General features: G+C 45.0%; 1 long non-coding RNA gene across 2 annotated transcripts; it reads left to right on the top strand.

The window, feature by feature from the left end:
- The first annotated feature begins 47106 nt into the window (after positions 1–47106).
- Positions 47107–51360, top strand: LOC123086214 (uncharacterized). 2 transcript variants are annotated; one of them, XR_006440680.1, is made up of 3 exons: positions 47107–48592; positions 49446–49553; positions 50320–51360. It is a non-coding gene; the product is annotated as an uncharacterized lncRNA (long non-coding RNA). The 2 variants fall into 2 exon arrangements; XR_006440679.1 differs by having other exon boundaries at positions 50325–51360.
- The last annotated feature ends 20729 nt before the right edge of the window (positions 51361–72089 follow it).

Below are 72089 nucleotides of genomic sequence, written 5' to 3' on the forward strand. Positions count from 1 at the left end.
TCTAAGAGCCTTGGATGGAAAATATGATACCGTGTGCACATTGATCCAAATGATTCCCAATTACAAAGATCTCAAGCCAACGGAGGTGATTGGAAGAATTGTTGCTCATGAGATGTCACTTAAGGATAAAGAGGAACTTCACAACAAATCAAGTGGTGCCTACAAAGCCTCGTGTGAAGCCCCTACATCATCAAGTGAGAAACAAAACTTCAATGAAGAATTGAGCTTAATGGTGAAGAACTTCAACAAGTTCTACAAGAGTAGAAGCAAAGATAGAAGCTTCAAGTCAAGGTCCTACAATGACAAAAGATCTTCTAGTCGAGAGCGAAACTGCTACAGTTGTGGAAGACCCGGACACTATTCCAATGAGTGTACGGCTCCCTACAAGAGAAGAGAAGATTCTCCAAAAAGAAGAAGCAAAGAATCACCACCAAGAGAGAGAAGGAGTAGAGATGATCGTTATGAACGAAGATACTCACGGAGAAGCAAGAATTCGGAAAGGAAGGAAAAATCATCAAGGAGCTACACAAGACGAAGACATCAAGCTCATGTTGGTGAATGGGTATCCGGCTCCGACTCCGACAGCCACTCTGAGAGAAGTTATCACTCCAACTCTGAAGATACTCAAGATGAAGGTGTTGCCGGTCTAGCACTTGTGTCAACCAACTCCTACGACATATTTGACTCACCAAATGAAGGAATTGGAAGATGCTTCATGGCCAAAGGTCCTAAGGTAACACACCCCGAGTATGTTGATTTCAATAGTGATGAAGATGACTTGTTAGGTGATGATTTGCTTGTTGACAACTCTAGTGATGAATACTATGATGAAACGTCAATTAATCATGCTAATCAAGATAAAACGAATGACAATGATAAGGAGAAGATTGAGGCTCTAACTAAAGAACTAAACACTCTTAAGTTAGCTCATGAAACTATCTTCGAAGATCATCGAGAACTTTTAAGAGCTCATGAGAAATTACGCTTTGAAAAGCTCAATCTTGAGCAAGAGCATGAGTTCTTAAAAGCAATCAATGATGATCTCCGCAAGAAAAGTTCTTCTTACATTGCCAAGCGTTTACTCTTATCCACTTACATGCCTCAAGTCAAGTCTAGTAACAAGAACAAGAAATATTCTTCCTCTAGCAGTAACAATGATCATGCTAAATCCAATATTGTTGCTTCTAGTAGTTATCTTGATTCCACTAATGATTCTCTTAGCGAAGTTACACTTGAGCAAGAAAATAGCTTATTGAAGGGAATTATAGAGAAAGGAGTGTACAAAAGCCTTGCCGGGAGTAAGCAATTCGAGGAAATTGTGCGCAAGCAAGGAATGCACCGGAAGAATCAAGGTGTTGGTTTTGAACGAAAGTTCAATGCCAATGGAGTTGAGTGGGAAGAAGATCAATACCCCAAGACAAAGTTTGTTCCTCAACAAGAGAAGTATGATACTTCTTTCAAGGGGACACAAGCTCAAGATGATCTTCCACCACAAGACTACAAGCAAAAAGGCAAGGACAAGCTTCAAGAGGAAATTGATGCATTTGAAGGAAGCTCCTAAGACCTTAGTCAAGTGGATTCCCAAGACTACTTCAAGTTCCACTTCATCAAGTACGACTACAACTCCAAGGATTCCCATCAAGATGGTGTGGATCCAAAAGAAGAAGAACTAGAGAGTTCTTGAGGGTGACTCCGCCTACATACTTCACTCTTATCATTTTGGCAAGAACAAGTGCAATCAACTTCCACATCTTGCACTAGTTCAAGGAGTCACAAACCCTCTTGTTGGTAAGGCAAGGGACAAGGTAACCTAAAAGTTTTCATGGACATCATCTTGTGTGTGCATCACTCTATGGCTATGGATATCCTTGTTTGTTCCTTGTGGGACTAACCCATGTAGGTATTGAAAGTGCAATTCACTCAAATGGATAGCTCCAAAGTGATCTACATCAACATTGAGCATCCACATCTTCAACATCTACATGAAGTCATCATCGACAAAACCCGAGGTTAGTTCATCCCTCTAAGGGGGGATATCACATCTAGGGGGAGCTTTACTCTAAGACTTGAGCTAAAGCAACTCTAAAGATGTGAACACAACAATGCTTTATGTAAAAGTGGTAACCCCACTTGAGCTTAAACGATGAGTATGACCTATGATCAAGTGTTCTCACTTGACTCCTAAGTCAATATACTCATATATAGATGACCTAGTCATCACAAATTGCTTGATAGATGCTAGAATTGGTTGTGCATGCCTTGTCACATATTTCATTTGCCATCTTATTGTGTGAGCATGCTGGTTGCATATTTTACTCATTCGAGGACATCCACTTGTTGTTTTGATTGTTCGGTTTTATTTCCTTTTGCCAAGTGGATGGACAAGAATGCCTAAGAACCTCCTCTAGCTATCTATGCTTTTCTCATCTCAAACTCTATTCATGCTACATCACAAAATTTGATCAAGTCAGATTCGAACCACTCTGTGTGAGGAGCGCTCGGAGTCCTCGATTCGTCATAGACTTAAACTTCCAAAACCTCTTTATGATTCTCGGTCTGACCGATACCCCACTTTCGGTCCTACCGAGATCATTAAGTTGATCTAGGTTTTCGATCTCGGTGCAACAGATTTGAACATTTCGGACACACCGAGTTTCAGTAACTGCTTGCAGTTATGAATCTCGGTGCCACGAGTTGTTCCACTCGGTCACACCGACAGGGTCGGGCTATATATAGTCACGGGCAAAAAATTTGGAAATTTCTCCGGACCCCTTCGCCCGAGCGATAGCCTGCTCTGCCAACGTGGTCTCCAGATCGTCTCCTCGCTGCCAGCCGCCTCCAGTCGCTGGTCTCCATCACCGTCAACGGGAATTCTACCCCGTCGTTGCCGCCGTAGCGAGTCTCCGCCGAACTAGGGTATGGACTCGATCTTTGTGCTATTCTCCAATCCGATTCTTAGCACATTGTGATCATCATGATTCTTGCCATGATTGAAACACTCCTATCCAGTCAATGCGTTTGTAGATTAGGTTTGATTCGAAAATTTTAGGGTTAGGTTTCCGCCGAAACCATCTCGGACCCACCGAGTTGAAAAACTCGGTCCCACCGATTTGGCTTATGCCATTGCACAAGTGAGACTCGGTCTGACCGAGAATTACTTATCGGTGTGACCGATTTTGGAACTCTATGAAACCCTAGCAGTCTCGGTGCCACCGAACTGTGACTCGGTCCAACCGAGTTCACTAGTTTAGGTTCCAAAACTGCTTCGGTATCACCGAGTTTGAAAATCGGTAGATCCGAGATGATTTCAGTGGGAAACTAAAACTAAGTTTTTGGATCATTCTTTTTGCAAAAATCTCTGCATTTTGTGATGCTCATCTATTCTACCTCATCTATAAACTATTCATAGGGTCAGCAGTCAGAGTTTGCAACATGTCTGATCAGAGTGACAGCCAGAACTTGTCAGAGCAGCAAGTGCAGATGAGTGAGGGCACTAGTCCCTCCAGCTCTTCAGATGATGGTAGCAGAAGTACCCCAAGCAATCTGCCAAAAGCTGCCACTCGACAGAGGAAGAAGAGAACTTCAGATTCTGAAGATGAAGATTATGTGGCAGAGGAAGAGGCCACATCAAAGAGAGTTGAGCCAGCTCAAGGCACAAAGCCAGGCTTAAAGATCAAAAGGCCAGCAGGCAGGTAGCCTATGTCAAAGGCTAGATCTTCAACTGAAAAGCCTGCACCCAAAGAGCCAGTTGCTGTTGAAGGTAAGAAGAGGAAGGAAAGGGTCAAGAAGACCGTAGCCAGAGTGCTTGGAAAGGCTTCCATCATGGAAGAGGAAGAGGAAGAAGAGGTTGCTGCACCAGCACCTAAGGCACCTAAGCTTATGGGTGATGCTATCAGGATAGGGGCTGCTACATCTAAGCCCAAAGAGACCACCCAAAGCTGCCTCCAAGCCCAAGTCTGCACCAAAGAGGAATACAAGGAGCATACATGCTGCTGAGAAGAACAAGGCCCCAGTGCCTGAAGCTGCTGAAGAAGAGGATGAAGAGCACGTTCTGAGAAAGCTCAAGCCCAAGATCCCAGACCACAACGATGCTCATCCTGTGGCTGAGGACATGAAGCTCAGGAGAGACTCAGGGCTCAGGAAGTGGAGAGAAGTAGATCCGTATGCTTCAAGGAGAAGGACTGCTGTGGATTACAGATTTCACACCAAGGAACAGCAAGATTTCTATGAGACAGTACTGCTTGACAAGAAGCCCATTGTTTGTGACATGAGATGGGTCGACTGGACCTACATGAAGGAAAATGAGGAACACTACCCTGGAGTGTATGACAGCTTTAGTGCGTGTGGAGTTGCAGACTTTGTTGGGAAGAAGCTCACAAAGTGGAACGAGGAGCTAATCATGCAGTTCTACTCCACAGCACACTTCTACCCAGATGGAAGGATCACATGGATGTCTGAAGGTACGAGGTACCAATCAACTATTGAGGAATGGGCAAAGTTGGTCAATGCCCCAGAGGAGCAAGCAGATGACTTGGACATTTATGCCAAGAAGAAGATGGACCACAACTCAATGTCCAATATGTACAAGGAGATTCCAAATGAAGCTCTTGATACTTTCAAGTTTGGGTCTGTGCATTATCTTCTGTCAGGGTTGCCTACTATAAATTGGACATTGAGGCACACTCTCTTGCCCAAATCTGGAGATCACAAGATGATCAGAGGCCATGCAATCAACTTGCTACATGTATTTGATGTACCTCAAAAATTCAAGGTCATGAGCCTCATAGTAGAGACTATCAAGAGGACTGCAGCAGATCAGAAGAGGAGTTGTGGATATGCCCCACAAATTCAGGAGCTCATTAACTCCAAGATGGGCACGGGCATATACTTGTTGGACAAGGAACACTTGCCCATCCGTCCAGATTTTGAGGACAATCAAGTAGTCATGACTGAGAATGAGCCATCATCAGTTCAAGCACAAGCCAAGAAGGAGAAGGCGAGGAAGGAGAAAGCTGCCAAGATGCCTACTCAAGAGGAGGCATCTGAATATTTTTTGAAGACCAAACAAGAACATCTTGGTTACCTAATTGCATCCACCCTGCGGATTGAGAAAGGACTAGCCACCCTAACTCAGAACCAGGCAAGCCTAGAGAGAATTATGGGACAAAAGTTCTATGACTTGGATGTCAAGGTGACAGAGATTCAGACTGCAGTGGAGCAGCTCCAGGATGACATGCAGGAGAGGAGAGGCAGGACTACCACTGATGCCTTTGCCAGAGTGCCACGAGGTCCGAGGTCGTCTGCCGTGCCAGTTGCTGACACCAGAGCCACCACTTCTGCACCAGCTACAGCCTCAGTTCCACCAGCTCTAGCATCTACTTCAGCTACAACTCCAGCATCTACTTCAGCGTCTACGGAAGCCTTTGTCCTTGGAGTGATCCGGACTCCACCACCACCTGAAGATCAAGCCTGAGCATCGACTTAGCACTATGCATTTTCTAGGAACTTTTTGGTAACTTGTTCCCAAAGGGGGAGAAAAATGTATAGATCATAGGCTTCGAGAGAGAGAGAGTGTTGCCCTTTTCTCTCTTGCTTTATTTGGTGGTTTCTAGAACTTGTTTGCTTTTGAGTGCTTGAGATACTATGTCATTGCTTGTGAGACATTGATGATCATGTGTTTGATCATAAGCTACACTTAATGTTTGCTTAATGCTATTATCTTATCTATCTTATGTGATCATTCACTTTTCTTGGTGATGAGTGCATGTATTTCATTCTTATCATTTTAAGCGCTCCACCAAGACGTATGTGACATGGAAGAGTAACCCATGACTCTAACTCCTTGTGCATTTGCAGTCCAAAGCAAATTTTAAAATATGCACAAATTTAGGGGGAGCTCTTACTTGTCACATACTTCTCAAAGCGACGATATATTTCATGCTTATTATCATTTGTCGAAGCTTTGATCTATATGTTGTCATCAATTACCAAAAAGGGGGAGATTGAAAGTGCAACTATCCCTAGGTGGTTTTGGTAATTCATAACAACATATAGCTCATTGAGCTAATGCTATTCCAAGATGATTATTTTAGGAAAGCTCAATGATTGGCATGGCATGGATGTGAAAGTGGAACCCTCAAAATGCTAAGGACAAAGGATTGGCTCAAGCTCAAAAGCTCAAGACTCTTCATTTTATATTTTAGTGATCCAAGATCACATTGAGTCTTTAGGAAAAGCCAATACTATCAAGGAGGGATGAGGTGTTGCTTAATGAGCCTCTTGCTTCATGTGCTTAGTGATATGCTCCAAAACCCTCAACTACTTTCCCATATCCACATATGACCTAAACCCTAAGCCAAACTCGGTCCTACCAATTCTTCCTATCCGGCGCCACCGAGTTTCATTTGTCATAAGCCACTGCCAAACCCTAGCAATTCGGTTCTACCGATAGGGATCTCGGTCTCACCGAGATGGGATTGCAAACTCTCTGTTTCCCTTTCATAACTTTTTGGTCTCACCGAAAGAGCGAATCGGTCCCACCGAGATTGCAATGTAAATTCAGTGTTTCCTTTTTGTAACTTTTCGGTCTCACCGAAAGAGCAAATCGGTCCCACCGAGTTTGCCTAACCAACTCTCTGGTTAGCTAATTACCAAATTCGGTCTCACCGAGTTTGTGTAATCGGTCTCACCGAGATTACGTTATGCCCAAACCCTAACCATATCGGTCCTACCGAGTTGCATGTCAGTCCCACTGAAAATCTCTAACGGTCACTAGGTTTACCTTTTCGGTCCGACCGAGTTTGTTGATTCGGTCCCACCGAGATTGGAAAACTGTGTGTAACTGTTGGATTTTGTGTGGAGGCTATATATACCCCTCCACCTCCTCTTCATTCGTGGAGAGAGCCATCAGAACACATACAAAATTCCTACTCATATGTTCTGAGAGAGAACCACCTACTCATGTGTTGAGACCAAGATATTCCATTCCTACGATACGAATCTTGATCTCTAGCCTTCCCAAGTTGCTTTCCACTCAAATATTCTTTCCACAAAATCCAAATCCTATGAGAGAGAGTTGAGTGTTGGGGAGACTATCATTTGAAGCACAAAGCAAGGAGTTCATTACCTACACACCATTTGTTACTTCTTGGAGAGTGGTGTCTCCTAGATTGGCTAGGTGTCACTTGGGAGCCTCCGACAAGATTGTGGAGTTGAACCAAGGAGTTTGTAAGGGCAAGATCGCCTACTTTGTGAAGATCTACCGCTAGTGAGGCAAGTCCTGTGTGGGCGATGGCCATGGTGGGATAGACAAGGTTGCTTCTTCGTGGACCCTTTGTGGGTGGTTGCTTCTTCGTGGACCCTTCGTGGGTGGAGCCCTGTGTGGACTCGCGCAACCGTTACCCTTTGTGGGTGGAGCCCTCCGTGGACTCTCGCAACCGTTACCCTTTGTGGGTTGAAGTCTCCATCAACGTGGATGTAGGATAGCACCACCTATCCGAACCACGGGAAAAACATCCGTGTCTCCACTTGCGTTTGATTTCTCCAAACCCTTCCCTTTACATTCTTGCAAGTTGCATGCTTTACTTTCCGCTGCCAATATACTCTTTGCATGCTTGCTTGAATTATGTGATGATTGCTTGACTTGTCCTACAATAGCTAAAATCTGCCAAGAACTAAAATTGGGAAAAGGTTAAGTTTTTATTTGGTCAAGTAGTCTAATCACCCCCCTCTAGACATACTTTCGATCCTACACCAGGGTTACACAGAGTCGGTTACAATGGTAGGAGATCTACATATCCGTATCGCCAAGCTTGCCTTCCACGCCAAGGAAAGTCCCTTCCGGACACAGGACGAAGTCTTCAATCTTGTATCTTCATAGTCCAGGAGTCCGGCCGAAGGTATAGTCCGGCTATCCGGACACCCCCTAATCCAGGATTCCCTCAGCAACCTTCTGTACCCAAGAGATCCCATCTTGGGGCCTTTTCCGGAGGTCCGCCGAAGGGGGCATTGATCATGGAGGGCCTCTACATCAACTCCATGGCCCCTCCGATGATGTGTGAGTAGTTTACTTCAGACCTTCGGGTCCATAGTTACTAGCTATATGGCTTCTTCTCTCTCTTTGGATCTCAATACAAAGTTCTCCTTGATCTTCTTGGAGATCTACTCGATGTAACTCTTTTTGCGGTGTGTTCGTCGAGATCCGATGAATCTGGGTTTATGATCAAGTCTATGTATGAACAGTATTTGATTCTTCTCTGAAATCTTTTATGCATGATTGGTTATCTTTGCAAGTCCCTTCGAATTATCAATTTGGTTTGGCCTAGTAGATTGATCTTTCTTGCAATGGGTGAAGTGCTTAGCTTTGGGTTCAATCTTGCGGTGCTCGATCCCAGTGACAGAAAGGGAAACGACACGTATTGTATTGTTGCCATCGAGGATAAAAAGATGGGGTTTATATTATATTGCTTGAGTTTATCCCTCTACATCATGTCATCTTACCTAAGGCGTTACTCCGTTCTTATGAACTTAATACTCTAGATGCATGCTGGATAGCGGTCGATGTGTGGAGTAATAGTAGTAGATGCAGGCAGGAGTCGGTCTACTTGTCACGGACGTGATGCCTATATACACGATCTTGCCTAGATATTCTCATAATTATTTACTTTTTTATCAATTGCTCGACAGTAATTCGTTCACCCACTGCAATACTTATGCCATCTTGAGAGAAGCAACTAGTGAAACCTATGGCCCCTGGGTCTATTTTCCATCATATAAGTTTCCAATCTATTTTACTTTGCAATCTTTACATTCAATCTATATCATAAAAATACCAAAAATATTTATCTTATCATTAATATCTCTATCAGATCTCACTCTCGTAAGTGACCTTGAAGGGATTGACAACCCCTTTATCACGTTGGTTGCGAGGTTCTTATTTATTTGTGTAGGTACGAGGGACTTGCGTGTGGCCTCCTACTGATTGATACCTTGGTTCTCAAAAACTGAGGGAAATACTTACGCTACTTTGCTGCATCACCGTTTCCTCTTCAAGGGAAAACCAACGCAGTGCTCAAGAGGTAGCACCTACGACGTGTTATAGCATGCCTCCCATATTGCCATGTCAATCCTCTAACCCACCTTCCTAGCAAACCGTTGTTTGGCTATGTTACCGCTTTTGCTCAGCCCCTCTTATTGCGTTGCTAGTTGCAGGTGAAGTTGAAGATTGTTCCATGTTGGAACATGGATATGTTGGGATATCACATTATCTCTTATTTTAATTAATGCATCTATATAGTTGGTAAAGGGTGGAAGGCTCGGCCTTATGTCTGGTGTTTTGTTCCACTCTACCCGCCCTAGTTTCCGTCATACCATTGTTATGTTCCTTGATTTTGCGTTCCTTACACGGTTGGGGTTATGGGACCTCCTTGACAATTCGCTTTGAATAAAACTCCTCCAGCAAGGCCCAACCTTGGTTTTACCATTTTCCACCTAAGCCTTTTTCCCTTGGGTTCTATAGACTCAAGGGTCATCTTTATTTTAACCCCCAGGCCAGTGCTCCTCTAAGTGTTGGTACAACCTATCAACCGCCGGTGGCCACCACGGGCAACTCTGGGCTGGCCTACCGGTAGTTAGGACAATCCGATGTGCCCTGAGAACGAGATATGTGCAGCTCCTATCAGGATTTGTCGGCACAGTCGGGTGGTCTTGCCGGTCCTGTTTTACTATTGTCAAAATGTCTTGCAACCGGGATTCCGAGTCTGATCGGGTTGTTCCAGCAGAAGGAATATCCTTTGTTGATCATGAGAGCTTGTGATGGTCTAAGTTGGGACACACCTGCAGGGTATAAACTTTCGAGAGCCGTTCCCGCGGTTATGTGGAAGATGGGAATTTGTTAATATCCGGTTGTAGAGAATTTGAAACTTGACTTAATTAAAATGCATCAACCGCATTGTGTAGCCATGATGGTCTCTTTTCGGCGGAGTCCGGGAAGTGAACACGGTCTTGTGTTATGCTTGAACTAAGTAGTTTCAGGATCACTTCTTCATCACTTATAGTTATTCGACCATTGCGTAGCTTGTCATCTTACTCTTATTTGCGTATGTTAGCCACCATATTTTCTTAGTGCTTGCTGCAGCTCCACCTCACTACCTTATCCTACCCATTAGCTTAAATAGTCTTGATCTCGCGGGTGTGAGATTGCTGAGTCCTCGTGACTCACAGATACTTCCAAACTGTTGCAGGTGCCGATGATACCAGTGCAGGTGACGCAACCGAGCTCAAGTGGGAGCTCGATGAAGATCTTGGTCATTGTTATGTGTCTTTTCCGGATGATCAGTAGTGGAGCCCAGTTGGGACGATCAGGGATCTAGCATTTGGGGCTGTCTTCCTTTATTTTGGTTCCGTAGTCGGACCTTGATTGTACTCTGGATGATGTATGTTTAACTTATTTTTTGTGTGAAGTGGCGATTGTAAGCCAACTCTCTATCTCTTTCTTATTTAGTACATGGGATTGTGTGAAGATTACCCCTCTTGCGACAAAACCACCATGCGGTTATGCCTCTAAGTCGTGCCTCGACACGTGGGAGATATAGACGCATCATGGGTGTTAGAAGTTGGTAATCAGAGTCATCCCCGACTTAGGAGCACCCTGCTTGATCGAATCGCTGACGTTGTTGAGTCTAGAACAAGAAAAGTTTTGAGCCTTAGGATTATATATATCGGAGAGTAGGATTCTTTTACTCCTCAGTCCCTTCGTCGCTCTGGTGAGGCCTCCTGACGTAGATGTTTTGACTTTCCTCTCCTCAAATTTCACGATTTTTTTAGGATCATGTGGGTATCTTGGAATCGTTCCGATAGTCTTGTGACGAGAACATTGTTCTTGGTGCCTCTTGACATTTAGGGGTTGTGGCAGTGTCCCGGGGAGTTGAGCTCCGAGGTGTTGCCGTCACAATTTTATCGTCGCAGTTCTGGAATACCTGAGTTTCGCCGACATCGAAAATCTCTTTTATGCAGTTGTTGGTGAGATAAACTTGACGCCACCCAGTACTGGGGCGGGAGTTCGGGAGTATTGCCATAACTCATATAACGGATGCTTTTCGAAGGTTGAGGTACACTATTTCCAAAGTTTTCTTGGTTATGTGTTGATGGATGGATATAGCTGGATATAGGGATTGTTAGTTTGAGTGAGATATTATGCTTCCCCTATATCCCCAACACCAGATTGCATAACCAGAAAGTTTCGGGAGTTAATAGGTGGGAATTCAAGTAGCTCCTAGAATGTCGTTCCGACAAATGCATGGTATGGGATTGGGTAAATCTCTATCATCTGTATTTGTTCCGGCTTATTCTGCAAGCCAATCCTTTGTTTTTGTTTTGATTGTGGTATTCAATTTGCTTCGAAGTCAAGTGTTGATCCCATACCTTTCCGAAGAGGTGTTCTCATATTTCGATGTCAATGCAAATCCTTTCGATCATCAAGTTTGCCATCTCAATTTCTTCCCAACCTGCGTGCTTCTCTTCAAGTGGGTCCGATCATTTCAACATTCGCAAGATCAGCCCTCAGTTTTTCCTAATGTTGGTCGGCTCATCCGTCCCAAGTTGTCTTTGTTTTCGCCGCCCTCCCACCCTTTTTCTTCAAGGACTCAGATTTCTTAATCAAGTTTCCATCTTATGCATGTGAATTCTCTTCATTCTTTTCAATCAATGTTCTTATCCGGTGATTCTTAGGAAGATACTAAGGAAGCTTCCAGTCCATCATTCTTCATTCTTTTTCTTCTTCGATGGATTCAATTCAAGCTTGGGTGTTGATCATATCTCTTTGTTTTGTTTCACATGTTTTCCCATGTTGAAATTTCTTCCAAGCCTCTCTTGTTTATTCATCTCTCTCTATCTCTTCTCCGGAGTGTAAAAGTTATCTCAGAAGGCTCATCTTTTCATTCAAGATCTGTTCAACCTATTTCGAGGTTGTTATCTCATTCGAGTCATTTAATTCAACCGGCACAATCTCTCTTTTAAATTGTTCAACGGTGTATCTTTTGAGTGGGCCCTAACCCACATGTCTTTTCCCAGGATATTACCTAACTCTTCTAATTTTCCCGGAGCTATTCCCAAAATTTTGTCAAAGTTTGATGTAAGAATGAGTTATCATCAGTCAAATGTCTTTCTCCAAGATCTTTCAAATTCTTTTCATCGTTGGTTCAACCTTTCTAATTTTCATCCCGGAGTATCTCAACAATTCATGGTGGTGTTTCTCATCGTCATTCTCAACATTTGAAGACTGAAGAACAATTTTTCCTCCAAATTTTATCCGTTCTCTCATAGATGCGTAGTTCAAGCTTGCTGCCATCCTCTCATAATTGTTTTCGATTGTGAGAATTCTTTTCACCCATCCAAGAGTCTTTTTAGTTTGATTCTCCAGAGCCCATCATCTCAGAATTATTCATTCCAGCTTTCAGCTCTCGTTCTCCAAATCATACCGGTGCATCGCTCAAGTATTCCCTAGTCAACTCGTGATCTCTTCATTCTCTTGTATCTAAATGTCCCCAAGTATCTTCGTTCATTTTCTAATTCTTCCCGGTGAATTGTGCCTTTGCTACGTTCATTTTCAATTCTTATGGTGGTTCGTTCAAGATTCCTCTTACTATGTTCTCATATCAATTCATTCATTGTTTCCAAATCCCACCGGTGGTTCCATCAAGACCTTATCCAAGTTTGCGCTGTATCTCACATCAATCCTTTTCAACGGGAATAAGTAGTATGCCAAATCCATTGTGGGTCATCAATTTAATTGGTGAAGGATAAGCATGATGTAATTCTTATTCTTGTTTCATCGAGTAATTTCAATTCCTTATTCCGGAGGTTCATCAAAAATTCTTGGTTTCAAGTGATTCATCTTTCTTCCCGGAGTTGTGACACTTCATGGTTATATCGTCGTGAAGCTCCATCTAAATCATTGCAAGGCTTCATCTTGTTTTTTTCAACTTTCTTTCGTTTGACCATTCCTTTTTACCGGAGTTCTCACGAAGGCTCAACATGGTGGTTCGTCAAGGATTCCTTTCATTCTTCGATTGTTCTTCAAGATTTCTCTCAGAGTTAAGATCCACCAAGCTACACTCTAAATTAAACAGGGTGCTCAACACATGTCTTGTTTTGAGGAGTTCAAGCATTCTTCATCTTGCATTCCGAAGTGTAATTCTTTCATATCTCATCTTTTGAGGTGGTGTTATGTCATTGTTGATAATTTCCCTTCGTGTTTCATGATTCACAAGTTTTCAAGAGTGACATATCTAAATCCATCATTTTCTCTTCGCTCAAGAGATTTCAACCAATCAACCTCTTCATTGGAGTTATCTTGTGTCATATTTCACCTTAAGCCTTCCCTAAGGATTGTTGATATTTATGGTGCTTATAAATGACCCAAGTTCTTCATTTATCCTCCCGGTGAAATAAGTTTCTCGTCTCCTTGTTCATATCAATCCAATCTATTTTTTTCGTTAGTGGCAGAATTTCACCTCAAGTTTTTGAGATGTCTTCATAAGCCCATGAGGATCATACCCTTTTGTTGCTGGTTTTCCAACAACTCTGTTATAACCTTCTTGGAAGGGTGCCTTCCAAGCTCAATTGTGGCAGAAGTTGTCATTTTCTCCTCTGTTCTATTGTTCTGAAAATCGACCTTCTATTATGTCTTCCAGAAGCTTTACGATGTTGCTCTCTTCACTCATCATCTCGGATTGTGAGGACCATGTTCTTTTCGTGCTTATCCACTCAACCGGAGTGTCGTGTCCTCTTTTCAAGTATCCTCTCATCTTGTCAAGATCATGTTCAATTCCTTCCATTTATAGTCGGAGTGCTGCCCAAATTATATCATTCTTATTCCTTCTCTATCTTGTTTTAACGTGAGTGGTTTCAAAATATGTCTTGTCACCTAACCTCTAGGTTCTCGTAATGTTCCTTGTTCCTCTTTTCTAACGGAGTGTTTTCAACTTTGTTCATCTTCGTTGTATTCTTTCTTTCAAGTTGTTCAACCTCTAAGGTTCTTTGGTTTCACTCTTGTGTCAAGAAGCAACATTGTTTTACCTCTTCCTCTTCCTCTTCTCTCCGGTGCCATCCTTAGATCTCGGGACGAGATCTCTTGTAAGTGGAGGAGTGTTGTGACGCCCTGAGACCGACGCTTCAGAAGACTTCCATTTTTTCGTGACCTCCGTATGTTTCATTTGTGCTTGCTCTATTTATTTTTTGCATTGCATCATGCCATCATGCCAGCATGTCTTTTAATTTTTAAAACTCAGCTAAATAAATTGCATAGATCTTTTGATCTATTTAAATCGAGGGAATTCACATGGTGATTTCTCTTTATAACATATCCTCCTAATAATAATGGAGCTATTATAAATATTCCATTTGTTTGGAGTTAACTAGAACACACTTGCAAAATAAATCCCATTGCCTTTGTTATCACAATTCTTGATCTCTAACTTTGCCATATGTCTTTTCATCACTTTCCGGAGCTCCATCAAAAATCTCAACATTTTTGGACCTTCCTTTTACCAAGTCCTAGTTCAAACCCATTTGAATTAAATTCAAAGTAGTTTAATTTAATTCCTAAAATCTTGGCCACTCGTATTTTTCATGGACCGTGCACATTTTTGTGAGTTCGGAAAAATTATCCGCGTGTCCAACTCCTTCCCCTAACCTCCCTTTCTTTTCTTTCTTATCTATGTGATGTATTTATTTATTTATTTTCTTTAGAGTGAGGGAGAGAAGAGAGTCCAGTAGCCAGTCCAGCCTAGCAGGGCCTCCCTAGGCCCAACTCCAGCGCCGGCCCATCCCTCTCCTAGGCCCAGCCGTGCCCCCGTTGTAACCTTAGCCTCTCCCTCTCGTTCCCTGCCCTCCGCCTACACCTACATCACTCAATCCCCTGATATCTCCCCTTCATCCTACTCTGGCGCCACCCCTCTCCCTCGCGCCTCCTCCACCACGCCGACGCGTCCTCCCTCTCCTTCATGTCTGCCGCTGCCTGGAGCTCGCCACATAGCCGCCGCTAGGATCCACCGCGAGCTCCCCATCTAGCTGCCTCCCCGCCATGGTGCCCGCGCCTTGTTCACCGCGGCAACTCCCGGCTTCGGTTGGCCCCTGCTCCTTCTAGACTGTGCCCGTCGCCCTCCATGGCCACGAGGCCATCAGCATCGCCGTGCCCCTACGCTCCTCCATGGCCTTCCTCCTCTGGCCTCGTCATCGCCCTGCCATGGATGCCGAGCTCCAAGCTTCTCCCATTCCCTCCTCTCCCGCTTCGACCTCATCTCCGGCTAGTCCCACCGAACCGCTACCGGACCTTGCTGTTGTCCGAATCCATTTCCCTGTGACCAGTTCCTCCCGTCCGCTCCACCGCAAGTCCATCCGCACCAGCCCCTACTGCTCGCATTCGAGCGCATGCATCCTCAGCCCCCTGCAACAAGTTGTTAATTGGGATGGAGTCAGTAGCCGTAGGAGCTCCGCCGTGGCCATGGAGCTTCGGCCCGAGCCATCTCCTCCAGCCAACTATGCTGCCACTGCCGCTGCTTTGACCTCCACTGCTTTGGCTCGTTTCCAATGAGCAGCCCGATGGCTTGTCCAATCCGAGTGCCTCCGGAATCGCCAAGGCCTGCAATACCACCAAGACTCTTACCATAGTTCCCATATAGTTACATCCAGAGATACGTCAAGTTCAACTCCCATCAGGAGAACGTCTACCTCTCGCGGGCGTGTAAGGTCGCCTTGTACCATTTCAGTCCTTCAAGGCTACCAAGTTCCACTACGAGATGTACCACTTCCGTCATCGAAGACCCATGAACTAAAAACTTCAAGTTCGACTACCTTCGCAAGGACGAGACCGGCAAGTCCAAAGACCCAAGTACCACGACGCCAAGTATCCCTTCGGATCGCCAATGTGGATTTCAACTGTTGATGAGGTTCCGATAAGACCGTCAAGTGAACGACTACTTCCACAACGATACGACAACCACTACCGTCGCTGAAGGCCGTTGGTTGAACAACCACCGTCGACATGTACGACTACAATGTGAACGTGTACACGATGACCTCGGGGACCTATGTTGCGCCAAGTACCCCCACGATGACCCGAACATCTACGGAAATAAGTGTACCACTACTGTCGAGGACCGATAGTACCACTACTTCTACTACCGTCGTGAGAACGACTACTTCCTCTACCTCCCTCGACGAACTCGTTCCGCCCCAAAAAATGCACGCTACAAAGGTATAACCCCAAGACGACGCCCGTGAATGAATGCATGAGTGATGTATGAGATGAACCCCATGTTTGCACCGTGCCCGTTTGTTTCGTGCACGTCCCATGTTTGCCATGCCACCGACACATGGGACACCCGGTAACCGGGAGCACCCCACCTTCTATCGCATGTCACGCTCCTGCCACACTTCCTTTTGCACTGGTATCTCCATGAGCTACCGGAACCGATATGTTGGCGTGGCATCATTTTCGGATTCTTTGCCATGGCACCCTTTCGTTTCCGCCACAATGGCAAATGCTTCATAACATGCTCATGCCAACATCTTCCTAAAAATGCATAAAATTGCATATGTCACCCACATCATGATATTAACATTTAAAATGTTTAAAATTTCTATTTGCATTAAATTGCCATATGACATGTGGGGATTTACCGGAATTGTTGTTTGTTGTTTCGGCCTCATTTATAATGCCTAACTATGTAATTTACTTATGCTTCACCTCTTGCCATGTTAAGAACATTTAATATTGTTGGGTTCCTAAACGGGAGTGAACTAGATAATCGAATGTGGTGTTTGTCAACATGCAACTTGTTACATATTGAGCTCCACTTAATTTGTAGTTTCGGTTGTTGCACTTCGCCATGCCATGACTCTTTAACCGGACATGCATCATACTTGATTGTGCATCTTGCCATGTTTATGCTTGTTGGTTTACCATGTTGTTTGCTCCTTTCTGGTGTTGCTTCTTCTTGTTAGTTCCGGTAACGTCACGTTTGTGAGGATCCATTCGACTATCTCTGTTTGTCTTCTTCATGGACTTGTTCTTCTTCCTTGCGGGATCTCAGGCAAGATGACCATACCCTTGATATCACTTCTATCTTTGCTTGCTAGTTGTTCATTCTATCGCTATGTCGCGCTACCTACCACTTGTTATATCATGCCTCCCATATTGCCATGTCAAGCCTCTAACCCACCTTCCTAGCAAACCGTTGTTTGGCTGTGTTACCGCTTTTGCTCAGCCCCTCTTATAGCGTTGCTAGTTGCTGGTGAAGTTGAAGATTGTTCCATGTTGGAACATGGATATGTTGGGATATCATATTATCTATTATTTTAATTAATGCATCTATATAGTTGGTAAAGGGTGGAAAGCTCAGTCTTATGCCTGGTGTTTTGTTCCACTCTTGCCGCCCTTGTTTCCGTCATACCGGTGTTATGTTCCTTGATTTTACGTTCCTTACGCGGTTGGGGTTATGGGACCCCTTGACAGTTCGCTTTGAATAAAACTCCTCCAGCAAGGCCCAACCTTGGTTTTACCATTTGCCACCTAAGCCTTTTCCCCTTGGGTTCTATAGACTCAAGGGTCATATTTATTTTAACCCCCGGGCCAGTGCTCCTCTGAGTGTTGGTCCAACCTATCAACCGCCGGTGGACACCAGGGGAAACTCTGGGCTGCCCTACTGGAAGTTAGGACAATCAGGTGTGCCCTGAGAACGAGATATGTGCAGCTTCTATTAGGATTTGTTGGAACAGTCGGGTGGTCTTCCTGGTCTTGTTTTACTATTGTCGAAATGTCTTGTAACCGGGATTCCGAGTCTGATCGGGTTGTTCCGGGAGAAGGAATATCCTTTGTTGATCGTGAGAGCTTGTGATGGGCTAAGTTGGGACACACCTACAGGGTATAAACTTCCGAGAGCCGTTCCCGCGGTTATGTGGCAGATGGGAATTTGTTAATATCCAGTTGTAGAGAATTTGACACTTGACTTAACTAAAATGCATCAACCGCGTGTGTAGCCGTGATGGTCTCTTTTCGGCGGAGTCCGGGAAGTGAACACGGTCTTGTGTTATGCTTGAACGTAAGTAGTTTCAGGATCACTTCTTGATCACTTATAGTTTTTCGACCGTTGCGTAGCTTCTCACATTACTCTTATTTGTGTATGTTAGCCACCATATTTGCTTAGCGCTTGCTGCAGCTCCACCTCACTACTTTATCCTACCCATAAGCTTAAATAGTCTTGAACTCGCGGGTGTGAGACTGCTGAGTCCTCGTGACTCATAGATACTTCCAAACAGTTGCAGGTGCCGATGAACCAGTGCAGGTGATGCAACGGAGCTCAAGTGGGAGCTTGAGGAAGATCTTGGTCGTTGTTATGTGTCTTTTCCGAATGATCAGTAGTGGAGCCCGGTTGGGATGATCGGGGATCTAGCATTTGGGGTTGTCTTCCTTTATTTTGGTTCCGTAGTCGGACCTTGATTCTACTCTGGATGATGTATGTTTAACTTGTTCTTTGTGTGAAGTGGCGATTGTAAGCCAACTCTTTATCCCTTTCTTATTCAGTACATGGGATTATGTGAAGATTACCCCTCTTGCGACAAAACCACCATGCGGTTATGCCTCTAAGTCGTGCCTCGACACGTGTGAGATATAGCCGCATCGTGGGTGTTACAGGTTAGTCCCAAAAATTATATAAATAGCATATAAATGCATATAAAACATGCAAGATGGATAATATAATAGCATGGAACAATAAAAAATTATAGATACGCTGGAGACATATCGGTCGCCGGCTGAACCACCGGCCCCCGCCCTACCCTGAACCGCCCACCACCTCCGGTCTTCCGCCACCCCCGACCATCCCTCTAGCTAAACCCAACCCCACCCGCGTCGAGTTTTGCCTCTGGCAAGGTCCCACCATAGCCCGACAGCAGCCCCCCACAACCAGTGTCTCCACCCGGAACCCTAAGATAGATAATGGGGCAACCCTCCGGCGAGCCCCTTCCTTCCCTCCAGCGAACTCCCAAAAATGGATTGACCCCAATTTGAGATTCAGTCGACTGTCATTTAAGCTAATGTGGAATATAAAAGGGGAACCTCATAAGCATTGCAAGTATAGTGGTGAGCATGCCATGGCAGATCTGAAGGTGCGAACCAGACAAAGGCAACTTCGCAACCAATGTTTGGCTTCAACTAACAAGTAAGATGAAGCTAGAGGACGCGATGCAAGGATCCTGGTCCAAAGCCGTGGATGAGAGAGGTCGATCTCTTGTAATGGATGATGGTGTCAGGGTATCAGCTCCGGCATGGTGGAGGAGGACGGCGGTGGATGGGGTGGCAGACGGAGGAGACTACGGTGGAGAGGGTGTTTTGGCGCCCACGTAGTATGAATGGGGAAATGGAGGGAGAGAGGTAGGGGGAACCATGTATTTCGAGCGTGCTTGTCTCAAATGCGAGGAAATTTACAAACTTATCCCCCGTTTATTAGTCGCTTGGGGATAGGACGGTAATCTCGCATACACCGAATATTTGCTGACGGAGATTTCGGTCGAGGCGAGTTTGTTTTTGCGCCCACCGTGTATGAATAGGGGAGGTGAGAGGCGATTTTGGCCGAGGAGAAATTGTGTTTTGGTGCCCACCATGTATGAATCCGAGGAGGTGAGAGGCGGAGGCGGTTATGTCACATTTGAGTGAAATTACAAGCCTACCCCTATTCAATCCTATAGAAATCAAGCCAATAGGTTTTGCCTGTGAGGGATAGGCAGTAATTTCCATCTCACATATTTTGGTTTCGGGCGATTACAGTGAGTTTCCTAGCTTCGTTCAATTTTTGTGCAGAAAAAGATTGCACGGTTACCGTGCCAACTCAATTTGAATCCATTTTTTCCAGGCATGATCCATTTTGTATTCAAATACAAATCTATATACATCATTTTTTAAATATACTTTCAAAAGCGCAACACCCTTTATGCATAAATATGGTTTACAAATGGCATGATCTCAGATTCATAAGGCTGGATTCATCTTAATTTGGATTTTCGAATATTTGAAACCACTTTATGTTGGAATCCAATGTATGCATTCCTCGCTAACTGTCTCCAATTAATGTGTGTTTCATGGGGGATTTTTTACTTCTCAAACATGTATAATGTGTTTGACACATGCAACATATAGTGTAATCCCGTTTAGACATTAATTGCATATAAACCATGCATTGTCTCTAATTAAAGAATCTATGGATCACTAATATTGATAAACTATATAACATTACACGTGTCCCCAAATTCAAATGAATATGCATGTTTGATAGACCAATTTTCGTTATGATATTATCGATGTCGTGATCCCTAATTTAAATATTTGAACCCCCTTTAATCCAGATATTCGTCTCATATAGCTATCACTCATGCTTATATAGACCTATACGCCTTCACCGTCTCTCGGGTATCTCTCGTGCTACTTGTATGCCGACAATGGTCTTTTATCTTCATAACACACTGACGGTACTCTCTCCCTCAACCTTCTTCACTCTATCTCTCTCAACTATATCTCGCTTCCTGATATGTGTCTCTAACTATGATGCTCCCTGTGAAATCTCTTTCTCTCACACAAACACAAGCTTTGTCTCCCGGGCTCTCATTTCTCTCTACTATTCCCCTATATGCCACTCGCACACCCCCTCTCACACAGAGATGTCTTGCACTCCTTAGGTATGAGAAGCTACGACTCTCCCTCTTAAATATCTCTTTCTCACACATAAACACAAACTCTGTCTCCCAGGGTCTCATATCTCTCCACCATTCCCTTGTATGTCGCTAACACACACTCTCTCTCTCCCTAGGGATATCTCGTGTTCACTGACATGTCTCTCTAGCTATGACTCTTCTTGTGAAGTATTTTTCTCTCTCGCAAACACAAAACTCTGTCTCTCGGGATCTCATTTCTCTATAATATTCATTTGTATGTGACTCACATGCACCGTCTCTTTATCTCTCTCACACCCACACACATAACTCAGCCTTCTGTTCCACTCGTCTCTTATCTCTAACACACACACACACTAGCCGATCTCCCTCTAGCTAGCATCTCCATCTTTATATTTATCTTTTTATCCATCAACCTTCTTTCTCGCCCTCACTCTTGCTTCCTATCACACACACTACATATGTTTCTCTCTACATGCAGTCATGCGCCCTCTTTTTATCTTTCTCTCTCACACACATAACTCACCCCTCTGAACCACTCGGCGGTATTCTCTAACACACAAACTAGCCGATGTCCCTCTAGCTAGCATCGTGATAACCCACAAGTATAGGGGATCGCAACAGTTTTCGAGGGTAGATTATTCAACCCAAATTTATAGATTCGACATAAGGGGAACCAAACAATATTTGAAGGTATTAGCAGCTGAGTTGTCAATTCAACCATACCTGGAGATTAATTATCTGCAGCAACATTATCAGTAGCAAAGTAATATGATAGTTTTGGTAATAGTAGCAACAGTAACGGTAACGATAACAATGATAACAGTAGTTTTGTAACAAGTGCAACAGTAATGATAGCAGTAGTAACTTAGCAAGATCAATATAAGATAAATTTGTAGGCATTGGATCGGTGACTTGTTGGATGATATTCATCATGAGACAGTTATAACCTACGGCGATACGACACTAGCTCCAGTTCATCAATATAATGTAGGCATGTATTCCGTAAATAGTCATACGTGCTTATGGAAAGAACTTGCATGACATCTTTTGTCCTACCCTCCCGTGGCAGCGGGGTCCTATTGGAAACTAAGGCATATAAAGGCCTCCTTTTAATAGAGAACCGGAACAAAGCATTAACACATGGTGAATACATAAAGTCCTCAAACTACGGTCATCACCGGGAGTGGTCCCGACTATTGTCACTCTGGGGTTGCCGGATCATAACACGTAGTAGGTGACTATAACTTGCAAGATCGAATCTAGAACATGGATATAATGGTGATATCATAAACGGTTCAGATCTAAAATCATGGCACTCGGGCCCAAAGTGACATGCATTAAGCATGGCAAAGCCATAGCAACATCAATCTTAGAACGTAGTGTATACTAGGGAACATGCCCTAACAAAACTAACTCGATTACATGATGAATCTCGTCCAACTCCTCACCGACCAGCGAGCCTGCGAAGGAATTACTCACTCCCGGTGAGGAGCATCATGGAATTAGCGATGGGGAAGGGTTGGTGATGATGAAGAACGAAGACCCCCCTCTCTGGAGCCCCAAACAGACTCCAGATCTGGCCTCCCGATGAAGAACAGGAGGTGACGGCGACTCCATCTCGTGGATCACGATAATTCTTTTTGCCTGTTTTTTTCTAGAAAAATAGGATTTTATAGCATCGATTTCAGGGTCTGCGGGGCCACCAGGTGGGGACAACCCACATGGGCGCGCCCTGGTGGGTTGTTCCCACCCAGGTGCCCCCCGGTGGATCTTGGCTCCAGAAATTCTTATTTATTGTATAAAAAATCCTTGCAAAGTTTCGTTCCATTTTGAGAACCTTTATTTCTGCAAAAAAACAACACCATGGTAGTTCTGCTGAAAACAGCGTCTGTCCGGGGTAAGTGTCATTCAAATCATGCAAATTAGAGTCCAAAACAAGAGGAAAAGCGTTAGGAAAAGTAGATACGTTGGAGACGTATCAACTCCCCCAAGCTTAGACCTTTGCTTGTCCTCAAGCAATTCAGTTGATAAACTAAAAGTGAAAAAGAATAACTTTTATGAATTATTTTGCTCTTGTTTGCATAAATAAGCTTAAATAGCTCCCAGGTTTTGAGACAACATTATAACTAACCATGCCTACAATAACTCTTAAAGATTATATTAATGCATATCAATAACATAATCAGTTAGCGAGCAATAATAAAATATCTCAAATGGCAACACATTGTCAAAACAACCATGATATAATATGACAATAGTGGTATGTCGCTAGCCCTTTCTGAGACCACAAAACATAAATGCAGAGCACCTCCAAAGTTCAAGTAGTGACTAAACATTGTAATTCACGGTAGAAAAGATCCAATCATGATGCACCCAACATTATCTACAAACAATGCATAAGTCATGTCAGGGGTGCTCTCAGGTTCTGGCGCTTGTTTTAGAAGGTGATGACACAACATAAAAGTAAATAGATAGTCCTTCCGCAGTGATTTGCAGAGGTGCCAGAGCTCAAGTTTTTAAAACAGAGGTAAATGATATTTTGAGACACACACCCTTCTTATTTACTTCACGACTATCAGTTATGAATATCTTCCATGCTAAGCACGCTAGTGGCGGTTCCCAAGCGATAAAAGTAAAGGTTTTGACCCCATTGGGAGTTTTTGTTAGATTATTTGTGAGCTTTTTTTGTTTGCGGTTTGGGACTGGGCATCCCTATTACCACCCTTTTCTCGTGGGATGGCGAGTGAATAAACACTCGACCTGAGAATAACCCGCTTAGCATGGAACATACCGACCACCTCCTGTCATTCCATGAACAATCCAAGCACACAAAAAGGATATTTATTAGAAGTTTTTAGAGGTGGCACATGCAAAATTACTTAGGACGGAGGGGTAATACCACATATAGGTAGGTATGGTGGACTCATCTGGAATAACTTTTGGGTTCAAGGTTTTTGATGTACATGTAGAATTCCCACTTAGTACATGTGAAGGCTAGCAATTAGATTGAGAAGCGGCCAGCTAGAGAGCAACAACGGTCATGAACATGCATTATGCATAAGTAACATTGGACACTAGCATGAGTACGATATGAACACCATGAACATAAATATCATAGAGGCTATGTTGGTTTTGATTCAACTACATGCATGAACATGTGTCAAGTCAACCCACTCGAACATTCAGAGGAGGATACCATATCATCATACTACATCACAATAATTTTAATGCAATGTTGATATTTAAGATAAATCATTATTCACTCCTAGCTACTTATGCATGCCATGAGAAACTATAATCTCTAATTGTCATTGCAAACATGTTTAATCATAATGGGCTGAATCATGGGTACTAGGTTAACATATTTACACAAATAGAACAAGTCAAGTTCATACCCGTTTCTCTCTGCCACGGCTAGTTCATCGAATATCATCATTATTGCCTTTCACTTGCACGACCGAACGATATGAAAATAATAATAGTGCAAGAGTGCCATGCAATAAGCTAGAATCTGCAAACATTTTATTCAATGGGAGAAGACAAGGTAAAATGGGGTCTTTATTAGATCAATAGTTATTCATATGAGAGTCACTCAACATTTTCATCGTGGTCTTCTCCTCGGTAAGACTCGAATAAAAAGAAAATAAATTCAGAGAAACACATTGAAATATTTTTGGAGTTTTTGGTTTTCTTGAATAAGCAAATAAAAGGGAAAAGCAAAAAAACGAGAAAAACTATTTACACGGGAAAGCTCCCAACAAGCAAAAGAAGAACAAGGAAATATTTTTGGGTTTTCTTTTTAATATTACAACTAAGCATGCATAGAACATAAATTAACTACAACTATTTTTTTGTTTTTTCTAAGATTTTTCAAACACACAAGAGAAAGCAAGAAAATAAATTAAGCATGGATTATACAATGAAAAAGTGTGAACACTGACAGATGAAATAAGTGAACATGAATGTAATGTCGGTGTGAAGCACGTACTCCCCCAACCTTAGGCTTTTGGCCTAACTTGGTAAACAGTTAGTAATCTAGATAGTAGTCGGCGTGGTAGCTCACGGAGGCTCTCGGTGTAGATGCCTAGGCCTGCCGTGCTGCCTCCACCGCTGCGTTGTGAGCTCGGGCCTCACTCTCAAGAAGAAAATATCTTCCTTTGCTATGATAGTCAAAAAGAGCAGGCGCGGGCAAATATGTGTGCACAACAGATGTTTGGTTAAACAACAGATTGTAAGTGAAGTTGTGAATTTTTCTTTTAAGGATCTTATGACTTTTTAAAGCATCAAAGTCTAAATACTGCGTGGGTAGGATAGGGTCAAAGGGCAAAGGTGAAACACCCAGCCCTCATGCTAAACGCGTAGCATATATTCCACCATAGAAATAGCCATTGTTAGCGTTATGCTGCAGTCTGCGTGCAACAGTCGCTCCAAGGTTATAACTCCTTTCACTGGTGAGAGCGGTGTGTATGAGGCTCAAGTATGGAGCACAAAGCATACAATAGTCCTGCTTGCCTACTATACATTTCCCGTTAAATAATGCAAAGTACTGAATTGCGGGAAAATGAATGCTCTTTATTCTACCTTGTGTCACTCCCCTCGTCTCACTGTAGCAAAGACTAGTCAAGAATGATTGGTACTCAGCCCTTGGCAGTTCGTCAAGCGAACCCCAGAATGGGAATTTGCAGTGGTGAGCAAAACTCTCTAGTGAGATGGTAAATGCATTTTCATAAAGCTTAAATGACACCTAGACTAAAGGGGGTGGAATTTAAATCCTTTGACAAATGATTCAGTGAGAGTGTGGTGTTGTTCACACTTATCTGAAATGTAGGGACCGAGACCAGCATTGTGAACATATTGCTCAAATTCCTCCTTAATGCCCACATGCATCATATACTCATCGCAAGGCCATAAGCATGTTTTGGTGGCTGCATCTCGAATGGAACTTTCACTTGGTTTGACATAAGAGAGACGAGCGGAGTTGTCACTAGAAGATGCCCCCGAGGATCTCTTCCTCGAAGAACTCCTTCCAAATAGGTTCATCATGTTCGTGTACAATTTTTTGAAAAATTTTGAGTGACAAAAATTTATCAACGAAACTTTATAAGATTGATAGCAACTACTCATAGGGATGCATAGAGGCCACAGCAAGCATTCAAACTACTTAGAACTCTAAGAATTCAACATGCAAGCTCATCTACAGCATCCCCAGTAAAACAAAAACTAATTGGACAAACGGTGGAATCACATACCAAGCAACAATCCCCCAAAATAGTTTTGAAAATGGAGCTTCAAGCAAAGAGATCGAAATCCATAGATTTGAGAGCAAGAACACGGGAGAGATAGAGCAATGGAGAATTTTTTTTCTGGAGGTAAGTGATGATGTGGTGTGAAGGAATAAGTGAGGGGGCCCACGTGGGGACCACAACCCACCAGGGCACACCCAGGTGGGTCGTGCCCACCTGGTGCACCTCCCTCTAATGTTATTTGCACCAGAAATTCTTAAATATTCAGGAAAGAATCGTATTAAATTTTCAGAGCATTCTGAGAACTTTTATTGTTGGGTCATATTTTATTGCACGGGAAATTCAGAAAACAGACAAAACATGGCATTTTGTTTTATTTAACTGATAAAAACAGAAAATAAAAAGTAGGGACAGAAGGTAGTGCTTACTAAATTCATCAACTTCATACCGCTCAAAAATGATCCATTAATAAGGTTGATCAAGTCTTACTAACAACCACTTTCGATTAGCATGAAACCGAAGAACTATCGTAAATCACTAAGTTACCTCAACGGCGATATGAATGTCCCCAACAATAAGCATTTCATTTTTTTTGACAGTAGGTAGAGGTATTTGAAAACTTCCAATAGTGGTTGTTGGAGATTTTTCAATAACATTAATACCATTCACTTGGAATTGTTTCTTTGAAAAGTGCACCATATGATCATTACCATTGATATGAAAAGTGACCTTGCTTTTATTGCAATCAATAACAGCCCCTGTAGTATTCAAGAAGGGTCTACCAAGGATAATGTACATGTTGTCGTCCTCAGGCATCTCAAGTATAACAAAGTCAGTCAAAATAGTAACATTAGAAACAACAACGGGCACATCCTCACAGATACTGCTAGGTACGGCAGTTGATTTGTCAGCCATTTGCAAAGATATTTCAGTAGGTGTGAGTTTATTCAAATCAAGTCTTTTATATAAAGAGAAAGGCATAACACTGACACCAGCTCCTAAATCACACAAAGCAGTTTTCACATAATTCTTTTTGATAGAGCAAGGTATAGTTGGTATTCCCGGATCTCCAAGTTTTTTAGGTACTCCATCTTTAAAAATATAGTTAGCAAGCATAGTGGAGATTTCAGCTTCCGGTATTTTACTCTTATTAGTGATGATGTCTTTCATATACTTTGCGTAAGGAGGCATCTTCAAGATATCAGTCAAGCGAGTACGCAAAAGGACTGGCCTCAACATTTCAGCAAAGCGTTCAAATTCTTCATCATCTTTCTTTTTAGTTGACTTAGGTGGAAAGGGCATAGGTTTTTGAACCCACGTTTCTCTTTCTTTACCACGTTTACTATCCACAAAGTCTCTTTTATCATATCTTTTATCCTTATGTTGTGGTTTATCAAGATCAACATGTGGTTCTATCTCAACATCATTGTCTGGTTCTTTTTCATTATTAGGTTGGGAGTCTTCATAAACATTAGCATTATATTTTTCATTATCACTAGGTGAATGTTCATTGTCAGACTGAGTTTCAGCATCAGAGATAGAAGTTTCATTATCATTATCAGGAGGTTTTTCTATTTTAGGTTCACTAGGAGCACGCAAAGTCCTATCAATTTCCTTTTTCTTTTTCTTTTTAGAAGAACTAGGTGCACTAGTGTTATTTCTTTGTGAGTCTTTGATAATCCCCAAGTGCAGGGAATCATCGTAGCAATTTCCAAAGGTGGAAGTGATAAGTATGGAGTGTGGAACCCACAAGGAGCTAAAGGTAAGATCAATATTCTCTCAAGCCCTATCTGCGACTGATATGACTCTACGTACACCGAACATTTGCTTCCAACTAGCAACGAGAAATAAAACTATGTTGTGGGTATGAAGTGGATAACTTTGCATGATATCAGAGAGCTAAAATATGAAAGTGGGTGCTGTTATCATAAAGTTAGAATATATTAAATATTATAAATAGCGAGTGTGGAATAATGGTGGATCGGTGTGCAGAATTGTCCTAGGCAATTGTTAACAAGACCGATAGTTGTCATTGCAATTTCATATGAGGGAGGGGCATAAGCTAACATACTTTCTCTTCTTGGATCATATGCACTTATGATTGGAACTCTAGCAAGCATCCGCAACTACTAAATATCATTAAGGTAAAACCCAACCATAGCATTAAAGCATCAAGTCCTCTTTATCCCATACGCAACAACCCCCTTACACGGGTTTGTGTTTTAGTCACTCACGCAACCCACTATAGGCGAATCATAAACGTATTGCAACACCCTACAACGGGAATCCCTCACGCTTGCACGACATGGAGGGCACCATAGGACAGCACCAAAATAAAACATACAACTCGTACCAATCTAGATCATCAATCAACCCAAAGACAAAAGATATCTACTCAAAATATCATAGGATGGCAACACATCATTGGATCATAATATGTGGCATAAAGCACCATGTTCAAGTAGGGATTACAGCGGAGTGCGGGAGAGTGGACCGTGTAAAAGAGATGAGGATGGTGATGATGATGGTGATGTTGATGAAGACGATCACCGCGGCGATGATTCCCCTCTCGATGGCACTCCAGTGCCACCAAGAGAGAGGAGGAGAGGTTCTCCCCCTTGTGCTTCCTCCTCCATGGCCTCCCCTGGATGGGGAGAGGTTCCCCCTCTGGTCCTTGGCCTTCATGATGATAATAGTCCCTCCGGGATCCTCCTCCATGCCCTCCGGTGATGATGGCCCCCTCCGGCAGGGTGCCGGAGAGGGCCTAGATTGGTTTTTGGTGGCTATGGAGGCTTCTGGCGGTGGAACTCCCGATCTAGGTTCCTTTCTGGAAGTTTTGGTTTATATAAGAGGTGTTGGAGTCGGGGACAAGTCAGGGGAGTTCCTGAGGCAGCCACGAGGCAGGGGGCGCGCCCAGGGGGTAGGGCGCGCCCCCCACCCTCGTGGTGGCCTCGGGACTCTTCTGGCCCACCTCCGGTACTTCGTGGGCTTATTCTGGTTCAAAAATGATCTCCGTGAAGTTTCAAGTCAATTGGACTCCGTTTGATTTTCTTTTTCTACGATAATTAAAAACAAGGAAAAACAGAAACTGGTACTGGGCTCTAGGCTAATAGGTTAGTCCCAAAAATCATATAAAACAGCATATAAATGCATATAAAACATCCAAGGTTGATAATATAATAGCATGAATACTTCATAAATTATAGATACGTTGGAGACGTATCAGCATCCCCAAGCTTAATTCCTGCTCGTCCGCGAGTAGGTAAATGATAAAAGAAATAATTTATGAAGTGTGAATGCTAGCAAGTGCATAAGTTTCATCAATGATAGTTCCAATCACTTTTTCTAGCATCAATATATATATCATAACAGTAGCTCATCTTCATAAAACTTTTCATGATCAAGTAACAAGCTATTCACATGTTAAAGTATAGATCATAAACTTTCTTGAAACTAACAAACTATATTCTCAGTCATCAAACAATTGCAATTCATCTTATTTTCAGGAAAGGTCTATGTCAGAGCTTTGATTTAGCAAACTCGTGTCAAAACCGGCGGATCTCGGGTAGGGGGTCCCGAACTGTGCGTCTAGGCCGGATGGTAACAGGAGGCAGGGGACACAAAGTTTTACCCAGGTTCGGGCCCTCTTGATGGAGGTAAAACCCTACGTCCTACTTGATTAATATTGATGATATGGGTAGTACAAGAGTAGATCTACCACGAGATCAGAGAGGCTAAACCCTAGAAGCTAGCCTATGGTATGATTGTTGTTGTCCTACGGACTAAAACCCTTTGGTTTATATAGACACCAGAGAGGGTTAGGGTTACACAAGGTCGGTTACAAAGGAGGAGATATCCATATACGTATTGCCTAGCTTGCCTTCCACGCCAAGTAGAGTCCCATCCGGACATGAGACGAAGTCTTCAATCTTGTATCTTCATAGTCTAACAGTCCGACCAATGGAGATAGTCCGGCTGTCCGGAGACCCCTAATCCAGGACTCCCTCAGTAGCCTGCGAACCAGGCTTCAATGACGATGAGTCCGACGCGCAGTATTGTCTTCAGCATTGCAAGGCGGGTTCCTCCCCAAATTCTGTGTACCTGTCGAAATAATGTCCAATTTCTTGTGAATGTTTGTACCCCTCGGTTTCTACGCCCAATAATGGCCACTCTCCACGTGTTGAGCGAATGTGAAGAGCCACGGTGTTTTCACATTAACCCCCCTAGCTGTGTGAATGAGCTGCCTATTTAAAAAGACGAGGATTCAGATCCAAATCACACCATCCTCCCTTGGCGAGCCTTCATCAGAGCGTACCCGACAGAGATCCATTCCATCATGGCCGGTCGGCGCAGCTCCTCCTCTTGCACCCCTAGCTCCAAGCCCGGAGATTGGGAGAGATGTTCCGTCCCGCACAGCAAATTAGTGATGCTTCAGTCCAAGGGATTTCTTCCCCTAGCGTACCTGGTCCCGGTTCGAGCCGGGCTTGCCACCTATAATGGCGGAGAGCAAGCGGAGAGCCTTCCCAATCCCTCCAAGGGAGATCGGGTATGCCTTGTCCCTTATTTGGTAAGAGGGCTCGGATTCCCAATTCATCCGTTTCTTCGGGGGCTCCTGGAGTTCTACGGCCTCCAGTTGCATAACCTTACGCCTGCTTCCGTGCTGCATATCGCAGGATTCGTAGCCCTTTGCGAGTTGTTTTTGGGCTGTGAGGCCCATTTCGCTCTGTGGAAGAAGTTGTTCTGCCTTGTGCCCCGTTCTCAGAAGGGGTCAATATATCAAGTGGGCGGAGCCGAAGTGTGGCGTATTGCCGGGACCGGATACCTGTCCGGGACCCCAAAGAAGACGTCCGAAGACTGGCCTTCAAAATGGTTTTATATAGAAGACGTCCCCCTCCCAGATCCTATTCGGATCGGCCTTCCTGAGTTCGACAATGCCCCTTTGAAGAAGCGCCGGAGCTAGCGTCCACGGAGCTCCCTGGAGGAAGATGACAGGGATATTCTTTACCTGATGAGCCGAATAAGTTTTTTAGCTCGATCCGGATTGACCATGATCGAGGTCATGGCTACATGCATCATGCGGGGGGTGCTGCCGCTTCAGTATAGAGGCCACCCCATGTGGGATTTCAACGGGGAGGATGACGCCACCTGCCACGGCCGCAAAGGGCCGGGATCGGCTACCGATCTAATAAAGATCTTATCCACTTTGTACAAGGGAGAAGAGGAGGAATTCCTTCGTGTCAACCCGCAGGGCGGATTTTCTATGTACAATCCTCTGAGCTGGGTAAGCAGAGACTTTTTATCGCCCATCCATTTCATATTCCCGTAGTTAAGTATTCATTCCAGCGATTTCATTGCAGGAGCTGCGCCAGGCTGTAAAGGAGATAAACAACCTTCCTCCACAACCCGAGGACCCTAGACGGTCCCTTGACCCGGCCTCCCAGGAGGATCCGGACATATCTGTGGAGCTGATCGATGGGGTATTTTACCAATCGAGTAATGACAATGCTTTGGTGGCCATTACGGCCGATTACCCTGGGCTAGTTCCAGCCTCACGGGTAACTAAGACCGAAGTCCCGGAGGTTCAAAAAGGGATCCGTCCTTGCGTTTTTTTTATCACCGTATAACAACCGTGTTTTGCAGGGGAGGTCCTCGAGGCCGAAGGCTGAGCCTGCAGCGACTGGCCAACAAGGGGTCGCGAGGCCAGGCGGGTTGAAAAGACCCGCAGTCCAGATTGAGACACCGGCGCAGCGGTATGGCGCGCCGTCCTTATTACAAGACATTATTCTCAGAGGCATATTAATGCCCACGCCTTCTTTTCAGGAAAAAGAGCGCTTGCCGGACTATACCCGGAGAGGCTACCAACCGCGCCTCCACAAGCCAGGCTCCAAGGCCGGATTCGGAGACGGGAACGAATATAGGGCGTTCACCGGGTGCTCCTCCGACAGAGGATGCAGATAAACTATCCGCCACCCATTCCGAGGTGGAAAGTGCCATGAACCACAGGCGTCGCCGGACTGTTCTTCATGACACTTGTTTCTCCCAAGAGGCATTAGATGCTTTCAACTCGGGAGACACGCACCTCCGTGCCGCTCAAAATGGTCTAGCCAGAGCCACAGAGCAGTATGTAAAAGACATACAGGTGAGAAAATTTGATGATTATATATATATCAGTAGCCCCTGAGACTTGAAACAGTTAGGATAACTGATTTAAGGATCTTTTGTTATGCAGGTTCTTACAGAAAAGAATACTCAACTGTCCCAGGAGCTGGAAGAGTGCAAAGCCCAACTTCAGGCCGCACTGGCCGCGGCAGGGGAGCCCAAAGAGATCCCCTCTGGTAACATATCCTTTGAATGATAAGTATCATATAGAATGCGGCGTATATGCAGATCTGACGATAAAATTGCAGATGATGCTGGAGTAAATCCGGATAAGCAACAGCTCATACGCCAGCTGAAGGCTGGTGAGAGCGTGCTTACGAGGGTGAGGCAGGAGAAAAATGATCTCCAAGATGCCAACACCAAGCTGGGCGTGGAACTACAAGATGTTCGTGCCCAACTGTCGAATTCTGTTAAGGAAAATCGGCGGCTTCGACGCGGCATGTTTAGTGAGTGCTTGAACGAACTTTGAAAAAGAGTTCGGCGAGGAAGCTAGCTGACAGAGTTATGTCTGTAGGTATGCTAACAGGTTGTCCTGCCGAGGAAATGCCTGGTTCAACGGGTGACCTTCCCGAGCTCTCACAGCTGCACGAACGAGTTCGGCAGGTGATGCAAGGCATCGCCCAGGCCTTGTGGCCATCCATCTCCATACCCGAAGGCCTTGGAGAGCTTGCAGAAAAGCTGAAGGGAGCACGGCGGCGCTTCCTATTATGGAAGATATCGGCCTGCCGTCAGGGTGCCAGGGAAGCCTGGGCAATGGTGAAGACACGGTACACAGAGCCTGACCCGAACCACATGGCCGAAGTCGGACCTGTGGGGCCTGATGGCAAGGAGATCCCTGTGAGCTTAGTGTACGTCCAAGTAGAATTAGCCGCAAAGTATTCTCAACAGGACTGTAGACTAGACAGCCTATTGGATGGTATTGAAGAGGAATTCAACCAGTCAAATTGACTATGTAATTTTAAAGTGACATGTATAATGCCTTCTAGCCGGATTGTAGATCGTTTGTCATGGCGGACCTTTTCGCTTCAACCTCGGGACCCGACAGTCCGGAGTGTATCCGAATACCCTCTCGGTTATGTAAGAACCGGGGCATGAGTGGAGACCAGGCGTAGGGGTCATTAGTGCTTTATCAGACAAGTGCCCTACTAGTTATGTTATATTACATGGGTAGTAAGAAACATCTTCCAGGGAGAATAGTTCCGTTAAGGGTTCCTTTCCCTGGGTAAGCATGCCCTAAAGTGCACATCTGGACTGCGATAAGAAGCGCAGAAAAATCATCTGGGGGCAGATATGAATAATAAAAGTCATCTTTTGTTCACCGACCAAATATTCCCTTAAGAACGCTAGCTTTCGGCTTCACCCAGTCTGAGGTACACGTCCGGCTGACCCGGCGGTAACAATCGCAGAGGTGCTCCCCTTATGCCCTAGCCGAATTAACGGGAACGTAGGGCATAAATACAAGAGCCAGGCAACCCAGCTTGGCCAAAACTTAAGTCATATCGATGCATATAATGGTGAAAAAAGGTACATGCGGAAGTATAACACATGTGTTGGGCGTGAGGCCCAGGAAAATAACTTAAGCTTCTGTGAAAGAAGCCCCCAGGTATGAAGAGTGCGGCCAGCACATCTGTAGTGTACGAGTGAGGCGCAAGGTGACCCTTGAAGGCCTAAAGAAATAAAAGAAAGAAAGGGAAATAGGACAGATGATGCATATGCAGAAAATGGACAAAGGGAGGGGACTAACATAGAGTCCGGTGCTAGGCGTAGAATCTTCGAAGCCTGGCTGCGTTCCATGGGTTCGCTCGAGTCGACTAGTCGATGCATCCCGCAGCCGGTACGATCCACCGGTCAGAACTTGGTCGATAATGAAGGGACCTTCCCATTTGGGCTCGAGCTTGTTCTTTTTCTTATCCGGCAGTCGTAGAACTAGTTCACCAACGTTATAAGTTTTGGCCCGTACTTCTCTGCTTTGGTATCTGCGAGCCTGTTGCTGGTAAAATGTGGAACGGGCTTTGGCTACGCCGCGCTCTTCCTCCAAGGTGTCAAGACTGTCCTGCCGATCGAGCTCGGCTTCTCTTTCTTCGTACATGCGCACTCGAGGTGAGTCATGAATTATGTCACAGGGCAGGACTGCCTCTGCGCCGTATACCATAAAAACGGTGTATATCCGGTACTACGATTTGGCGTGGTCCGCAGCCCCCAGAGTACGGAGTCGAGCTCCTCTACCCAGTGCATGTCAGACTCCGTTAAGGAGCGCACTAATCTGGGTTTAATGCCGCTCATTATAAGACCATTTGCTCGTTCGACTTGACCGTTCGTTTGTGGGTGATAGACTGAAGCATAATCGAGCTTGATGCCCATTTTGCTGCACCAGAGTTTTACCTCGTCGGCCGTAAAGTTCATGTCGTTATCAGTGATGATGCTGTGGGGGACGCCGTAACGGTGTACAACCCCGGATATGAAATCTATCACCGGTCCGGATTCGGCTGTTTTAACCGATTTAGCCCCTATCCATTTGGTGAATTTATCCACCATGACCAATAAGTATTTTTTCTTGTGGGTTTCCCCTTTAAGGGGTCCAACCATGTCAAGCCCCAGACCGTGAAGGGCCATGTAATGGGGATTGATCGGAGGGCGGTGGGTGGCATGTGGCTTTGATTTGCAAAGAGCTGGCAACCGGCGCAACGTTGGACCAAGTCCCGTGCATCTGCCCAGGCCGTTAGCCAATAGAATCATGTACGGAAGGCCTTGCTTACAAGAGCCCCAACTGCGGCGTGATGACCGCCGAATCCAGCGTGAATTTCTGCCAAAAGGTTCCGCCCTTCCTCTTCGGAGATGCACCTTTGAAGGACTCCGGTAGTGCTTTTTCTATACAATTCTCCCTCATGGACCCTGTAGGCATTGGATCGCCGCACTATGCAGCGTGCCTCATTTTGGTCCTCCGGAAGTTCCTATCTAGTTAGGTAGGCCAGGAATGGTTCTGTCCACGGGGCAATAATGGCCATTATTTCGTGGGCTGATTGTGTTATTTCTGTGGTGGAGCCTCCGATTATGTCAGAGAGTTCGGTATCGGGTATTTTGGCCGGGTTTGGACTGTTGTTACCAGTGTCCCCTTCCCATGCTACGGATGGCTTGAAGAGCCGTTCTAGAAATATGTTGGGAGGTACCGCATTGCGTTTTGCGCCGATGCGGGCGAGGATATCCGCCGCCTGATTGTTTTCCCGAGCCACATGGTGAAATTCGAGCCCCTCGAACCGAGCTAACATTTTTAGGACGGCATTGCGATAAGCTGCCATTTTCGGATCCTTGGCATCGAAGTCTCCATTTATTTGGGATATCGCGAGATTCGAATCCCCGCGCACCTCTAGGCGTTGAATGCCCATGGATACTACCATCCGGAGACCATGTAGAAGGGCCTCATATTCGGCTATGTTGTTGGAGTCAGTATACATTATCTGTAGTACGTATTGAATGGTGTCTCCTGTTGGGGACGTCAAAATGACGCCATCCCCCAGACCAGCCAACATTTTGGAGCCGTCGAAGTGCATGATCCAGTCTGAATATGTGTCGTACTCTTTAGGGAGTTCAGCTTCCATCCACTCAGCAAGGAAGTCAGCCAAAACTTGCGACTTGATAGATTGCCATCGCTTGTAAGTTATGTCGAACGGGAGGAGCTCAACGGCCCATTTGGCAATCCGGCCTGTCACGGTTGTTTATAATATCGTTAAGTGGTACTTCCGAGGCTACCGTTATTGAACACTCTTGAAAGTAGTGTCGCAGCTTCCGGGATGCCATAAATACCGCGTACGCTATATTTTGATAATGCGGGTACCGTGATTTGCATGGAGTAAGGACAGTGGACACATAGTAAACCGGCTTTTGAAGGTGGAATTTGTGTCCGTCTACTTCTCGCTCGACGATGAGCACTACGCTTACTACTTGAAGAGTTGCCGCAATGTATAATAGCATTGGTTCGCCAATGTTTGGCGCGGCCAGGACTGGGTTTGTTGCCAATATGGCTTTTATTTCGTTGAGTCCGGCCGAGGCGGCATCCGTCCACTTGAAGTGTTCGGTGCGCCCAAGCGAGAGATAAAGCGGCTTAGAGCCGCCACACATCCAGTCAATTTTTGTATTTGTTTGAGGTCTGTTGGGGTAGCCAACTGTGACAACACTCAGATTTTGGCCGGATTAGCTTCAATACCTCTACTGGAGACAATGAATCCCAGGAGCTTTCCGGCTGGTACGCCGAAAACGCATTTTTCCGGATTGAGCTTGATGTCATATGTTCGGAGGTTGTCGAATGTGAGCCTCAAGTCGTCTACTAGAATTTTGACATGCTTGGTTTTAACGACCACGTCATCCATGTATGCCTCCACTGTTTTGCCGATCTGGTTTGCCAGACATGTCTGAATCATGCGCTGATATGTTGCGCTGGCGTTTTTGAGCCCGAAGGGCATTGTGTTGAAGCAGAATGGGCCGTGTGGTGTGATGAATGCCGTTGCGGCTTGGTCTGGATCCTCCATTTTAATTTGATGGTAGCCGGAGTATGCGTCGAGGAAACACAATGAATCGTGTCCTACGGTAGCATCGATGATTTGATCAATGCGGGGAAGGGGGAAGGGATCCTTTGGGCGGGCCTTGTTAAGGTCCTTAAAATCGATGCACAAGCGCCAGGATTTGTCCTTCTTTGGTACCATCACCAGGTTTGCTAGCCAGTACGGATGTTTTATATCTCTGATGAATCCGGCCTCCAATAGCTTGGCTAGTTCCTCTCCCATGGCTTGTCTCTTAGGCTCGGAGAAACGTCGAAGAGCCTGCTTGACTGGCTTGAATCCTTTTAGGATATTTAAGCTGTGCTCAGCCAGCCTGCGTGGGATTCCTGGCATGTCTGAAGGGTGCCAGGCAAAAATGTCCCAGTTCTCACGTAGGAACTCTCGCAGTGCGGCGTCGACATCAGGGTTTAATTGTGCCCCGATGGAAGCTGTTTTTGTAGGGTCCGTTGGATGGACTTGGAATTTGACTATTTCGTCCGCCGGTTTAAAGGATGTGGACTTGGATCTTTTATCGAGTATCACATCGTCCCTGTTCACCATGGAGCGCAGCGCAGTTAGTTCCTCGGCCGCTAGGGCTTCGAATAGTGCCTCGAGGGCCAGTGCGGCTGTCTTATTTTTGGCGCGGAGTGCTATGTCCTGATCACTAGCAAGAGTGATGATTCCGTTGGGCCCGGGCATTTTGAGCTTCATGTACCCATAATGGGGTATGGCTTGGAAGATTGTAAACGCCTCCCGCCCTAGTAGAGCGTGGTATCCGCTACTGAACGGGGCCACTTGGAATGTAATTTCTTCGGGCCTGTAATTATCCGGCGTGCCGAATACCACATCTAGTGTGATTTTCCCAGCATAGCGTGCTTCCCGACTGGGGATGATTCCTCTAAAGGTTGTGCTACTTTGCTCAATGCGGCTCCAGTCTATTTCCATCTTTTAAAGAGTTTCCTCATAGATGAGGTTTAATCCGCTGCCGCCGTCCATGAGTACCTTGGTGAGTCGAAAGCCGTCCATGATTGGACTAAGGACCAGTGCGGTTGGTGCTCGGGCTGTTCGGAATTTGGGTTCGTCACTGGCATTGAAGGTAATAGCCGTGTTACTCCAAGGATTTATTTCTGCTATGTGGCAGATTTCGGCCATGCCGCGGAGTGTTCGCTTGCGTCTATTATTTGACGCGAAGGTCTCAAAGACCGTTAACACCGTATTGTTGTCCACGGGATGGTGCTATGTGGTTTTTGGGAGGAGTAGATCCTCACCACTTTTGGCCACCTGCCGGAGTATCCAACATGCTCTAAGGTTGTGCGTTGGTATTGCATCCGCTGTACTATGAATTTTGCAGGGTCCATTGAGCCATCCCTCCAGTACGGTTCCTTGCCCCGTAGAGGGCTTTTGCTTTTTGATAGTTAACCCAGGTGTATTGTGATAATGCACCCTTTTATTTCGGACTGGGTTTGTATTCAAGGCCGGATCATCCCAAAATTTTATTTCGGTTTTCCAGGCGCTTTCCATCGCACAGTACTTTCGTACTACGGACACCAAGTCGGCAAAGCGTGTAATTTCGCAGCGACTTATGGCGTTGAGGATTCCCTTGTCCATGCAATTATTGCAGAAGAATGAAATTGCGTCTTCCTCGCGGCAGTCCTTTATCCTGTTCATGACCAGGAGGAATCTGGCCCAGTAATGGTGTACTGTTTCTTCGGGCTCTTTCCTGATTTGGGATAGATCGCGTATGTTTGGGTGCGTGGGTGGAATTGAATCTGAATCCTTACCCAATCTAAGACTCAGGGGCCAAGGAGTTTTCGAACTCGAAAGTTTGGATTCTTGGATGTTTTCCGATAAATCTAGCCCGCTGCCTTATTCTAGGTTCAGGCCTTGAGTGACATCCTCCCCTTCGTGGGTATCCGGCTTGGAGGGATCGGGAATCTAGACATAGCTAGTCCTTAAGATAGATGAAGGGTTGCCGCATTGTTCCTCCACCACTGCAACATGATGGGTGACCTGGGGAGAGTTGATCTCTCTCAGATCGGGTTTAGGACCAATCTGATCATAGTCTGTAGCGACTCCCAGGGCGGCGATGCGATCCAAGAGCTCGTTTAGGGAAGAGAGCTCCATTGAATCTAACTGCTCGGCGAGTTCCGAGTTGACGTGAAGATTGCTTTCGATGACCCGAGAAGTCATCGTCGGCGCAGCGGCCGAACAGGCGGTCATAAGAAAACCACCTAGCCAGAGAGTTTGGCCGATAGCCAAAGCTCCCTCAGCAATAGTGCCGTATTTAAAGACGGGATGAGACATCCTTCCTGGTGGCGACGGCACAACGGAACTCTCAATGAAAGCACCAATGTCGGTGTCAAAACCGGCGGATCTTGGGTAGGGGGTCCCGAACTGTGCGTCTACGCCGGATGGTAACAGGAGGCAGGGGACATGAAGTTTTACCCAGGTTCGGGCCCTCCTGATGGAGGTAAAACCCTATGTCCTGCTTGATTAATATTGATGATATGGGTAGTACAAGAGTAGATCTACCACGAGATCAGAGAGGCTAAACCCTAGAAGCTAGCCTATGGGATGATTGTTTTTGTCCTACGGACTAAAACCCTTCGGTTTATATAGACACCGGAGAGGGTTAGGGTTACACAAGGTTGGTTACAAAGTAGGAGATATCCATATACGTATTGCCTAGCTTGCCTTCCACGCCAAGTAGATTCCCATCCGGACACGAGACGAAGTCTTCAATCTTGTATCTTCATAGTCTAACAGTCCGGCCAATGGAGATAGTCCGGCTGTCCGGAGACCCCCTAATCCAGGACTCCCTCACTCCACATACTCAACTATCATTTAATCTTTCACAATTTCTAACACTCATGTGATATTTATGGGTTCAAAGTTTTAATCAGACACAGAGAAAGATAGGGGCTTATAGATTCTCCTCCCAACCTTTTACCTCAAGGGTAATGTCAACAATAATAGTTCATGATAACTTACATCCAATTGGATATATATATCAGGATCTTTCCAACACAATGTGCTTGCCAATGGATAAAATGTAAAAAGGAAAGGTGAAGATCACCATGACTCTTGCATAAGGTAGAAGATAAAAGTAAAAGATAGGCCCTTCGCAAAGGGAAGCAGAGGTTGTCATGCGCTTTTATGGTTGGATGCACAAAATCTTAATGCAAAAGAACGTCACTTTATATTGCCACTTGTGATATGGACCTTTATTATGTAGTCCGTTGCTTTTATTTCTTCCACATCACAAGATCGTATAAAGATTATTTTCTCCACATTAATAGATCATACATATTTAGAGGGCAATTTTTATTGCATGCACCGATGACAACTTACTTGAAGGATCTTACTCAATCCATTGGTAGGTATGGTGGACTCCCATGGCAAAACTGGCTTAAGGAATGTTTGGAAGCACAAGTAGTATTTCTACTTGGTGTAAATAATTTGGCTAGCATGAGGGGGAAAAGCAAGCTCAACATGTTGGATGATCCAAGACAATATACTTTATTTTGGATATAAGAAAACATAACCCATTACGTTGTATTCCTTGTCCGACATCAACCTTTTAGCATGTCATATTTTAATGAGTTCTCACAATTACAAAAGATGTCCAAGATATTATATTTATATGTGAAATCTCTCTTCCTTCAATATACTTTCATGAATTGTTCAAGTGACCAATTCTACGTTTGCTAACTTTCAATAAGTTTACTAACTATACTTATTCGGTGTGAAGTCATTACTCCCCATGGTATAAGCATATCAAACATATATAAATTCAGATTTATCATATTCAATTCATTCGACCATTACTCATAGGATATATGTGAAGCACGTGAGTAAATGACAAACTACTCCAAAAAGATATAAGTGAAGGACACTGAGTAGTCAAATAATTAACTAGCCATGGGAGGATTCTTTTTTTATTCAAGATTTCAGATCCAATGATTTTATTCAAAAAGCAAGTAAAATTGAAAATACGCTCCAAGCAAAACACATATCATGTGACGAATAAAAATATAGCTCCGAGTAAGGTATACTGATAATTTTGAAGACGAAAGAGGGGATGCCTTCCGGGGCATCCTCAAGCTTAGGCGCTTGAGTCTTCCTTGAGTATTACCTTGGGGTGCCTTGGGAATCCCCAAGCTTAGGGTCTTTCCACTCCTTATTATCCTCATATCGATATCTCACCCAAAGCTTGAAAACTTTAATCACACAAAACTTAACGAAACTTCGTGAGATAGGTTAGTATGATAAAGAGTAAACCATTCACTTTGCTACTATCAAAGACAAGGATCATAATTGTTCTCACACAATGCCTGCTGTACCATATCATTTCTACAATTTATATTGAGAAATATAAGCCATAGAAACTTGAAAACAAGCAAACTATGCAATGAAAACAGAATCTGTCAGAAACAGAACAGTCTGTAATGATCTGAACACCAACCATACTTATGCTACTAAAAAATATATTAAATAAATTTGTGGACGTGAGAAATTTGTCTATTAATCTTCTTCAAAAAGAATCAGGACCAAAGCACTCTTATGTAAAAAATGGCAGCTAATCTCGTGAGCACAAAGTTTCTGTTTTTTACAGCAAGATCACATTAACTTTCACCCAAGTCTTCCCAAAAGTCTTACTTGGTACTTTATTGAAACAAAATATATAAAACATGATTAATACAGTATCTTAATCATGTATACACACACAAAACAATAAGGGTAAATATTGAGTTGTCTCCCAACAAGCGCTTTTCTTTAATGCCTTTTAGCTAGGCATGATAATTTCAATGATGCTCATATAAAAGATAAAAATTGAAACATAAAAAGAGCATCATGAAGAATATGACTAGCACATTTAAACCTATCCCACTTCCTATGCCTAGGGATTTTGTGAGCACACAATTTATGGGAACAAGAATCAACTAGCATAGTAAGGCAAAACAAGTATAACTTCAGAACTTTAAGCACATAGAGAGGAAAACTTGATATTATTGCACTCCTACAAGCATGTATTCCTCCCTCATAATAATTTTCAGTAGCATCATGAATGATTTCAACAATACTACCATCACATAAAGCATTCTTTTCATGATCTACGAACATAGAAATTTTACTGCTCCCCACATAAGCAAAATTCTCCTCATTCAGAATAGCGGGATCACTAGTTCCTAAAGTTGACACTCTTCCAAAGCCGCTTTAGATGATAGTGTTATTCATACTCAAAAATATATAAGTGAAGTTCATGGAGCATTCTACAATTAATATAGACTAACCCATATCCAAGCTCAAAATTTATAAGTGAAGCACACGAAACATTCTATAAAACCATACTCAAAAGATTTAAGTGAAGCTCAAAGACCAATTCTATAAGATCATACTTAAAAGATTTAAGTGAAGCACATGAAGTATTCTATAAATTGATGAAGGGACATCTCATACTAGCATGGTTATTAAAGAAAAAGAAAAACACAAAGGACACAAATCATGTGAACAAAACAAAAACCGAGTGAGGGAGTCCTGGATTAGGGGGTATCCGGACAGCCGGACTATATCCTTTGGCCGGACTATTGGACTATGAAGATACAAGATTGAAGACTTCGTCCCGTGTCTGGATGGGACTCTCTTTGGCGTGGAAGGAAAGCTTGGCAATAGGGATATGTAGATCTCCTTCCTTGTAACCGACTCTGTGTAACCCTAGCCCCCTCCAGTGTCTATATAAACTGGAGGGTTTAGTCCGTAGGACGAACAACATACAATCATACCATAGGCTAGCTTATAGGGTTTAGCCTCTCAGATCTCGTGGTAGATCAACTCTTGTACTACTCATATTATCAAGAACAATCAAGCAGGACATAGGGTTTTACCTCCATCAAGAGGGCCCGAACCTGGGTAAACATCGTGTCCCCTGCCTCCTGTTACCATCCGCCTAGACGCACAGTTCGGGACCCCCTACCCGAGATCCGCCGGTTTTGATACCGACATTGGTGCTTTCATTGAGAGGTCCTCTATGTTTTCATCGTTAGGCTTGATGGCTCCTTCAATCATCGATAGCGATGCAGTCCAAGGTGAGACTTTTCTCCCTGGACGGATCTTTGTATTCGGCGGCTTCGCACTGCGGGCCAACTCGCTTGGCCATCTGGAGCAGATCGAGAGCTACGCCCCTGGCCATCAGGTCAGATTTGGGAACTTGAACTACACAGCCGACGTCCATGGAGACTTCATTTTCGATGGATTCGAGCCCTTGCCGAGTGCGCCGCATGGTCACGATGAGCATGATTTAGCTCTACCATCGGACAGTGTTTAGGAGATCGCACCGGTGACCGCTCCGACCCTCAATTCGGAGCCAACTGCACCCTCCAGGGATGGGTGGATAGACCCCGCCACGGAGGCCGCATTCTCATCGGCGATCGAGCCGAGTATCGACCTTACCCTTCACTAGAGCCATGACGCCAAACTGTCAGATTCTTCCCCCGCCACGGACTCCAAACCGCCTGCGCCCGTGCCTATCGAATCTGACTAGGCTCCGATCATGGAGTTCACCTCCGCGGATATCTTTCAGCACTCGCCCTTCGGCGACATACTGAACTCATTAAGGTCTCTTTCCCTGTCCGGAGAGTCCTGGCTGAACTATGTCCGGCAGGATTGGGATGCGGATGATGAAGAAATTCGCCGCCACCCACCACCCACTTAGTAGCCACTGTCGACGATTTGACCGACATGCTCGACTTCGACTCCGAATACATCGACGATATGGACGACGATGCAGGAGACGAACAGGAGCCACTGCCCACATGGCACTGGACGCCCACTTCATCATATGATGTATACATGGTGGACACACCCAAAGAAAGCGACGACAAGAAACGGAAGGACGCAACGAAGGGTTGTTCCCTCGAGATGCAGTCAAAACGGCGGCGTAAGCGCCACTCCAAATCCCGCCTCGGCAGAAACAGCGATCATATAGACCCAGCGATAGAGCAGGGTGAGCCAGCGGATGACAAACACGGCATTGAACCATCATCCAACCACGGCAACACGAAGAATCAAACCGAACAACCCGACTCCGTCGAAGATAACAGTCCGGACGACATCACACCGGACAGGCACCCGGAGCAATAGAATAAACATCAAAGGCTTGTTGCCACTGCGAGGAGTCTGAAAAAGCAGAAGCAAAGGCTCAGGGCTGCACAAGACACACTCAGAATTAGATGGAGTGAAGTACTCAACACTGCAGCAAAGTACGGCGGTAGTCGCCACACAAAGAGCTACCCGAAGCGAAAGCTTCTACCTAAATTCGATGAGGAGGCCTTATATCCCCCTCAATCAAAAAACAAAACAGCCATCTGGTCGGATAGACGACCTCGTGGCCAACACAGAGCGGCAAACGATGCCGCACACAAGCCAGTACGCGATCCACGTGAGGGCTCGCATCAAAAGGATGGCGCAACCAGATCCATCTATGGGCCAAGCAAGCGCGCTCCAGCATGCAATGCAACACAACAAACATCCGAACACCACGGTACACCCAAATATAGGGGTGCCGCACACCCCCAATGTTTCATCGATGAGGTGCTGGACCATGAATTTCTAGAGGGATTCAAACCCGTAAACATAGAGGCGTATGGCGGAACGACAGACCCTGGGGTCTAGATTGAGGACTACATCCTCCATATCCACATGGCTAGAGGAGACGATCTCCACGCCATCAAGTACTTACCCCTCAAGCTCAAAGGGCCAGCTCGGCATTGGCTTAAAAGCCTCCCCGAAAACTCCATTGGAAGCTGGGAGGAGCTCGAAGACGCTTTTCGGGCAAATTTTCAAGGGACCTATGTCCGACCACCGGATGCAGACGATTTAAGTCATATAACTCAATAGTCCGGAGAGTCGGCCCGAAAGCTTTGGAACAGGTTTCTCACTAAAAAGAACCAAATAGTCAACTGTCCGGACGCCAAAGCCTTAGCAGCTTTCAAGCATAGCGTTCGAGATGAATGGCTCGCCAGACACCTCGGCCAAGAAAAGCCGAGAACAATGGCAGCATTAACAAGCCTCATGACCCGCTTTTGCACGACGAGGACAGCTGGTTAGCCCGATGTAGCACCAGCGATCCAAGTACATCCGAAGTCAGGGATGGAAACGAGAAGCCACGACGCAGCAAAAACAAGTGCCGGAATAAAGAAGACAACCCGAAGAGCACGGCGGTAAACGCCAGATTCAGAAGCTCTCGGCCAGGTCAGCAAAAGTTGCCCTCCAAAGGCAACAGAGACGAACTGTCCAGCCTAAACAAGATTTTGGACAAAATATGTCAGATCCACAGCACCCCCGATAAACCTGCAAATCATACCCATAGAGAATGTTGGGTCTTCAAGCAGTCCGGCAAGCTCAACGCCGAACACAAGGGGTAGGATACACCAAGCGAAGACGAGGACGAGCCTCGCAAGCAAAGCACTGGGGAACAGAAGAAATTCCCACCAGAAGTCAAAACTGTAAACGTGTTACACATGACAAAGGGGAGAAACAAAGCGGCACTCCTAGAGACACATGCCCCAGGGCCTATCACCGCGGAGTTCTGCCACTGGTCGTCCCAACCGATCACCTTTGACAATCACGATTACTCGGCAAGTATCCGGCATGCAGGATGGGTTGCCTTGGTGTTAGACCCGATAATTGACGGATACCACTTCACACGAGTCCTGATGGACGCCAGCAGTAGTTTAAACCTGATATATCAGGACACAGTCCGCAAAATGGGGATAGACCCAACAAAAATCAGCCATAGCAATACTACCTTTAAAGGAGTAACGCCAGGCCCAGAAGCCCATTGCACGGGCTCCCTGCTACTAGAGGTTATATTCGGCTTTCCCGATAACTTCCGCAGCGAAAATTTAACCTTCCACATCGCTCCGTTCCAAAGTGGCTATCAAGCATTACTCGGACGCGAAGCTTTCGCTCGCTTTAATGCAATATCGCATTACGCTTATCTCATGCCCAAGATGCTCAGTCCACGTGGCATCATTACAGCAAATAGAAATATTGAGTGCTACTTGCGCGTGGAAGACCATGCGGCTGCCTTGGCAGCCGCACACTAGACGTCCTCACCAACTAGAGCATCTGACAGGTTGTTAAGACCACGGCCACGGTTAGACAAGTCCGGTGTAGCTATATATAATTAATACATGTTTGATGGCTATACCCCTATAAGAATACAAGGGGCTCAATGCGTGTAAACAAGTGACAATTAGGCTCAACTTTACTCATCTTGAACTGTACATGGTTTATTTAGTATAACCTACCTTTTTGCACGACAACTTTTCAACTAATTTCCTCTCTTTTATAGATGACCATCGTGCTACACCCGTCCAGGATATGGCACAACGGAGACAGAGGCGCAGACGTGCAGCAGGGACCTGTTTCAAGGATTCTTTTTAGATTAAGACCCTGTGTAAACCTTTTTTACTGTCTCTTATTGATACACATCCCTCGGATTCTCAGTACAATTGAGAAGGATGCTGACGTATTGGCATGTGGCCACGTCAGAATATTGCACATACCTGGACACTAGGGGCTTATTACAAAGGGCATTGTTTAAGCCCGCTTTACATCATAAAGACCGAATACCTTAGGGAGTGTGCGGCGTCGCGAGTTTGGCCTTATATGCATCAGCTCTGAATCATGTCTTTGGTCAAATGTTGGGTTTGCCCGGCTCCTGTGTTTTGCCGCCTTACGTTCCGCTCTATCGGCTAAGGCGTCACTAGGAGAACTACTGCGATTGTGCCCTGGTTCATCCGGATGAGCACCTCAGTAGGGAAAGCCAAAAACTAACTGTCATGATATAACGTGAGACTGGTCAACCACTCGATGACCTAGGGGAATCTTCGGGATTCCTCCGCCTTGACGAAGGGCCGTTTCCCGGCCAGGCATGTACACGCCCCGAATTCGGATGAGCGCAGAGCCACCAGGGGATATATAGTAGCCCCACTGTCAAAGTCCTCTGGCTAAGTGAAAGTGTTAAAGCATTATAGTCCGATTTCCTAGTTCGCTGCGCTATCACCTCCTTAATGGACCAAGACATTGGATCAAGTGTGAACATGCGTCTTCTGCGAACACCCCCGCATTATATGCGTGGGGGCTGAAGCCGACGAGTGCCATCTTTCAGGTTATATTTTTCCCTAATAATAAAGCACGGATTGACTCCATGGGTTCACCGTCACAATACGCTTTTTCCCAGTCGCAATACACTTTTAAAATTCGTATAGACAAAATCGTAATATAAACGAGGTGGTACTAATAGTATGATGTTAGCACGTTTTCACCGTCGCGTCCTTTCTACACAAAGGTCACTGTACTATTTAGTAATTCGGCCCGCATTCCTCATATTAACTGAACCTGGAGCGGTACGAGTGATAGAATAGAAAAACAAACCCAGCCTTCCTCTCGATCTCATCTGGACATCCAGCCCCGCCCCGCCCCTCACAGCCGTCCGCCGCCGCCTCCTACCCCGCCGCCGCGCCTACCCCTACACCAAGTGCCAACACACTCGCACCCATCCACTACCGGGGACTCGCGGCCTTCTACCGCCGGTGGCACTCGACGTCGCGGCCATTGGCGGCTCCCCGACCTTGCTACCATGGCGCCTCCGGGACTCCTCCCCGCTGCTTCCACCTTGACATTGGTTTCCCCAACACCGCTGGCTTCGCCACTAGGACTCCTTCTAGGCACACTCTATCTGCCGTCGGACCCATCCGCCTGGTTCCAATGGTGAACATCGCCACCACCCTATTGTGAGGCGAGGTGATGTTCTTCGAACTGCCGGCTTGATTCTGCCTAGGTAATTTCTTCTTTCTACTGTACCACTTCATAGAAAAATTTGACTGCCTAAAAATTCCCCAATTTGGTACACTTTTTTTTATCAGAGTGAGCTTTTCAACGGAAATTATACTTTGATCCTATCCAATCTTACCGTGACAGTAATATATTCCCCTTTCCTTTATATGAAAGGAAAATTGCGGCTCTTTATCATATTGTCATTATATTGTAACCGTGTGCAAGTGTGTTCAGTTCAACTAGATGTAACTCATTGACATATGAGATTCCATTGGGCCTGATAATCTTGAATTTTGCTTCACAATTTAAAATGTAGTATTAGACCTAGAGTTTTTATGTATTACAGAACCTGTCCTATAAATATGCCAGTTACAAATAAAGGTGATATTGATGTGGAAACACAACACACATGTAGTAGATAAATTGTATGAAGTAAATCGCCTTGGAATGATGGTTGCTGAATGTTACAATTATAGTCATCTACCTGGACGACCTTCAAGCACCAATAACTTAATCCTTTTAGGTTTTGTTCTTCTTTCTTTGGTACAAACATAATATTGGTTGGTGCTTCCCAATACTTGGATGTGAAAAATAAAGAAGTTTTACATTTTAAGAACTAATAGATTTTTAACAAGAAAATATGGTCCAAGTGGGACTACTACTTCTAAATATTTTGTCTTTCACGGAAGGGGATATCATACTTCTCCTAATCAGGATTGTTGTGTAATGGAATGATGGTAGGATGGTAAGTAACTACATCCTTTTTTGGTATGGCAAAGAAAAAAATACATCTTACCCATTAGATGATTTGCATCTGCAACTGAATAATAATGGAAGAAAAAGGAGTAGAGGCTTTACCTAATGTACCTACAGCAACAATGGGTTGCACCACCAAACATCACTAGAGGACTAGGAAGGAAAACGGTGATTTTTCAATCAGGTTCTATTGGCCGTTCTAGCATTAGCATCATGAAGATTCTGGAACAGTGCACGACATGCCCAATCCCAAGGTCTTCCCTTAGCTGGTGAAGCACATGAGCCGGTGTCAAGCAATATCCCCTGTATACTTTGTCCTTGTGTTCTTTCCAGGTATGCATCCATATCAGCTGCATCAGGGAGCTCCATTCACAGTGGTACTACTTCCGAACGTGTAGAACATGCAATTGTATGTAAATCGCCTTGAAATGATGGTTGCTGAATACTGCATTATGCTTGATAGTCGTCTACCTGGACGACTTTAAGCGCTAATAGGTAAATCCTTTTAGATTTTGTAGTTCTTTTCAGTACAGAGATAATTCTGTTTCTTGCTTCCCAATTTTTGGACGACAAAACAGAGAGGCTTTACATTATAAAAGTTACAGTAATAGATTATAAATAAGAAAATAAGGTCCAAGCCAGACTCCAACTTATAAAGGTTTTGTCTTTCACGTAAGGGGATATCATACTTCATCTAATCATGGTTGTCGTGTAACCTAATGATGCTTAGTTACTACATCCATAGAGAAAATGAACATGGAGATATTCTCATGTCCATAGTTTCCAGCGATGAGAATGGGCTACCCGGCATTGCTCGGCTGCTGAAACTGAGCAAACTTTGTGTAGTTATTCATGGTAGAAATTCCTACTTAAATTATCTATTTCTCCAGATTGAGAAACTGCATACATGCCTTCGTCAATGCGCAATCGAACAGCCGTCAGGTGGTGATGAGAGGACTACTAAAAGCAAGGGAAACACACTTAAGTTTGCTATCCACAGTTTCTTCAGAATCTAAATACCAGTGGCATCACAAGTGGGCTTCTCAATTAATCCAAAAGATCCATCAGGTTGCAAAGATAAAAACAATGAACAGAACATATCTGAAAGCGGCCCAAGCATCCTCTACTACTTTCGTTTAGATGTTATTTATCTTGCTCTATGTTGACATATTTTCTTCTTTCGTAGATGCAAAGCATCCAGGATGTGATCAATCATATGCTGGAGAATGGCATTGAGACCTTACTTCACTGGATAATGGCATTTATATGCGATTCCAGTCCTTTCACAGTGCAGGTGAACTGGAAATTCTATCAAAGACAACTGTCCTTTCTTTAGTGTGCGTGCATGATATTACATGATTAAACATAGCATTTTTAACTTCATTTAGTTGTCTGTATTATTCTCTATGTGCTATTACCAACAAAAATAGTGTTACCTCCGTACCAGGCCTTCCAAATATCTTATATTTTGGTACGGAGGTAGTACTTTTAGCCTGCAAAGCGACTTCTATGCCCATTGTGGCAATAATGTGTTTGCACCACTGAAGAGATAACTTATTTTTTTTCATTGTAAGAAACACATCATGTTTCTTCCCCATAATTTAAGTGTGTGCCATGTTATCTTTGTTCATGTTGCTGGCTGTACATTTTCAGTATTCTCAGGATATATCTGATTATGATGATGTTCCGTACTGCTCTAGAGCCGACAACTTTTTGGACTGCTCGATGTTTATAACCAATGAGACTAATTTTTTGGTTGTTGGCTGGAGCTATCACTATGACTGAAATTTTCTTTCCACCCAAGTAAATTTATATGGTCATCAAAAACCAACGACAGGTCAACACTTGTCAGCAGTTTGCAATTTGTATTACAGTATGCCTAAGCCAATGTTCAGACAATGTTGTTTTAGTTAGGAAATGTAGAAAACATGGTCATGATTTATGTAGATTGGACAGTCCCTTCAAACTGCAGTCTTTGATCTAGAGTGGACAATCTAACTATATGTTTCCTTTTACAAAATGACTATATGTTCCATGAATTCACTGCTTATTTTGGCCAGATCAGATTAAACTAGGTCTTGATTTCAAGGTTCAGTTAAGGCAGTTGGTGCAGGTTTGTTTGCTGTAATACTAACTGTGCTATTTAGACAGAGACATTTGCTCTTTCTCATTCCTCGACATTTTCCTTTGCTACCAAGATTTTTCATTCTAGGTTGTGGAAAACGCATGTCGCGTTCCTTCTACAAGTCGTCATGAGCTGGGACATAGAAGAAGAGAGCCGACGAGAAGTCGCAAAGCGGTTCGCTCCGGTGTCGCTGCCAATGGCGCTGCACAAAGTGCAGATCGCAGCCCTCAACGTGGTCCAAGTCTATCTCCGCCAGGTACGGTGCCATGAGGAAACACCCAAGGTACATGTGTGTGTGGGCGCTAATATAGATTAACTACAGATATGTACATCGATCCCATCAGTGATCGCCTTGTAAATCAGCAGCAGCCAGTAGTACACGAATTCTCTTATAAATACTTAAAAAACATCCTACTTATTTTAACTCAAAATTAAGCTACTATTGTTCTAAAAATAATAAAATCACTTGACTTCGAAAACAATATTCTGGTTGAATTTAAGGTGACTTGCATATACTTAATGCTTTAGTCTATTCTTTCAAAGTGGAAGTTTAAAATACTTATTTTAGATTTTATATGGTGGAGAAATAATTTATTAGAAATAATTATGGATTTTTAAATAACTTCAACATTAAATGTTGTTGAACATGCCATAAGTTGGTGATGCTTGAACCGAAAACTGTCCATGATGCATGCATGTCTCCGTATAGTGTGCTAATGTATCATCGTATATTCTTGTTGTTTTCCTTTACCCACAATAACACATTATTCCGCGCATGTCTTGAATAAATGGATTATCGCTAGCCTGTTTGTATGTACTTTTTAAATCTACATGCAAGGCATGTTGAAATAGACGAGCTGGAATTGTGGAACAGATTCCTAGATTGTATACCACCTTTTCTAGATTAGAAGAGAATGTGATATATTTTTCTCCCGTTGCAACGCACGGGCCCTTTTGCTAGTACATATATACATAAACGGCCGCACAGGAGGCATCATAGTACTTTCGAAAAAAGTATAAATACAGCCTGGATAAACTTAATAAAACATTGTTTTTACAATGGGAATACATGTCACTCAAACATAATATTCTTCGAGCACTGAGCCTCTATCGAACGAGCGCCTTCAAGAACTTCTTCAAAGTAGTGCTCGGCAGCCACTCGGCCTATGGACGAACCCTGTGACGCAATAGTGGTGGCATCCATCTCCACCCAATATGTTTTGACACGGGCAAGGGCCATCCACGAGCCTTCTATGCACGCCGACCTCTTTACAGCATCGATGTGTGGCACAACACCAAGGAATTGTTGCATTAAGCTAAAGTAGCTATTCGGCCTTGGCCCTCTCGGCCATAGATGATCCACAACGGACCTCATGGCAAGTCCGGATAATCTATGGAGCTCGGCCCACTCGGTCATTTGCTCATTCAACAGCAGCGGACGGGCTGGAGCATGAAACTATGACCAAAATAGTTTTTCCACTTCGTGATCTTTCCGATCCTTGAAGAACTAAGCCGCATCAGGAGCACTTGTAGCCAAATCCCCGTAGGCGTCCGCAGAACTCCATAGCCGGTCCAGAGGTGCATACTTCGGATCCCCAAACTTAGTCCGCAACAAGAAGGGCTTCCCAGATACAATATCAGCAGCTTGATGCAGCTCCTCCTTCGTCGCTCTAATTTTGGAGCGGGCTTCCTTGGCAGCCACCCGGGCCTTTTCTAGGTCCGTCGCCTTCGCCCAGTTTTCTTCTTCAAGAAGCTGGTAACGGTCAGCAGCATCTTTTAACTCTACAGCCATCTTGGCTATATTTTCTTTGCTCTCGCAATGTGCGGCCTGTTCGGCCCTTACCTCTTCGGCCGCCTTTAAAGCGGCCGCATTGCTACTCCTTGCTTGCTCCTTGGCTCGGGCAAGTTCCGCCCGAAGGGTCTCCACGGTGGCAGCTCCATCTGCAGTCACGACATATTAAAGATACATGCATCATGCTGCTCTTATTATGTGACAATCACCAGAAAAATCACTGACCCTATCCCTCGTCAAGCCGCTTGTTGACAAGCACGATGTCGGCATCTGCCGCATCCAGCTGCCGCTTTAGTTCGGCAAATCCATCAGTCCGGCTTGCCACCGGAGCTTCAACCACCTGCGCATAAAGGCGGTTTGATTATTACCTGGGACTATGATCCTCTGTTTGCCGCCGTTTTCGACGACAACCAGAGTCTCAGGGGCTACTATCTACACAGGGCACATCTAAAAATGTGCGGTACTATCAAAAATGTACATCATTTCATGTACCTCAAAACTCGTCAGTAGACTCATAAAGGCTTCATGCAACCCGCTTTCGGCGGACGAAATCCTTTCAATCACCGTACTCATTAATGTGCGGTGCTCTTATGAGATAGCCGCTTGCCCCAGTAGATCCCTCAGTACGTCCGACCGCACACCAGATGGTGCCGGACTCTTTCGATTGCTCTCTTCGATAGCCAGATACTGAGGACTTCGGGTGTCCATAGGATTACCTTCTGGCCTTGCCGGACCAGGAGAAACCCTCCGCGACGACACCTCGGGGTCGCCCACCTCGTGAGGCGGTGCGGCAGGGGGAGGCGTTTCGCTCTCCATCATCTCTGGAAGAAGATCCCCTGAAGACGAGCTCTGCTGAGAAGGGCTAAGATCCGAACTGCAAGATAAATGCCTCGGTTAGTTTCCTCAGAGGTAAAGTGAGATATTTTCATTTACCCTTTTACTTACAGCTCGGTGGAGGGCTGATCCCCTTGAGGGCATAGTGGTGCCAGGGTATTCTCTAGGGAAGGACCCTTCGGCGGAGATTTCTTCCCCCGTCTGGAGACCGTTGTCTCCGGGTCCTCAAAGGCGGTTCTCTTCCGTCCCTGGGGAGAGGAAGTTTCAGTTCCTCCCCCCGGCTAACCTCCTTCGCGGAGGCGCTAGCCTCCTTGTTCCCCCCTTTATCTTCTCCTGAGGGCACTTGATAAGGCGCGATCTTCAGCATCCTGGTTAGCACGGGATTTGGTGAGGTCTCAGGGAGGGGGGCCGAACACCTGATCAACTTTGCCTTCCCTATCCAATCATGGGTCAAAGAGCGGCTTTTTTGGGGCAATGTTGCGATAAATAAATGGACAGTGTGTTCGGATGCGGGGCTACTTACTTGGGTATCTGGGCGATTGCAGCTCAGACCTGCATCCTCAGTGATGTCCGGACACATTATTTGTGGTCCGAAGAACAATTTGTACATCTCTTCGTGCATCATGCCGAGGAAATGTTGAATAGCTCGCGGTCCTTCCGGGTTGAATTCCCACATGCGAAGGGGCCGGCGTTTGCAAGGCTGGACTCGACGAACTAGCATGACTTGCACTACCATAACCAGACTGAAATCTCTCTCAAAGAGATCTCGGATACGGCTTTGCAGTATTGGCATGTCCTTGGCAGACCCCAGCTCAGACCCCTGTTGATCCATGACATCAGTTGTGGTGGGGGCCTGAGCGAAAGGTGGGGGCAGCTACCCACTTGGCACTTCGGGGAGCTGTGATGTAGAACCACTCCCGCTGCCACAGTCCGGACACCTCTGGAAAGTAACCCTCAGGCCATGGAGCGTCAGCAATTTTTCTTATTGAAGCACCTTCGCACGCTGCGTGCTACCCCTCGATCATCTTCGGCTTCACATCGAAGGTCTTGAGCCACAGGCCGAAGTGAGGGGTAATGCAGAGGAAGGCCTCACATACGACAATAAATGTCGAGATATGAAGAAGGGAATCCGGGGCCAGATCATAAAAATCTAGCCCGTAATAGAACATAAGACCCCTAACAAAGGGATCCAGAGCAAGGCCTAGTCCTCGGATGAAGTGGGAGATGAACACGACGCTCTCGTTGGGTTCGGGAGTAGGGACGACTTGCCCTCAGGCAGGCAGGCGATGCGAAATTTCGGCGGTCAGATATCTGGCCTCTCTCAACTTCTTGATGTCCTCCTCCGTGACAGAGGAAGGCATCCACCGACCTTGAAGGTTGGATCCGGACATAGTTGAAGCTCCGAAGTGCCTAAACCTGAGCTTTGGGTGTTGGAACTCGAGGCGGGAGGCGGATTCGATTAAGATCGAGAGGAAAAGGCCTTGTCCCCTTTATAAAGAGGGTGAATATCAAGCGTCCTCCTCGTGGCCATTTGGGACTTACCTAAGATCTAGGAGTCCTACCAATAGGCACGGTTGGGTTACCCACGTCCGTATTGATGAGGATCCCGTAATAAAGGGGACATGATCTCTGCTTCGACAAGACGTGCCAAGGAAACCGCCTCGCGAAACACGCTGAGATTGGTTATGAAAAATGATTCGAATTAGATTTATGGAAATATTATTCTCTCTACGGTGGTATGTGGAACTTGTTTTGCAGAGCCGGACACGATCCTCGTGTTCAAAATCTTCTATGAAGTATTCGGAGGAGGAACCCGCCTTGCAATGTCGAAGACAATCTGCGTGCCGGACTCATCGTCATTGAAGCCTGGTTCAGGGTCTACTGAGGGAGTCCTAGATCAGGGGGTATCTGGACAGCCGAACTATATCCTTTGGCCGGACTGTTGGACTATGAAGATACAAGATTGAAGACTCCGTCCCGTGTCTGGATGGGACTCTCCTTGGCGTGGAAGGCAAGCTTGGCAATATGGATATTTAGATCTCCTTCCTTGTAACTGAATCTGTGTAACCCTAGCCCCCTCCGGTGTCTATATAAACCGAAGGGTTTAGTCCGTAGGACGAACAACATACAATCATACCATAGGCTAGCTTCTAGTGTTTAGCCTCTCTAATCTCGTGGTAGATCAACTCTTGTACTACTCATATTATCAAGAACAATCAAGCAGGACGTAGGGTTTTACCTCCATCAAGAGGGCCCGAACCTGGGTAAACATCGTGTCCCCTGCCTCATGTTACCATCCACCTAGACGCACAGTTCGGGACCCCCTACCCGAGATCCACCGATTTTAACACCCACATCGAGGTATACCGATATTTGTTGAAGAAGAAAGATGGGATGCCAACCGGGGCATCCCCAAGCTTAGATGCTTGAGTATCCTTAGAATATTTACTTGGGGTGCCTTGGGCATCCACAAGCTTGAGCTCTTGCCTCTCTTTATTCTTCTCACATCGGAAACTCCTCGTTCTTTGAACACTTCATCCACAAAAAACTTTTAACAAAAATTTTGTGAGATCCGTTAGTATAATAAAGCAAATAACTATCTTTAGGTACTGTTGCAAACTCATTATAATTTCATATTTGAACTATATCTACTGTATTTCAACTTCTCTATGGTTCATACCCTCCGATAATAGCCATAGATGCAACAAAATAATCAAACAACACACGAAAAACAGAATCTGTCTAAAACAGGACAGTCTGTAGTAATCTGGATGTTTAGTAAACTTCTGTAACTCCAAAAATTATGAAATAAATTTGAAAAAAATGAAAAATTTATATATAAGTAATGTGCAAAAAGTTTCAGACCCATTTGACTTTCCAGTAAAAAATGTAAAATCACGCGCTACAGCCAAAGTTTCTATTTTTGTTCTGCACGTAGTAAGCAAGCAATCTAATCATCCTAAAACCATAGCTTGGCACATTATTTTTATAATACAATGCATGTATATAAGGGGATAATTATTTACAGAGAAACTTCCATGAAAAATTCTACATTGTTTCTGTGAGCATGAACACGAGTGCTCAAGGTCGACCCTCACTTCTTCAGTGCATAACTTTCCAATCACTTCTCTTTTTGAAAAACTTTTTAGGCATGAGAGGCAAGTAATTTTTTTTGTATTTTCATTATTTTAGTTTTTTTGTATGTTTCACCCACAACTAAACAGAAACAAAAAGGAAAAACAAAATCTACTTAGTGAAGAAAGCAAACAAGCACACACGAGAATATCAACCCCACGCTATTGCTCCCCGGCAACGGCGCCAGAAAAGAGCTTGATAATTCCCAAGTGCAGGGAATCATCGTAGCAATTTCCAAAGGTGGAAGTGATAAGTATGGAGTGTCGAACCCACAAGGAGCTAAAGGTAAGATCAATATTCTCTCAAGCCCTATCTGCCACTGATATGACTCTACGTACACTGAACGTTTGCTTCCAACTAGCAATGAGAAATAAAACTATGTTGTGGGTGTGAAGTGGGTAACTTTGCATGATATCGGAGAGCTAAAATATGAAAGTAGGTGCTGTTATCATAAAGTTAGAATATATTACTAAATATTATAAATAGCGAGTGTGGAATAATGGTGGATCGGTGTGCGGAATTGTCCTAGACAATTGTTAACAAGACCGATAGTCATCATTGCAATTTCATATGAGGGAGAGGCATAAGCTAACATACTTTCTCTTCTTGGATCATATGCACTTATGATTGGAACTCTAGCAAGCATCTGCAACTACTAAAGATCATTAAGGTAAAACCCAACCATATCATTAAAGCATCAAGTCCTCTTTATCCCATACGCAACAACCCCCTTACTCGGGTTTGTGTTTCAATCACCCATGCAACCCACTATAAGCGAATCATAAACGTATTGCAACACCCTACAGCGGGATTCCCTCACGCTTGCGCGACACAGAGGGCACAATAGAACAGCACCAAAATAAAACATACAACTCGTACCAATCTAGATCATCAATCAACCCAAAGACAAAAGATATCTACTCAAAACATCATAGGATGGCAACACATCATTGGATCATAATATGTGGCATAAAGCACCATGTTCAAGTTGGGATTACAGCGGGGTGCGGGAGAGTGGACCCTGTAAAAGAGATGAGGATGGTGATGATGATGGTGATGTTGACAAAGACGATCAGCGCGGCGATGATTCCCCTCTCGATGGCACTCCGGTGCCACCAAGAAAGAGGAGGAGAGGTTTTCCCCCTTGTGCTTCCTCCTCCATGGCCTCCCCCGTGGATGGGGAGGAGTTCCCCCTCTGGTCCTTGGCCTTCATGACGATAATGGCCCCTCTGCGATCCTCCTCCATGCCCTCCACTGATGATGGCCCCCTCCGGCAGGGTGCTGGAGAGGGCCTAGATTGGTTTTCGGTGGCTACAGAGGCTTCTACCGGCGGAACTTCCGATCTAGGTTTGTTTCTGGAAGTTTTGGTTTATATAAGAGGTGTTGGAGTCGGGGAAAAGTCAGGGGGGTTCTCGAGGCGGCCACAAGGCAGGGGGCGCCCCCCCACCCTCGTGGTGACCTCGGGACTCTTCTGGCCCACCTCCGGTACTCCGTGGGCTTCTTCTGGTCCAAAAATGATCTACGTGAAGTTTCGGGTCAATTGGACTCCATTTGATTTTCCTTTTCTGCGATAGTTAAAAACAAGGAAAAAACGGAAACTGGCACTGGGCTCTAGGTTAATAGGTTAGTCTCAAAAATCATATAAAATAGCATATAAATGCATATAAAACATCCAAGGTTGATAATATAATAGCATGAATACTTCATAAATTATAGATACGTTGGAGACGTATCAATCTTGTTCAATTCTTTTTGGGTGTCCCTCAGGATAAAGTGGTTCCTGAGTCATTTTACCTCCTTTAGTTGCAACTCTAACATCAAAGTCATGTATATTGGTATTCACTTCATCAAGCAATTCTCTTTGAGATTTAGCAACTTGTTCCAACTGAGTTTGAACCATAGAAGCATGCTTTCAAAACCTCTAACATCATTTGAGATTCTAAATAACAAGTCACACAAGCGAGCAATCATATCAGAATTGTATTTCAATTATTTCATAACATTTGCATTAGAGTGATCCTGTTTTCTAATTTAGTTTTCAAACTGATAAAGACATTGGCTAGGGTGCATATTGTGAGGATTTTCATTATCATTGAAATTCATTAAAGAATTTACCTCTACCACCTTAGGCAGTGGTGGTGTATTAAGCCCATGTATTTCTTCGATAGGAGGTAATTTTTTGACATCCTCGGCTTTAATACCTTTTTCCTTCATAGGTTTCTTTGCCTCTTGCATATCTTCATGATGGAGATATAATATACCCCTCTTCTTCGGAGTGGGTTTAAGCGGTGGTTCAGGAAGAGTCCAATCATCATGATTTTTCAATATATTATTCAATAATTGTTCAGCTTGCCCAACAGTTCGTTTCCTGAAAACACAACCAGCACACCTATCTAGGAAATCCCTATAAGCATCGGTTAGTCCATTATAGAAGATATCAAGTATTTCATCTTTCTTAAGAGGATGATTAGGCAAAGCATTAAGTAACTGGAAAAGCCTCCCCCAAGTTTGTGGGAGACTCTCTTCTTTGGTTTGCACAAAGTTAAATATTTCCTGTAAAGCAGCTTGTTTCTTATGAGCAGGGAAATATTTTTCAGAGAAATAATAAATCATATCCTGGGGACTATGCACACAACCAGGAGCAAGAGTATTCTACCAAGCTTTAGCATCACCCTTTAATGAGAACGGAAATAATTTGAGAATAAAGTAATAGCGAGTTTTCTCATCATGAGTAAAAAGGGTGGCTATGTCATTCAACTTAGTAAGATGTGCCACAACAGTTTCAGTTTCATAACCATGGAAAGGATCAGATTCAACCAGAGTAATTAACTCTTGGTCGACAGAGAATCCATAATCCTTATCATCAATAAAGATCAGTGAAGTGGCAAACTTAGGATCATATTTCATTCTAGCATTCAGATATTTTTCTTTATACTTGCATAATAATTTCTCTAGATCATCTGTAATGCCCCGAGACCGTTGCGCCAGGTGTCTTCCAGTTATTCGTTGTTGTTGCCTTGTCTTTTGCTTGCGTGTTGCATCTTATCATGTCATCATGTGCATTGCATCATCATGTTTTAAAAACTTGCATCTGTCCCGGTCTCCTCGTTCCTTCCGTTGTCCGTTCTGAGCCCAACCACACTTGCATGCGCCCGCGGCATGTTCGAAATAGTATTTCATAAGTGGCCGGAAAATGTTCTCGGAATGGGTTGAAAGTTGGCATGTGGTGTTGTTATGTCGTAGGTAGGCCGCCTGCCAAGTTTCATCGCATTCGGACTTCGTTTGATAGCCCAACGGATAACTATAGCGACATTATAGTCGGTCTAACGTCGGACGTTTTTGGTCTCCGGAAATAGATGCCGGGCCCTCCCTCTCTCTTCTCCCCCTCGCGGTCTCGCCACAGCCCACCTAGTCCATCCTCCTTCCCCTCTTTGCTTCCGGAGTTGTCCGATGCGACCGCACAGTCCAAAACCCTCTCTGCACAGTGCATCGAACTCCTCCTGCGCGCGTCCGAAATCTGTCCCGGACCCGACCCGGACAGTCGTTACCGCTGTGTCCGGATCATCCCCAAACGTCTATAAAACATCTCTGTTTTGTTAACTGGACTTCCTAACCTATATTTTCTCGACCGCTCGATAACGATCGGATGGACCAGATTAGTCCCAAACCTAAATCCGCCCGCTATATATATCGCTAACCCTAAAATTGAGGAAGCTGTCCCATCAATCCCGTCTCCGCCGCCGGCTGACCAACCCCCCTCCTTCATCGGGATCTTGCCCGATCCAATCCAACAACAGCCACCACCCTCCTTGGAATCCTCCCGATCAAATCCATCCATCTCCTCCATCCAATCAATCCAACCCATCGCCGCAGTTTCCTCCTCCTCCTGCCGAGCTACCACGTCCGCAGCGATGCCGCGCACGAGCCCCACTGCCTCCTCTGCTTCCTGAGCGCCACCGCAGCAACAGATGCAGGCCCCATCCTCGTCCCCTTGCACCGCCAAGCCGCCCGAGCGCGTTGCCTCACCGACCCCGCTGTCGCTCCCTCCAGCGGCCTCGCTCGTCGGTGTCCTCACCACCAGCAGGAGCCCCATGACGATGCCATGGAGGGTTGCAGCCCGAGCTCGCATCCATCACTGCAACAGAGTCACGACCGCATCTCCACGGATCCGTCGGGTCTTGGCAATCCTCGTCGTTGCCGGACCTGCTTCCTCTGCCTCGCCCCAAGCCGCGTCCTTGCAGGATCCGTCGCCTCGCCAAGTACCTTGCCGGAGAGCACCTCCATGGAGCCGAGGAGCTCCTGCACGCTGCCTCCGCCCCGGTGCACTTTGCCTCTGCCGTCTCTAGCACCACGCCATGGCCGCGCCCTTCAAAGCTTGGAGCTCCAAGTCCGCCAGCCCGCCGCGGCGTTGATCCAGCAGGGAACGGGCACACCGGCAACCTCCTACGACGGGATCCTGGTCCGCCTCCCTCTGCCCGTCCCTCTCCTTCTCGTTTTTCCTTCCTCCCTCACCGCTGCTTCTCTGAACTTGTTCCCTTGCCATGTCCTTGCAGCTCCTCCGCCGCCCTACTCCGCTCGTCACCGTCTCCACAAGCCCTGCACCCCTTCCGCCAGAGCATGCCGCCCCGTTTTCATGGACCCGCGCCCGGACCCCTCCATCCCCGGCGAGCTCCGCCTCCCGTTCCCGTCGCTCCGGTCGCTCAAGTCCCGCCTCGCCGTGCCTCTGCTTCGTGCGGGCTGAGACAAGTCGACCGCTGCCGTACACGGGTCGTGGGAGTGTTGACCACGCCTTGCCTCCAAGGCCCAGATCCAGCGCCAAGGCCGACCCAACACCAAGACACCAAGGCCCGGTTCCCTAAAGCCCAACATGAGGAATCCCACCTCCTGTTTGCTCTTGTGCAGCCTAGTTCGGGCCAGTTTTGGCCCGACTCCTGTTTTTTTCCTGAGGAGTGATTTATCTATTTATCCAGTTAAAAACAGAATTGCAAAAAAACCCTCAAACTTCATGCATATCATATATCTCAAACTGTGCATCATATGGAAAAACTTCATATATGAAATATGCTTAGAATTGCATCTAGTTTCATATTATGCCATTTTCCTCCATGTTTGATATGTTTAAAATGTTGTTTGTTTAAATTTGCTCAAATGCCATGCTAAACTGCTTTATTTCATAACTAATTAACCGTAGCTCGGTTTTAAACAAACTTTATATGTAAATGGGGTAGAAAAATGCCTAGTTTAACATGGTGTACTCACTTTGCATGTTTGATAACTCTAAAATATGGTTTAGGGCAGAACAGTACCAAACCTAATATATGCGTATGGGGATTTACCGAAATTGTTGTTCGTTGCTTCCGGCCTCATTTAAACTTGACTAGATAGGTAGTTTTAACTTTGCTTCACCCTCTTGTCATGTTTAACAACATTTAATATTGTTGGGTATATAAACAAGAGGAACTAAATAATTGACGTGGTGGTTCGTTAATATGCAACTCGTTGCATATTGAGCTCCACTTAATTTGTAGGGTGTTTGTGCACTTTACCATGCCATGCCTCGTTAAACCGGACATGCATCATACTTGTTTGCGCACCGTGCCATGCTTATGTGGTGGTTGTTTACCATGATTGTTTGCTCCTTTCCGGTGTTGCTTCTTCGGGTTGGTTCCGATAACGTCGTGTTGTGAGGATTCGTTCGACTTCGTCCGTTTGTCTTCTTCATGGACTCGTTCTTCTTCCTTGCGGGATTTCAGGCAAGATGACCATACCCTCGAAATCACTTCTATCTTTGCTTGCTAGTTGCTCGCGCTTTTGCTATGCCTATGCTGTGATACCTACCACTTGCTTATCATGCCTCCCATATTGCTAAGCCAAGCCTCTAACCCACCTTGTCTTAGCAAACCGTTGTTTGGCTATGTTACCGCTTTGCTCAGCCCCTCTTATAGCGTTTTTAGTTGCAGGTGAAGATTGAAGTTTGTTCCTTGTTGGAACATGGAGATGTTGTTCCTTGTTGGAACATGTTTACTTATTGGGATATCACAATATCTCTTATTTAATTAATGCATCTATATACTTGGTAAAGGGTGGAAGGCTCGGCCTTATGCCTGGTGTTTTGTTCCACTCTTGCCGCCCTAGTTTCCGTCATATCGGTGTTATGTTCCCGGATTTTGCGTTCCTCACGCGGTTGGGCTATAATGGGAACCCCTTGATAGTTCTCCTTGAATAAAACTCTTCCAGCATTGCCCAACTTTGGTTTTACCATTCGCCACCTAGCCTCTTTTTCCCTTGGGTTCCGCAGACTCAAGGATGATCTTTTTTTAAACCCCCCCGGGCCAGTGCTCCTCTGAGTGTTGGTCCGACCGAGCAGACTGCGGGGCCACCTCAGGGCAACTTGAGGTTTGGTTTTACTCATAGGATGTCTCATCTGAGTGTGCCCTGAGAACGAGATATGTGCAGCTCCTATCGGGATTTGTCGGCACATTCGGGCGGTGTTGCTGGATTTGTTTTACCTTGCCGAAGTTGTCTTGTAGAACCGGGATGCCGAGTCTGATCAGAATGTCTCAGGAGAAGGTTTATCCTTTGTTGACCGTGAGAGCTTGTGATGGGCTAAGTTGGGACTCCCCTGCAGGGATTGAACTTTCGAAAGTCGTGCCCGCGGTTATGGGCAGATGGGAATTTGTTAATGTCCGGTTGTAGATAACTTGAAGCTTAACTTAATTAAAATGCATCAACCGCGTGTGTAACCGTGATGGTCTCTTTTCGGCGGTGTCCGGGAAGTGAACACGGTGTTGGAGTTATGCTTGGCATAGGTTGTTCTAGGATCACTTCTTGATCATAGTTTCTCGATCGTGCTTTGCCTTCTCTTCTCGCTCTCATTTGCGTATGTTTAGCCACCATATATGCTAGTCGCTTGCTGCAGCTCCACCTCATACTTTTACCTTACCCATAAGCTTAAATAGTCTTGATCACGAGGGTGTGAGATTGCTGAGTCCCCATGACTCACAGATACTTCCAAAACCAGTTTGCAGGTGCCGATGAATCCGTGCAGGTGACGCAACCAAGCTCAGGAGGAGCTCGATGAAGATCTTGTCCTTTGTGTTGTTTCGTTCTAGTTGATCAGTAGTGGAGCCCAGTTGGGGTCGATCGGGGATCTGTGTAGCATTTGGGGTAGTCTTTTTTTATTTTGGTTCCGTAGTCGGACCTTGATTGTATCTGGATGATGTAATGCTTTATTCATGTAATTGTGTGAAGTGGCGATTGTAAGCCAACTATGTATCTCTTTCCCTTATGTATTGCATGGGTTGTGTGAAGATTACCTCACTTGCGACATTTCTTTCAATGAGGTTATGCCTCTAAGTCATTCTTCGACACGTGGGAGATATAGCCGCATCGAGGACGTTACAAGTTGGTAATCAGAGCCTTCCCCGACATTAGGAGCCCCTTGCTTGATCGAATAGCTGGCGTTGTGGAGTCTAGAAAAAAATGTTTTCAGTCATTTAGGAATTATATATCGGAGAGTTTAGGAACTCTTTTTACTCCCCAGTCCCTTCATCGCTCTGGTAAGGCATCCTAACGTAGAGTTTTGACTCTTCTCTTCTCAAATTTCACTAAAAAAAATTTAGGATCACGCGGGTATCTTGGAATCGTTCCGATGGATTTGTGACGAGAACATTGTTCTTGGTGCCTCCTGTCATTTAGGGGTTGTGGCAGTGTCCCGGGGAGTTGAGCTCCGAGGTGTTGTTGTCACAATTTTATCGTTGCAGTTCTGGAATACCTGAGATTAGTTTCGCCGACATCAAAAATCTCTTTTATGCAGTTGTTGGTGAGATAACCTCGACGCCACCCAGTACTAGGGAGGGAGTTCGGGTGTATTGCCATAACTTGTATAACGGATGCTTTTCGAAGGTTAAGGTAGATGATTTTCGAAGGTTTCTTGGTTATGTGTTGAAGGATGGATACAGCTGGATGTAGGATTTGCTAGTTTTGGGTGAGATATTATGCTTCCCCTGTATCCCCAACACCTGATTGCATAACCGGAAAGTTTCGGGAGTTTATAAGTGGGAATTCAAGTAGCTCTTAGGATATCTTTCCAACAGATGTATGATATGAAATTGGGGTTCGACGTCTAGTGGTCCGCCTATTCACGGTTTGTTTTACAGTGGTCTCGTTGTGTCTTAAAGATTCCTTGGCTATGCCAACTCGGGGACGCTTCGTATGTCATGTGCACTGCCTTGTACATGATGGTGTTGTACGATCGAGCCCGTGTAGGCCCCACCACAAAAACTTCGGATGAAATCTCTATCATATGTTTGTTCCGGTTTATTCTGCAAGCCAATCCTTTGTTTTGTTTTGAGTTGTGGTATTCGAGTTGCTTCAGAGACAAATGTGGATTCCATCCCTTTCCTAAATGGTCTTCTCATATTTCTATGTGGATACTAATCCTTCTCGATCATCGAGTCGGTCATGTCAATCCTGTTCAACCGGTGTGTTTTCTCTTCAAGCGGATCCGTTCATTTTCAACATCCACAAGATTCAATCTCAGATTTCTCAACGTTGTTTGTTTCATCCATCCCATGTTGTCTTTGTTTTTCCCACCCTCCCACCCTCTTTCTTCGAGGACTCGGATGTCTTAATCAAGTATCATTTTATTGATGTGAGTCTCTTCTTTCTTTCCTTTCAATGTTCTTACCCGGTGTTTCTCATGAAGATTCTAACGGAGCTTCTAGTTCATCATTATTCGTCCTTTTCTTCTCTGGTGGGTCGAATTAAAGTTTCGGTGTTGACCATATCCTTTCCTCGTTTCAAATGTTTTTCCATGCCGGTGCACCTCTTCATTTGTTCGGGTGTGCTAAAGATATCTCGAAGGTTCATGTTTCCACTCCGCATTCATTCAAGCTCTTTCGAGATTGTTATCTCATTCAATCCATTTAATTCAACCGGTGCAACCTCTCTTTTAAATCATTTCAACGGTGCTTCTTTTTAGTGGGCCCTAACCCACAGGTCTTTTCCCAGGATCTTACCTGACTCTTCTTATTTTTCCGGAGCTTCTCAAATTCTTTTCTAAAGTTTGATGTAAGAATGAATTATCATAAGTCTTATGTTTTTCTCCAAGATCGTCCACATTCTTTTCATCGTTGGCTCAACATCTTTGCTTTTGATTCTTCCGGAGTGTCTCAACAATTCATGGTGGTGTTTCTCGTCGTCATTCTCAGATTTTGAATACCGAAGAAGAGTTTCTCTTTAATCTTCCTCCATTCTCGTCAAGGTTCATGGTTCTAGCTTGATGCCACCATCTCATTATTATTTTTCATTGTGGGAATTCTCTTCATCCATCTGGAGCGTTTCATGAGTTGTTTTCTCTTTTCCTTCCTCCGGAGCCCATCATTTCAGAAGACTTATTCATTCTCAGCTTTCAGCTCTCTTTCTCCAAATCTTACCAGTGCATCATTCAAGTTTTCTCTAATTAGCTCGGGATCTCTTCGTTCTCATGGATCTAAATTCCCTCAAGCACCTTCATCCATTTGATAATTCTTCCTGGTGTTTCTTTATCTTCTCTTCGTTCATTTTCAATTCTTACGGTGGTTTGCTCAAGATTCTATTCCATGGTTATCATATCAACTCATTCGTTGTTTTCCAAATCCTACCGATGGCTTGTTGAAGACCGTCTCAAGTTTATGTTATATCTCTCTTAATCTTTCTACGAGAATAAGTAATATGTCAAATCCATTGTTTGTCATCAATTTAATTGGTGAAGGAGAAGCATAATGTAATTCTTATTCTTGTTTCATCGACTAAATTCAATTCCTTATTCTGGAGGATCATCAAATTCTTGGTTTCAATAGCTCATCTTTCTTTTCTGGAGTTCCAAGCTCTCGCAATTATATCATCTCGGAGATACATCTAAAGCATTACAAGGTTTCACCTTGTGTTTTTTCGACCTCTCTTTCCTTCTGTTTGATCATTTCTTTTGTTGCCGGAGTTCTTCATGAAGGTTCTTCATGATGGTTCATCAAGGATTTAATTCCTTCTCGAAGTGTTCATTGAGATTCTTTTCAGAGGAGCTCAATCATTCTTCATCTTGGAATCCGGAGTGCAATTCTTTCTACCGTATCATCGGAGGTGGTATTATGTCACTCTTGACAATTTGAGTTCGTGTTTTATGATACAACAATTGTCAAGAATGCGATAGTTAAACCCACCAATTTCTTTGAGCATGAGCTCTTCTCAATCCATCAATCGCTTTGTTGGAGTTATCTTGGGTTGTATTTCACCTAAAGCTTTCCCTAAGGATTGTTGCTATTTATGGTGCTTATAAATGACCCAAATTCTTCATTTATCCTCCCGATGAAATAAGTTTCTTGTCTCCTTGTTCATATCAATCCAATCTTGTTTCCATTTATGGCAGGTTTTCACCTCAAGTTCTTGAGATATTTTCCATAAGCCCTCAACAAGCCTGTTCTTTTCGTTGTTGATTTCCCAACAACTCCGTTCAATCCTTCTTTTTATGGATGCTCTCCCAAATTCATTTCAGGCGGAACTTGTTGTCTTCTTCTTTGTTCTTTTGTTTCCATTCTTATATTTCTTCCGGAGGCATTGTGATGATGCTCTCTTCACTCATCATCTCGTATTGTGAAGTTCATGTTCTTTCTTTTGCTTATCCATCCAACCGGAGTGTCGTGTTTTCATTCGAGCTCTCTCATCTTATTAAATTTTGACTCCCTTCTCAACCGGAGTGCTGTCTGAGATCCTTCTTACCCCCCCCCCCTTGTGCCATTCTTTCAATAGTTTCGAAGACAGTGTATTGTTAATTTCATCAAGCATACTCTCTTCTTGTCAAGTTCTTATTCAATTCCTTTTCTTTTCAGTCGGAGTTCTGTCCAAATTATACCATTCTTAATCCTTCTCTATCTTGTTTTAACCGGAGTGGTTTCAATATATATCTTGCCCTTCAACCTCAAGGTTTTTTTTCGCAATGCTCCTTGTTCCTCTTTTCTAACAGAGTGTTTTCGACTTTGTTCATCTCCGTTGTATTATTTTCTCGAGAATGGCTTAACCTTTTCAAGGTTCTGTGGTCTCACTCGTTTGTTAAAGAAGCAACTTAGTTTTACCTGTTCTCTTTCTCTTCCGTCTTCCCTCCGGTGCCATTCTAGATCTTGGGACGAGATCCTCTCGTAGTGGTGGAGTGTTGTAACGCCCCGAGACCGTTGCGCCAGGTGTCTTCCAGTTATTTGTTGTTGTTGTCTTGTCTTTTGCTTGCGTGTTGCATCTTATCATGTCATCATGTGCATTGCATCATCATGTTTTAAAAACTTGCATCTGTCCCGGTCTCCTCGTTCCTTCCGTTGTCCGTTCTGAGCCCAACCACACTTGCACGCGCCCGCGGCATGTCCGAAATAGTATTTTATAAGTGGCCGGAAAATGTTCTCGGAATGGGTTGAAAGTTGGCATGTGGTGTTGTTATGTCGTAGGTAGGCCGCCTGCCAAGTTTCACCGCATTCAGAGTTCGTTTGATAGCCCAACGGATAACTATAGCGACATTATAGTCGGTCTAACGTCGGACGTTTTCGGTCTCCGGAAACAGATGCCGGGCCCTCCCTCTCTCTTCTCCCCCTCGCTGTCTCGCCACAGCCCACCTAGTCCATCCTCCTTCCCCTCTTCGCTTCCGGAGTTGTCCGATGCGACCGCACGGTCCGAAACCCTCTCTGCATAGTGCATCAAACTCCTCCCGCGCGCGTCCGAAATCTGTCCCGGACCCGACCCGGACACTCATTACCGCTATGTCCGGATCATCCCCAAACGTCTATAAAACATCTCTGTTTTGTTAACTGGACTTCCTAACCTAAATCCGCCCGCTATATATATCGCCAACCCTAAAATTGAGGAAGTTGTCCCATCAATCCCGTCTCCGCCGCCGGCTGACCAACCCCCCTCCTTCATCGGGATCTTGCCCGATCCAATCCAACAACAGCCGCCACCCTCCTTGGAATCCTCCCGATCAAATCCATCCATCTCCACCATCCAATCAATCCAACCCATCGCCGCAGTTTCCTCCTCCTCCTGCCGAGCTACCACGTCCGCAGCGACGCCGCGCACGAGCCCCACTGCCTCCTCTGCTTCCTGAGCGCCACCGCAGCAACAGATGTAGGCCCCTTCCTTGTCCCCTTGCACCGCCAAGCCGCCCGAGCGCGTTGCCTCACCGACCCCGCTGTCGCTCCCTCCAGCGGCCTCACTCGTCGGTGTCCTCACCACCAGCAGGAGCCCCATGACAACGCCATGGAGGGTTGCAGCCCGAGCTCGCATCCGTCACCGCAACAGAGTCACCACCGCATCTCCACGGATCCGTCAGGTCTTGGCCATCCTCGTCGTTGCCGAACCTGATTCCTCTGCCTCGCCCGAAGCCGCGTCCTCGCAGGATCCGTCGCCTCGCCAAGTACCTCGCCAGAGAGCACCTCCATGGAGCCGAGGAGCTCCTGCACGCTGCCTCCGCCCCGGTGCACTTTGCCTCTGCCGTCTCCAGCACCACGCCATGGCCGCGCCCTTCGAAGCTTGGAGCTCCAAGTCCGCCAGCCCGCCGCCGCGTTGATCCAGCAGGGAACGGGCACACCGGCGATCTCTTGCGACGGGATCCTGGTCCGCCTCCCTCTGCCTGTCCGTCTCCTTCTCGTTTTCCTTCCTCCCTCATCGCTGCTGCTCTGAACTTGTTCCCCTGCCATGTCCTTGCAGCTCCTCCGCCGCCCTACTCCGTTCGTCGCCGTCTCCGCAAGCCCTGCGCCCCTTCCGCCGGAGCACGCTGCGCCGTTTGCTTGGACCCGCGCCCGGACCCCTCCACCCCCGGCGAGCTCCGCCTCCCGTTCCCGTCGCTCCGGCCGCTCAAGTCCCGCCTCGCCGTGCCTCTGCTTCGTGCGGGCCGAGACAAGTCGACCGCTGCCGTACGCGGGTCGTGGGCGCGTTGACCACCCCTTGCCTCCAAGGCCCAGATCCAGCGCCAAGGCCGGCCCAACACCAAGACGCCAAGGCCCGGTTCCCTAAAGCCCAACGTGAGGAAGCCCACCTCCTGTTTTCTCCTGTGCAGCCTAGTTCGGGCCAGTTTCGGCCCGACTCCTGTTTTTTTCCTGAGGAGTGATTTATCTATTTATCCAGTTAAAAACAGAATTGCAAAAAAACCCTCAAACTTCATGCATATCATATATCTCAAAATGTGAATCATATGGAAAAACTTTATATATGAAATATGCTTAGAATTGCATCTAGTTTCATATTATGCCATTTTCCTCCATGTTTGATATGTTTAAAATGTTGTTTGTTTAAATTTGCTCAAATGCCATGCTAAACTGCTTTATTTCATAACTAATTAACCGTAGCTCGGTTTTAAACAAACTTTATATGTAAATGGGGTAGAAAAATGCCTAGTTTAACATGGTGTACTCACTTTGCATGTTTGATATCTCTAAAATATGGTTTAGGGCAGAACAGTACCAAACCTAATATATGCATATGGGGATTTACCGGAATTGTTGTTTGTTGCTTCCGGCCTCATTTAAACTTGACTAGATAGGTAGTTTTAACTTTGCTTCACCCTCTTGCCATGTTTAACAACATTTAGTATTGTTGGGTACATAAACAAGAGGAACTAAATAATTGACGTGGTGTTTCGTCAATATGCAACTCGTTGCATATTGAGCTCCACTTAATTTGTAGGGTGTTTGTGCACTTTGACATGCCATGCCTCGTTAAACCGGACATGCATCATACTTGTTTGCGCACCGTGCCATGCTTATGCGGTGGTTGTTTACCATGATTGTTTGCTCCTTTCCGGTGTTGCTTCTTCGGGTTGGTTCCGATAACATCGTGTTGTGAGGATTCGTTCGACTTCGTCCGTTCGTCTTCTTCATGGACTCGTTCTTCTTCCTTGCGGGATTTCAGGCAAGATGACCATACCCTTGAAATCACTTCTATCTTTGCTTGCTAGTTGCTCGCTCTTTTGCTATGCCTATGCTGCGATACCTACCACTTGCTTATCATGCCTCTCATATTGCTAAGCCAAGCCTCTAACCCACCTTGTCCTAGCAAACCGTTGTTTGACTATGTTACCGCTTTGCTCAGCCCCTTTTATAGTGTTGTTAGTTGCAGGTGTGGATTGAAGTTTGTTCCTTGTTGGAACATGGAGATGTTGTTCCTTGTTGGAACATGTTTACTTGTTGGGATATCACAATATCTCTTATTTAATTAATGCATCTATATACTTGGTAAAGGGTGGAAGGCTCGGCCTTATGCCTGGTGTTTTGTTCCACTCTTGCCGCCCTAGTTTCCGTCATATCGGTGTTATGTTCCCGGATTTTGCATTCCTCACGCGGTTGGGCTATAATGGGAACCCCTTGACAGTTCGCCTTGAATAAAACTCTTCCAGCAATACCCAACTTTGGTTTTACCATTCGCCACCTAGCCTCTTTTTCCCTTGGGTTCCGCGGACTCAAGGGTCATCTTTATTTAAACCCCCCCAGGCCAGTGCTCCTCTGAGTGTTGGTCCGATCGAGCAGACTGCGGGGCCACCTCGGGGCAACTTGAGGTTTGGTTTTACTCGTAGGATGTCTCATCTGAGTGTGCCCTGAGAACGAGATATGTGCTGCTCCTATCGGGATTTCTCAGCACATTTGGGCGGTGTTGCTGGATTTGTTTTACCTTGTCGAAGTTGTCTTGTAGAACCGCGATGCCGAGTCTGATCGGAATGTCTTGGGAGAAGGTTTATCCTTGGAATGTCATTCAACTTAGTAAGATGTGCCACAACAGTTTCAGTTTCATAACCATGGAAAGGATCAGATTCAACCAGAGTAATTAACTCTTGGTTGACAAAGAATCCATAATCCTTATCATCAATAATGATCAGTGAAGTAGCAAACTTAGGATCATATTTCATTCTAGCATTCAGATATTTTTCTTTATACTTGCATAATAATTTCTCTAGACCATCTCTATCCCTACAAGCAAGAATATCTCTAGTTGGCTCCTCATACATAACATAACCTTCCGGTACGTTAGGCAATTCATATCTAGGAAGGCTAGTTCTAGCAGGTGTTTCAGGAGTTTCATTTTCAAGCTCATCATCAGATTCAACAACATCATGTTGTATTACTCTAGCAATTTGTTCATCAAGAAAATCACCAAGTGGCACATCATTACTATAAGGCAAGGTACTAGCATCATCATAATTATCATTCATAGCAGAAGTAGCATCATCAATAACTTGCGACATATCAGGATTAATAGCATCTGGTGGTGTTGCAAGTTTTCTTATAACAGAAGGTGAATCTAAAGCAGAACCGGATGGCAGTTCCTTACCTCCCCTCGTCTTAGAGGGATAAATCTTGGTCTTAGCATCCTTCACATTCTTCTTAGTGATAAATTGATAATAATCCCAAGTGACTCAACAAATATAGCTATTCTCCATAGCAATGGCGCTAGAAAAAGTCTTGATAACCCACAAGTATAGGGGATCGCAACAGTTTTTGAGGGTAGAGTATTCAATCCAAATTTATATATTCGACACAAGGGGAGCCAAAGAATATTTGAAGGTATTAGCAGCTGAGTTGTCAATTCAACCACACCTGGAGTTTAATTATCTGCAGCAACGTGATCAGTAGCAAAGTAATATGATAGTTTTGATAATAGTAGCAGCAGTAACGGTAATGATAACAATGATAACAGTAGTTGTGTAACAAGTGCAACAGTAACAATAGCAGTAGTAACTTAGCAAGATCAATATAAGATAAGTTCGTAGGCATTGGATCAGTGACTTGTTGGATGATATTCATCATGAGACAGTTATAACCTAGGGCGATACGGCACTAGCTCCTAATGTAGGCATGTATTCCGTAAATAGTCATATGTGCTTATGGAAAGAACTTGCATGACATATTTTGTCCTACCCTCCCGTGGCAGTGGGGTCC

Source organism: Triticum aestivum, chromosome 4A (assembly GCF_018294505.1).
Source record: "Triticum aestivum cultivar Chinese Spring chromosome 4A, IWGSC CS RefSeq v2.1, whole genome shotgun sequence".
NCBI lineage: Eukaryota > Viridiplantae > Streptophyta > Magnoliopsida > Poales > Poaceae > Triticum > Triticum aestivum.